The 68,242-nt window shown below is 42.4% G+C and overlaps 4 protein-coding genes and 2 long non-coding RNA genes across 8 annotated transcripts in view; 2 read left to right on the top strand and 4 right to left on the bottom strand.

The window, feature by feature from the left end:
- Positions 1–21,210: 21,210 nt before the first annotated feature.
- LOC118598626 lies at positions 21,211–43,430 on the bottom strand. 2 transcript variants are annotated; one of them, XR_004947681.1, is made up of 4 exons: positions 42,659–43,430; positions 39,086–39,269; positions 36,768–36,916; positions 21,211–21,783 (listed from the first exon to the last, which is right to left on the bottom strand). It is a non-coding gene; the product is annotated as an uncharacterized LOC118598626 (long non-coding RNA). The 2 variants fall into 2 exon arrangements; XR_004947680.1 differs by having other exon boundaries at positions 39,086–39,166; positions 42,659–43,426.
- LOC112160304 (forkhead box protein B1) lies at positions 24,479–26,163 on the bottom strand. The gene has a single exon (XM_024294730.2). It carries the CDS (start codon positions 25,744–25,746, stop codon positions 24,817–24,819), a length of 930 nt encoding a protein of 309 aa, XP_024150498.1. The 5' UTR covers positions 25,747–26,163; the 3' UTR covers positions 24,479–24,816.
- Positions 43,431–46,202: 2,772 nt separating the features above from the next.
- gtf2a2 (general transcription factor IIA, 2) lies at positions 46,203–47,962 on the top strand. Its single transcript, XM_024295825.2, has 4 exons — positions 46,203–46,432; positions 47,386–47,490; positions 47,557–47,683; positions 47,762–47,962. Exons 1-4 carry the CDS (start codon positions 46,361–46,363, stop codon positions 47,785–47,787), a joined length of 330 nt encoding a protein of 109 aa, XP_024151593.1. The 5' UTR covers positions 46,203–46,360; the 3' UTR covers positions 47,788–47,962.
- A 450-nt stretch (positions 47,963–48,412) lies between these two features.
- On the bottom strand, positions 48,413–61,705 carry znf395a (zinc finger protein 395a). Of its 2 annotated transcripts, none has more exons than XM_024295824.2 (10): positions 61,479–61,705; positions 56,208–56,365; positions 54,290–54,429; positions 54,104–54,213; positions 53,818–54,020; positions 53,641–53,741; positions 51,622–51,874; positions 51,414–51,497; positions 50,001–50,071; positions 48,413–49,934 (listed from the first exon to the last, which is right to left on the bottom strand). In XM_024295824.2, exons 2-10 carry the CDS (start codon positions 56,361–56,363, stop codon positions 49,823–49,825), a joined length of 1,230 nt encoding a protein of 409 aa, XP_024151592.1. In that variant the 5' UTR covers positions 56,364–56,365; positions 61,479–61,705; the 3' UTR covers positions 48,413–49,822. The 2 variants fall into 2 exon arrangements, with proteins under 2 accessions (XP_024151592.1, XP_024151591.1); XM_024295823.2 differs by lacking the exon at positions 61,479–61,705 and adding an exon at positions 60,274–60,589.
- A 25-nt stretch (positions 61,706–61,730) lies between these two features.
- On the top strand, positions 61,731–63,364 carry LOC118598625. Its single transcript, XR_004947679.1, has 2 exons — positions 61,731–61,822; positions 62,083–63,364. It is a non-coding gene; the product is annotated as an uncharacterized LOC118598625 (long non-coding RNA).
- The window catches only part of si:ch73-204p21.2, an 11,195-nt gene continuing 6,228 nt past the window's right edge, over positions 63,276–68,242 (bottom strand). The window contains exons 4-8 of the mRNA XM_036211384.1: positions 67,916–67,976; positions 67,774–67,834; positions 66,929–67,000; positions 65,680–65,751; positions 63,276–65,611 (exon numbers count right to left, since the gene is read on the bottom strand). Coding sequence (XP_036067277.1) covers positions 65,286–65,611; positions 65,680–65,751; positions 66,929–67,000; positions 67,774–67,834; positions 67,916–67,976 — 592 coding nt within the window. The 3' untranslated portion in view covers positions 63,276–65,285. The remainder of the gene's footprint in view (positions 65,612–65,679; positions 65,752–66,928; positions 67,001–67,773; positions 67,835–67,915; positions 67,977–68,242) is intronic.

Raw genomic sequence — 68,242 nt, 5'->3', positions numbered from 1 at the left:
ATCCATCCATCATCCATCCATCCAGCTGCATCTAAAGGAAGTTATGAACTCTTTAAACATTCCAGAAACGTAAGATGGACCCGGTCCGGTTCTGACCAAACAGACAAAGCAGAAAACTCAGATGCAGCTCCGTCAGTCATCACTCCAAACCATTTTTCCACCAGTAAACAATCCGATTATTATAACTAACTGGTATCTGAAGCTCATTTTTCTGTGTGAGTTCCATCAGAACTTCAGTGTTTACTATGATCCGTTTATTTAGGCACCATCTTGTTTACCGAGCTGATCAGAACAAACAACATGGTAAACTAATAAATCAGTGAACACATCTTTAATAAAAGATGTGTGAGGATCGTCTCCCTGAAGCAGAAGTCTCCTCAGTGTTTGTTTGGAACCGCGGCAGGAAAGACGCCCGCGAGCTCGGAGAAATGGGTCAGGAAGACTCTACTGCCAAGAGCCCAACATTTTAATGAGCACGGGCGGCTCAGTCCCCGTGTTTGACTTGGTACCCCAACATATGGTGGCTGGAGGGGAGAATCGTGCAGTCCCCCCATGCCAACGTCCCCGGGCCCCCGAGGCCCCTGGGGTGTCAGTTTTGAGAGCTGTGCCGCTACAAAGCAGCAGGACCGCCCGCCGCATGTGAGCCTCCATTGATCCCAGATCAGAAGAGCTTTGTGAGGAGAACAACAGGAGGAGGACGTCATGAGTCTGCTCAGCTTCATAACAGAACTCCAGGTACTGACAGACTGAAGCCTGACAGAACGCATGGAAACATGAACTGTGACAGCATCATCACACCCACGTTTCTACAGAGACCTATGACCTTCAAAAACAACTGAAACAAGTGTTCTACATAAATGGTTTATTTGTGAGAAAACAGAGAAAAGCATTTATAATAGTGTAAACAGATGTAGAATTACGGTTACAGTTCAAAGGCTGTGTGTTATTTTGTGACAGCTGAGGTATTAAAGGGTTAAAGATATATGATTCATTTTATGGTTTTACTCATTTTTATTAACCACCAAATTTATGAACTCTTTAACACAAATAACATCTTTTAGTGCCCATCAATTGTAGAAATTGAGTTTAACATCTTAAGAACTTTGTTTAATTTTTACAGTATTTACTTTTTTTAAAATATAATTTTATTGTTTTAAAAACACTTAAACTACAATTCTTCAATAGTGAAAATGTATAGAACCAAATAAATGCAGATCAAATGCACAGAAATAGATCGACATGATTAAAATACTTAAAAAGTTCCAACAGAGTGAACTTCATTTCTGTTTTCAGACGGTTCGTTCACAGTGACAGTAATACAGTACAGGTTACAGTATTATAGTACAAGTTACAGCATTATAGTACAGGTTACAGTATTATAGTACAGGTTACAGTATTATAGTACAAGTTACTGCATTATAGTACAGGTTACAGCATTATAGTACAGGTTACAGTATTATAGTACAAGTTACTGCATTATAGTACAGGCTACAGTATTATAGTACAGGTTACAGTATTATAGTACAGGTTACAGTATTATAGTACAGGTTACAGTATTATAGTACAGGTTACAGCATTATAGTACAGGTTACAGTATTATAGTACAGGTTACAGTATTATAGTACAAGTTACAGCATTATAGTACAGGTTACAGTATTATAGTACAGGTTACAGTATTATAGTACAAAGTTACTGCAATATAGTACAAGTTACAGCATAATAGTACAGGTTACAGTATTATAGTACAAGTTACAGTATTATAGTACAAGTTACAGCATTATAGTACAGGTTACAGTATTATAGTACAGGTTACAGTATTATAGTACAAGTTTCAGTATTATAGTACAGGTTACAGTATTATAGTACAAGTTAATGCATTATAGTACAGGCTACAGTATTATAGTACAGGCTACAGTATTATAGTACAGGTTACAGTATTATAGTACAAAGTTACTACAATATAGTACAAGTTACTGCATTATAGTACAGGTTACAGTATTGTAGTACAAGTTACAGTATTATAGTACAAGTTACTGCATTATAGTACAGGCTACAGTATTATAGTACAGGTTACAGTATAATAGTACAGGTTACAGTATTATAGTACAGGCTACAGTATTATAGTACAGGTTACAGTATTATAGTACAGGTTACAGTATTATAGTACAGGTTACTGCATTATAGTACAGGTTACAGTATTATAGTACAAGTTACTGCATTATAGTACAGGTTACAGTATTATAGTATAGGTTACAGTATTATAGTACAAGTTACTGCATTATAGTACAGGCTGCAATATTATGGTACAGGTTACAGTATTATAGTACAGGTTACAGTATTATAGTACAAGTTACTGCATTATAGTACAGGCTACAGTATTATAGTACAGGCTACAGTATTATAGTACAGGTTACAGTATTATAGTACAGGTTATAGTATTATAGTACAAAGTTACTGCATTATAGTACAAGTTACTGCATTATAGTACAGGTTGCAGTATTATAGTACAGGTTACAGTATTATAGTACAGGTTACAATATTACAGTACAAGTTACTGCATTATAGGACAGGCTACAGTATTATAGTACAGGTTACAATATTATAGTACAAGTTACTGCATTATAGTACAGGCTACAGTATTATAGTACAGGCTACAGTATTATAGTACAGGTTACAGTATTATAGTACAAGTTTCAGTATTATAGTACAGGTTACAGTATTATAGTACAAGTTACAGTATTATAGTAAAGGTTACAGTATTTTAGTACAAAGTTACTGCATTATAGTACAAGTTACTGCATTATAGTACAGGTTACAGTATTACAGTACGGTGTTTCTTAGCTTATTTTCATTTCTTTTCATTTTCTTTCTCTTTTACTTATTAGGAGATTTTTTTTTTCAGTCACATGACTACTTTGGTTCAGTATAAAACCTCCGACAACTCAAGATGCTCGTACGAAACTTTTATTCCAACGGTGCAGCGGGAACTGCAGGAATCTCCCAGGAGGAGAGCGCGGTTGATGAGCACGCCAGCACACACAGGCGGTGCGAGCCTCAGCCTGTGAGCATGGAGAAATTTCCTGAATATCGCAGAGTTTATCAGGTATAAAACCAGAAACAGTATTACAGTACAGGTTAAAGTATTGTAGTACAAGTTACTGCATTATAATACAAGTTACAGTATTATAGTACAAGTTACAGTATTATAGTACAAGTTACAGTATTACAGTACAATTTACAGTTTGACAGTACAGGCTACAGTTTTGTAGTCCAGGTATTTCCATGCTCCCATCTCAGACAGTGACATTAGAACATCTTTGTCCCATTTGTCTAAGCCTCTTCTAGATCCAAGTCCACCTTAAGATGCTCATTCTGCCTTAAATGTGGACGTCCATCTGCTTATTATGTCGTCTATACAAACAAAACACAGCAGAGATGTAAATGGAGGATTAAAAAGACAGACTGTAAACCTTCAGCCGTGGAGAGAAACAATGAGAGCGGCGTCCCCGGAGACCGCCGCTTAATCCCGCCAAACGCTTAAACCCCCCATTAAATATTTAATGAACACAAAGAGAGACCTGAGCGTGTTAACGGGAATAAAGCAGAGACTTCCCACATGTTTGAAGGAAGACGCTGCTGCTGACGGCTGTCCTGAGAGACTCCACCATCAGACCAACAGTCACGGCTGGCAGGAGGCGGGCGGGGGGACATTAGGAGCTGTTTTATGAGGAAAGTGGTCGGCAAAATGTCAATTTACCGGCTTAATTACCAAAGCAGTGTTTTTGTTCCTCCTGATCCTGAAGCTCACAGCAGATTGTTTTATCTGCTGTGGCGTTGAGAGGATGAAGACGCCTCACACTGACTCATTGTGAGGCTTTTATTTTGTGTTGGCAGACTGTTTGCTGACGGAGTCACCAGCGGATTCACAGATCTCTCACTTTAATGGATTTCAGGAAACTCGATCAAACATTCATCCTCCAGTGTTTTAATCAAAAAATGTTTTTAATAGAATCCTTTATCTTATTTAATCAATTACCCATTCATCCACTCTCTAAACTCCTTCTTTAGCTTTCCGGGTCAAAGATGTTGGAGCCTATCCCAGCAGCTGTTGGGGAAGGCAGAGTTTTGTAAACATTCCTATTTTTTATTAAAGACTATCCGTGTTTCCCCTACTGTAATGAAGTTTGGGGGAATAATTATAATTACAATTTAGATATTTTTCCAATATATTTTGGATATGCTAAAATACGTAGATTCTCTGCATATTAACATAGAAGGCTGCTAGAGGTTAGAACCTGGGGACAGTATGGTGCACTGGGGTTCTGTCCTCCAGTTTCATCAACCTCTCCTCTGTTGGCGCAGTGTGATTCAAATGTTGTTCCTTCTTTCCCTCTCCTCTCCGGGGAGAGCGGGAGAGACTTCAGTTTCCAGGAGGCTGTGCTCCTGTTCCTGGCAGTGGACCTCGCCTCTGGCACGTCTCATATCCCCAGCTGCCCCCAGCCCATCTGGATGAAGCATCTGCTACACTATGTAGTTGTACAGTTAGATAAGCTGATGCTTCTCTGACAGTGCTGGGAATCTCCTGTCCATCCTGGGAGAGGATCTTTCCTTCATGTGGACATCCCCGAGTTCCTTCTTTTTTTTCTTGAATATTTTTTTTTTGAGTTTTTCCTTACCAGGAGAGAGGGTTTTTATTTGTTTCAATTGTTTATATTTTATGACCGACTGTAAAATTACCATCATGAAGCGAAATGAGGAAGTGTTTTTTATTCATAGACTCTGGTGTTGTTATTCTAGACTCAGATGTTGACATTATAGACATTATAGACATTACATTAAATTAACCGTTTATTATAGCAGACTCTGGTTCTCTTTATCATGAACTCTGGGGGTTTTATTGTAAAGTTCCTTTGTTGTGAAGTTATAATTGTAGTCTTCCAGTTTTTTTTTTATAAATATAAATGTACAGTTTTTTATCATGAATTTTATGTTTTTAACAGACACTCCAGTTGTTTTATTATAAACTCGTGTGCTTTTCTTTCGTAGACGCTATAATTTTTAAAAATAAATATAGATGTAAATATTATTGTTTCTATTTACGGTGTTTTTATCATAAACACCAGTTCTTTTATTATAAAATTGCTTTTCTTGTTTTTGTGGCAGTCTGTAGCGTTTATATTCTGGTCTTCCAGTGTTTTAACTACATATTTTCTGTATTTCTATTGTGTCTCCCGTGTTTTGTGAAAGTCTGATATTTAATAAACTGGTGCATTTCTACCCAAAAGTAATTTTATTCCTTTTATTTCACATCTCTTTCTTTTTTTTTGTTGTTATTTCACATTTCTAAAAGGTTTTTGGATTGTGTGAATTTTTTACATTTATAAATGACAATATAAATGCATCAGAGCCAATTAATTTTTTTCTTTGACATAAAACTTGCAATATTTTTAAATTTATGTTTCTTTCTTGGTAAAACCCAAAGGGGGAAAATCTGTTCCATCTTCAGTGACTTTCTCTTTCATTTTCAGCTGATTATTATCTTTTTGGAGGGAAAAACTATTAAAAGCTTTTTTTCTCTCCTTTTCTTAATCTACAAAAACAACAAAGGCTCACTGACAGAATAGCTAATAAATCGTCTGGGCCGCAGCCCCACAATCCCTCTTCAAAGTTAAACAGCCATAAACAGGCTGCAGGAACTCTGACCTTCACAAAGTAACCGAGCAGGAAAAGCCAATGATGTGAACAAGGCCCGCTCGGCCTCCACAGATTATGATAAAATATGTCTCCCCGTCATGAAAAGATAACTGCATGTCTCCCTGTGACAGATATGGGCTCGCCATTTTAATAACAGCCATTTCTGTAGCACTAAAATGCTTTACTGCGGCTGCGAAGCGTGCAGCTTCACGCACGCCGGTCTGCGTGAAGCGCCGCAAAGTAAGATGGACCACATGGAGATAAACACTTCACAACCGACAAGGAAACCTCTATCTGCATTGTTGCTTTTAAAAACCATGTAAGACCCCCCCTCATGACACAGATAACCCGTCGTCTGTTCAGATCACAGCCTTCATGTGGGAGATCGGAAGGAATAAAAACCAAAAGTATACAACCATAAAAACACATGTCATTGAAAGTTAATACTGAAAATAAAATATGGTCATGTTGCATCTACTCAGCTTTGAAATATCCTTAAAATCCAGAGAAGAGAGTTCCTAATGCTTCACCATTATGGAGTTAACGGCTGAAACTCTCAGAAAACTCTCAGAAAACACCCGCAACCCAGCCTGATCCTAGCCTGAGATTAGCTTCAAAACTAAACTGAAATCAACCGATTCCACTCTGATTCTAGCCGGAAACCAGTCTGAATCTGGACTCAAAACCAGCCAAAAACCAGTAGCTTAAAATCCAGTCTGAAATCAGTCTGAAATCAGCCTGATTCCACTCTGATTCTAGCCTGAAACTATAGCTTAAAAACCAACCTAAAAACAGCCCGAAATCAACTTGAAATCAGCTGCTGCTTCGTCGAGCTGCTGTAGGAAGCGACTGTTGGAACATTCAGCTTCATCGGGAGCAAAAACTCTCTTCCTCTGCGGTTATCATGGAGATGAATAAGTTGATAAGTTGATTTTTGTTGTGAATCTCAACGTAAACAGTTGATTTGTTAAAAACGGCGGTGCTCGTGTTGAGCTCATCAACCAGGACTCTGTTCTCACCCAAACGCTCAGACGTTCTGGATGAACATCGATGATCACCAGAGGAAGAGCGTCTGCATCCTCTCTGCGCTTTGTTTCACTGTCAGTTCTTTAAATCGAGGACATGCGGATCAGTGAGGAGTTTTCAGGAGGTTGGAGCTCCTCATTCATCATTTTTGTTTATGTGGAGCAGAGATCAATGTGAACGCTTATGAAGGACGTGGCTCTGAATCAAATCGTGATTCCTCCTGGTTTTGTGATGTCCGACAGTAGACAGAGACGACAGCCGTGGCAGACCTGAAGCTCACACTGATGGATCTACTTTCTCCTTCCTCTTTGTACAGTTTGAAGAGCGGCGATGAGGTCGCAGGAGTGATTCCCATGTGGTCCTGCAGAAAAAGCCGTCAGCTCAGCATAAAGAGCATCGTGTCTGATCTCGCCATCGGGTTGCTGAGAAGCTTCAGCGTGACACAGAAATGGGGAAGTGTTGGATGTGTCACGACGCCCCGGACAGATCCTACATGCATGCTTGTAATTTGTTTGGAAGTCCTCCAGAGTGAAAAGCTTTGGGAGAGAAAGGAGCAGCGGCCGCTGAGTGTCTCGCCCCCCAGAGAAGCCAGGAATTAGTGCGACACGGAGGACGTGGAGTGTGTGTGGTCCTTTCAGTCGCCAGGCGACACGCTGGAGAAGCTGTCAGCTGGCTGGACCGCCGCTGAATCCCGGCGAGAGGAGCAGGAGGAGGTGCAGGAGGAGGAGGAGGCCCGGCCATTCTTTGACAGCAGCTCTCATTCACAGTCGGGCAGCTGAGAAATAAAAGCTCAGAGGACACAAAAGGAGAGTAAAAGCAACTCGGTAGTTTATTTTGTCCAAACAAAGTGAGAGTCCTTCTAGTGGGAGAAAGTGAGTGAACCGCGCTTTGTGTGCGGCTGAAAGGCTGTGAGCAAATACGGCTGGAAGTGCTCTGTTGGTTTTACCGATTTTCAGCCGGACCAGAGAAAAGCTTCAGTGCAGACAAAGGCAGCAGTGAGATCATTTCCCAACAAGAACATTTACCAAGCCGCACGCTTTGGCCACTCACTGCAGACCGTTCACACGCCGACAGGAAACTCAGTGACTGTGTGAACGCTGGAGGAACATGATCAACGATCAATGCTCAAACACCATCAATGCTCAAACAGGATCAATGCTCAAACATGATCAATGCTAAAACACCATCAACGCTAAAGGAACATGATCAACGATCAATGCTCAAACATGATCAATGCTAAAACACCATCAACGCTAAAGGAACATGATCAATGTTAAAACATGATCTATTAGAATCTGATTTAAAGAGGATCCCGGTCTACGGGCCAAATATAATATTTATCTGAAATACAAGAAGAAAATAAAGAATATGGATTAATTTATTTATTTAGATTCTGTATCCATTAAGGTAACACACATTAGTAAGAATAAAAAGTAATTAAACCTTTAACAGCCCGGCCTCAGTGGACATTTTTAACAGAAAAACAAAAACAATCTAAAACAAACTTTCTTCCAATGAAAACGGCGAACCGGGATCTTAAAGAGAGACGTGGAGCTGATCTTTGACTTTATCCATCTCAGCTAGCTATAAAAGGACGCTAAAAGCATCAGAAGTGACCGTGAAGACTCTAACACAAAAAAAGCCCGGGACTGACTCACTCGGGGTTGTTACAAAAAAAAGTGCCAACAGTGCCACCTGGAGGATGAAAGTATATTACAGCCATAGAGTTTAGGAACACCATAGAGAATCACTGGGTAACGGGGGAGGGGTTTGAACTAAACACTCCGCGGTTTTCGTAGTCATGACTTGGCGAGCCGAAAGATCATCTTTGGCGGGCCAAAGGATTCTTTCTAATCCTATTTTTTTTAAAGCTATTCTTTCTTTATCGCAAGTTATTCAAGTTATAAACTAACCAATCAGATGCCTCAGTAAAAGCCTGTGGTGCCCACTGGCCCCGCCTCCAGTCTTTGATTGACAGCTTCTCCTGAGCAAAGCTCACTCCTGATTGGTGAGTCGTTCCTCTAAAAACGTGACTCAGACCGAGGCGGTCCAATCACTGTCGACGGGTTTGAAAATGGCGGCAGACGATCAGGTCGCCATGGTGACGCTTTGACCTGATTTGTTATTATTTATCAAAGTGACACATATTTGTTCATGAGTCAAATTGGACAAAATCCTGTCTGGAAAATTCTCAGGACTGAAAACAGATGAAACCTAAAATCTCCCATCTAAAGGATTGTTGTTGTTTCGTGTTTCTGTTTCGTCAGAGAATTTCACGTCTTTGGACGTTTCTCTTCTGCAGTCGAGCATTATCTTTCAGACTGGTTGTGTTGAGTTTCAGGACTTCTTGTCGGGCTGGGGCAGCTGAGTCAACAGCGGCGTGTCCGGGTAAGGAGTCGGCGTCCACGGCCACTTAGAGCCGCTGAAGTGTTTGAACAGATCTTGTTTCAATTACGTGTCAAAGGAAGACTAATTAAAAGGCCACAAAGACGCCATTTGAATGCAAACGCGGCGCAGAAAAGAGTCTCCCGGGTGCATTAAGAGGAATCAGTTGTGCATTAACACTCCAGAGGAACACAAAGGCCTCGCTCCCCTCCTTTCTTTCTCCTGGAGCAGAAGCCAGAGGAGCTGCCCCCCACCCCCATCATCAAGCCTTTAAAGCCTGGGAGGAGACGAGGAGGAGAAGGGGAGCTCCAGTCTCGCTGGCTGACAGAGAAGCTGCAGGTGCCGGATGACGGGTCGTAAAGACGGAGGGCGGTTCGGACCCCCGTTTATAGCCCCCATCGACCACCATCACGCACCATCTGATGGGGGGGGCAACAACTTCAGGGGAGTTTGGTGGACAGTTTTCCATCTTAAAATGAGGATTATATCATCAACATTTTCATGAGTTCTTACATTGTGGTAAAATGTGGTTTAAAAAAAACAAAATAATCATTTACATCCATCTGTTGTTATCCAAACTTCAGTTCCACCTGTCCTTACAGGTGGGTCCAGGCTGTCTGCAGGTGAGAAATGGCCAAGCTGTTCGGGTCATGCAGGTGACCCACAGGAAATATGAAGGTGGTAGATCTAAGTGAACCATAGAGAGAGAATGTGCATGTTTATCTATGGGTGTGCTGCAGGCGACAGGTCGTAGTGAACACTTCTACAACACGAAAGGGTCAGTAAGACACAGGCGTGTGGTACAGATATTCCTTTTTTCAATTGTCCCATAACCTGCATTGGGAATTAGTGCTGTTTACGTGACACGTGCACGCTCCTCGTGCACGCTCCTTCCTGCAGCCTGACTGCTAGGAATGATAAAGTTAGACTGTAGTTTGTGTGGACGTCCTACGGGCACTTATGGATCACGTGCACATGGTCACTGTGGAGTCAGTATTCACACCTTACTAACGACTAGTGTGGCATAAGAAGACCGTATGACAGCATCACCAGTACATCATAAGTGTGTAACTTCCATTATCCTTATCATTACTTCATGATACACTTAGATATAGATACATTTCTCCTGTAGATATTTTATCATTTTATTGTTTTCTTAAACAATGTCCGTTTTTCATTTTACCAAATCGCAGGAGAAAAAAAATATTAAAATGATGATTTTTTTCTTCTGAAGACATTCCTGCCCTTTAATGGCTAAAATTAAAGTTCACCAAACAAATGTGTAAGAACCAAATTTAGACATTTAATAAATATCTATGAAATAATTTTCTTTCTCGGAGTCATTAGGGCAGATCTGTGGTTTGAACTTGTCCGCTCCCTAAAGCGTCGAGAGCGCGGCGGCAGCCGTCCGATCACTCACCTGGGAGGGAACTTTGACTGTTTGACCCATGGGGGGCAGAGACAGAGATGAAAGCAGGTGTGAGATGAATGAGCTGTTTCACTACCAACTGTGACGTTTTGTTTGTTCCTTCCTGACGTTTGTCATCTCCTGTGTCCATACGAACAGAGAAAGTTTACAGACAGGAAGTGTCTATAAAGTCTTCTCAGGTGAACTTCCTCTCAGGTAAATCCACAGTTTTCATGTCTCATAGTTTGTCGACATCAGTTCAGTGCAGAAGCTGCTTTCTCCAGCTGTCAAACACTTTAAGTCAGTCCGTCTCCACGTTCTGAAGGAGCTGGTCTCAGACGTCTGTTGGCCCCCGGGTGGTGGGAGGTGTTGTGGCTCCTCCACCCAAAACCCAATAAATCTTCTGCTTCCCGTCAAACAGAAACTCACCTCTGACTCGAGAAGAGTCTGAGGGCAGGTCAGGTTCAAGCCCACATCACTGTAGCTCCCCTGCCATGCTTTGTAGCCGGGATGAGTCCTCTCTACAGTTCAGAGACCGAAGACTAACATGGACGAGCTGAAACTTTCCCAGAAAAGAATTCTGGTTTCTGCTCGATGAGCCGCTTTTCTCCTTCACAATCTGCTGGAATTATCGTTTTAACGGTTGAAAAGTTAGAGTAAATCAAAGAGCCAAAACACTGGAGCTCCGGTGTTTAAAGGGTTAAAAAAGTTCTGTTGAATGTCACCAGCTGTGTTTCTATCACACATAAACACAAAACTTTTTCGAAATTCTAGAAATGATGAAAAAATACAATTTCAGAATCACACTTTTTCCATGGAGTCATAATTATGGGAATAGACACAATCATCATCTATCAAAGGAGACGTCGGCGTCTTATTCAGGCTACAATATTTTGGGTAGTAGGGGTGTGGCCTTCCAACAAGCTCACTGCTGATTGGTCAAAGTGGTTGACATAGACATGATGAGTCAGACCGAATCGGACCAATCACTCCTACCTGATGTCATCTGACTCCAACATGGCGCCGTTCGTATTGCATAAAAATGGCGACTAATCAACATGACTTGGTCGGAACCAGAAGTAAACCGTTTTCTACGGATGACGTCACTCGGTCCAGTTCTCTGATGCAGTCGATGGTCCAGAGTTCAGGTAAATCCATGAATTTTCTGTGGAAAGTTGGTAGTTTTTTATGAACAGGTTTTGTATGCAGAGGATTTAAGCTCCTCCCCTAAAAAAAACAATAATCTTCTCCAGTTTCTCTTAATTAGGTTTTGCCAAGTGATGAAGGGACGAAGGGATTCTGGGAAATCTTGGTTGGTGGTTTTACAGAGGAGCTGTGGATCCAACGATTCCACATCAACTTTGATGATCTGTGGGTCCTCTGGTGGCGCCGCTAAGCGTGGTTGTTGGTCATGTCACTCGTTTAATTAGATATTAGTTTGTTTTTTCCCGAAATTCTTGTGTTTCCATTAAACAAATGTATTATCCCACATCCAATTTGTGTCATTTTGTAGTAAATGGAAACACGTCTATCGTGTCAAAGTGTTGAAGGTTTAAACTCATGTTCAGATTTTCCTTCATGACTGTTTTAACAGTATGGATACGTTTCAGATGTGAAGCTGGTTTCTGTGTTTCCGGTGGATCCTCTTCAGTTCTTCATGGAGACGGAGGAACCTTTTCTCCATGGCAGGCGCCAGCAGCCGAAGACTCCTCGTCTCTGCCGAGCCTCCTCTCTTCCCCTCGGCGCTGTCAGGCGCATCACCAAGAATGCAATCTGTCGCCGTGCGGCGGCTGCCAGCGCCTGAATAAATCATCTGTCTCAGCTAGAGGTGAGGAGGTTTGATTCCATGTGTGACCCAGATAAACGCTCCGCTGTCAGAGATGAACCTCCACCGCCGCCGTCAGCCTCAGCAGGTCCACACAGGAGCTCACGCACGCCACTTTCACCGCCGTTTCACTTTTAATCACAGGCTGGAAGCCAGAAGTCACAGGGAGGCGGAACGGTTTCAACTGAAACGCTGAAGCAGGAAACAGTCAGAGGGTTTCATCAGTCGAACTTCTAACATAAAGTCAAAGTATATCCTCCAAAGTTTGAATAAAAGCCACAATAAGACGTTTGATTTTCTAATAAAAACTTGAACTGCAGAAAACAAAACTGACCAGATGAAAGAGTTTGTGGAAATGTGCAAGAAATCAAACTTAAAAACTGACATCTGTGAATAAAAAACTTCTGAGACAAGAACATTTTCCTCTTTGGCTGATGAGCGTCTCAGTTTGTCAACTTTCAGTGTAAATAATGCATTCCAGGTAACTCGCTTCAGGTGGTCATGTGACCCTCAGCAGCTGCCAATAACAGTCATGTCTCCAAACATCCTAAAGTTCTGCTGCGTAAAAAGTTGTTTTTATATTATTGTTGAACCTCAGGGTCTACAAAACACGGCAACGTGTGTTCGTTCTTAGAGATGAAAGGTTACAGACGGAAACACAATAAACCAAACTCCTCCTTCTTGGTGGAGTTCCACTAGGGGGCGCCTCATGGGGGACGTCACCACGTCTCAGCCGTTCCAAACGGGTCAGAGAACGTTTGTGGACGTTTACAGCTGCGTCCAGAGCGTTGACTGAACAAGAGAACTGGACTGATGACTCCGCCCCCACATTCCAAACAGGAAGTGGCTCCAAGAATCCAAAATCCTATAGACTTCTATAGAGAAATAAACAGCTGTTACTCAGTCAATCAATTGGTCAGAATAAACACTTTTGATCTGATATCATGATCCTGATAAACCTCTTTTCTTTTTATGTTTTTCCAGTAGCTTATGTCATAAACTGACCAATCAGAAGCCTCAGTAGAAGTAGGCGGAGCTTGCTGGTCCCAATGTCTAACGCTTTAAAACGTTTGAATACTTTCTGTAGCCGGCTTTCAATTGTAAAGAGCGTAGCCTACCAACAAGCTCGCTGCTGATTGGTCAGAGTGGTTGCCATAGAAACAATGACTCTGACCGATCTGGACCAATCACTGATCGCTGATCCCATCTGACTCCATCATGGCAGCGACTGTATTGCGTTTTTGATGGATGGCGTCACTCAGTCCAGTTCTCTGATACAGTCGATGGTCCAGAGTTCAGTTCTCTGATACAGTCGATGGTCCAGAGTTCAGGAAACTTCTATGAACGAACAGGATTTGTCTGAAGAGGATTTAAGCTCCTCCCCTAAAAAAAACTTAATGAATTTGGTTTTACTAAGTGGAACTGTTTTGTAGAAATTTCAGAGTGGGCGGAGCTTTGTCTGTGTTTCAGGTATAGTTCTAGCTGGACCCCCCCCCACACACACACTGATTCCGCTCTTCTATCCACTCATGGGTTAATTTGGATGCTGATCATCTGCTGACACTGCAGCATGCCCCTCCCCCACATGTCTCCTAATTGGTTAAAGGAGGTGGTGAAGGGGGTAACCCCCCCACACAGGGAGGAGGGGGGTTTATTACTCATAAATTAGGGTGGTTTTCTTGTCAGACGCTTTTGCATTAAACTATTCGGTCCTCTAATGGTTTGTGGCAGGTAGCTCCGCCCCCTCCTCACACCTGTGCTGTGATCAGCAGGTGCTGCTCCAAAACTATTTACCAACAGTTAATCTTTATCTTGGTTGTTATATCTTATTTTGGAACTGATCATGGTTCCACTTATCGTGGAACTAAGACTACCGAGACACTCTGTTAAAAATCATATGGATGTATATATTTTACTGTCTTCTACTATATATATCTTTACTTTTCAAAAAGAAAACGTGAAAATGAGAAAAACTCGCCACAAGACCAACAAGTTTTCAGATCCAAATAATTTTGCTTCGTTTGCAAATGAACTCTTTGATTCACTTCAGTGTGAAAAGAAGTATTCAATCAGAGTTCAGTCTCAATAAGGTCAGAATCATTTAGGAGGAACTCCCTGAACGGTTCAGAAAATGTTTGAGTTATGAAGCAGGACGGGACGGACGCTCAGAAGTCCAGCAGGAGCAGACTTCTTCTTCTTTCCTCCGCTCTGAGCTGCTGTCAGGCCGGCCCACGCTGTAAGAACTCAATACCAGAAGATTTGTGTCAATTTTAGACAAAAGACTTTTCTCAATAGGAACGTAAAGCAGCGATGGCGAACGGTTCAATCAAACAGAAAGACTTGTCTTTGGACAAAAGCCACAAACATCTTTAACTGATGAAGAAAAGTCGTGTTTCTTTGTATTTTAATGTGACAAACCAGCAGCTGCTGTAACTTCAGCAAACCTGAAGGGTTGACCTGCTCAAGCGCAAACATTTTAGCAGATCGATCAAACTCCTACAGCAACGCGATTATTTGAGATAAAAAAATAGAAAACAGGGGGATGTATCCGCAGAAGTCTGTCGATACGATACGTATCATGATACACGTGTCGCGGTACGATACGTATCATGATACACGTGTCGCGGTACGATACGTATCATGATACACGTGTCGCGGTACGATAGGTGTCATGATACACGTGTCGCGGTACGATACGGATCATGATACACGTGTCGCGGTACGATACGTATCATGATACACGTGTCGCGGTACGATACGTATCATGATACATGTGTCGCGGTACGATATGTATCACAATTGATCCCAAGACCAGACACAGTATTCTAGTGCTGGGTATCGATAATCATTTCCAGAAACGATTCGATTAATAAGAGCCGGAATTGAATTAATTTAAAAAACTTAAAACTTTATTAAAAGTTTATTTATTAAAATTAAAACTTTTTTAGATTCTTTCGATTCTTCAATTTAGTTTTGAGTTTACACATTTATACACATTTGTTTATAAATACATTAATAATCTACTATGTGTTTTATAGATTTTCATATTAATCTGATCCAGTTCACATCCTGTAAATGTATCAGTGAAATAATGAGATTGTTAATATCATCCAGAGTTACATGGATTCTCTAAAGGAGAAGTTCTAACTAAAATGTTCAGATCATTAACATTGGAAACATTGTTCTGCTTCTCCTGGAGGACGTTTCAGTCTGGCCACTAGGTGGCGATTGCGATATAGAATTACAGCTTATTCAAGATGAAGAAAGAATGTCTAAAAAAATGTTTTAGAACACAAATATTTACTTTGAAAACATTTCCTTAAAAGAGTTTGGAAAATTCATTTGTGTGAGTTTATAAAGATGTTCATTTAGTCATAAATGTATGTTTAGGATGACCAAGTATTAGCATTAGCCGTCCTATGGCAAATCCCATTCTACATTAGCATAAAGCTAGTGGACTTTAGCTTGATGTGTTAATTGATTTATAATTTTATCAAATTGATTATTGATCTTTTAGGTTAAATCAATTTAAATCTATTAATCGATTTTATCAACTCAGCCCTACAGTGTTTCATCTGTTTTTAAAACTCATGACTAAAAACAAAATTGTCAGAATATTAACACACCTTTCAGGTTAAAACATAGTAAAATGCATTTTATTTAATGATCAGAACATGAAGTTAGTTATTTTTTTTTAAATTAGGTTAATTTTACAAAAGCAAATTCATGGTGCTTCTCTCTCAGTAACGTAAGAAATATTTGTTTGATGCTCAACGTTTCACAAAAATACATATTTCAGTGTAGGCAAATGAATAAATAAATAAATATCCAAATTAATCATAATTAATCAATCAATCCCATGGATCAATTGTTGTGCTGCTGCCTTCCTGCCACTGGACGACCACTGCGTGACCTCCTCGTCTGCCTGGACGGTCACTGACCAACGTCAAAAAAATTGTCCGCTTGCCAAAAAATTTTTGCTTTCACCTAAAACCTCTGAAATCACCGTGCGGCATTTAAAAATGTGACTGCCGTCCCCAATTACTACATTTACTCAAATGTAATCATAAATTCTCCCTTAAATTTGGAGAATTTAATAATAAATAAAAATGTACTGAAAGGCGTTTTGGTCGATGTGGCATTTGGGGAGATGATACCATAGTCCTAAGACGGACCTTCTGTACCCGTCTAGAGTTAAAACTTCAGTGCACATGTCTGATCTACAAATACGGTGAGGTTATTCATGAGTGAAGATTTACTGCGAGAGTTCTCGATTGTTGTTCTGGTGTAGAAAGGCTTTCGCTGTGCTGCCTCTGCTGGTCGAGGGTTTCAGTGAAAGACTCTGAACTGGATGTTTTCTGATAAATAATTAACTAAAATTGTCTTTAAATCACTACAAGCATCACCGAAGTGTTTGGTTCCAACTTGCAGCCGTCTGTGTTTGAATTGATTCTCCTTCAGTTGTTCACAGTCTTTTCTTTCTTCTTCTGCTGATGTGACCGAGCTGAGGCGGACACCTGAGCAGCACCTGAGGCCGGCGCCGCTCGCTCCTTCATGTCGCCGTCCGCGCTCAGATCCTGTTGGTTCAGGTCGTGCTTGCTGTTAAACAGCCTCCCTTGTATTTGGAGAATGTCTGAGCTGATAACAGACTGTCGGCTTTAACCACCGCTCTGTGTTTTGGCCTCCAGCTTTCTTTTTCCTGCAGCTCTGATTTAATTTATGACCCATTCAGGAATCTTATCTCCACCTTCCACCATAAACTAACACCTCACTGACACTTCAAAAGGCTGAGGTGCCAAAAACCAGCCCGCCGCTTAAAGGGGGAGACGTGCAGATTGATGAGACGTCGCAGATAATGGTCGGGAGGAGAGGGACCGAGCGGAGGCCAGGACGGCAGGTAAAGCGGCGAGCAGCTGGGAAACGAGCCGGCAGCCAGCCTGTGGGCTTGTTCTGGAAAAACAAGCTTCTCCAGCGGCGGGAGGAAACAGCGGGATGAGCGCCATGGCGGTGATCTGTGAACTCTGACGGGTCAGCGCCTTTCTCTGCTGCTGCTGTAAAACTTTATGAACACAAAGACAAACGACGAACGGAATGAACTGAAGTGTGAGAAGAGAAATCTGGTTTAGACAGGATCAGATGTGGAAACGTTTGAGTTTGAGGGACGGTTCATGTCCACAATAATAAATGTTTGACTGTTTTTAGGAAATTCTGCAGCAGTTGTGATAATTGTGTCCTCCAGCAGAAGTCTTGGCTGAAGGAGCAGATTGTTTCCACAAAAGTGTGTATAAGTACATAAAGAGTGAATGAAGAGAAGAGTTTTGAGCCTTAAAACATCCAGACTTATAAAAATGAAAGTTGATTTCCGTTTCTTTTGTCTGTCGCTGGTTGTTTTAAGAACGCAACTCCGGGATAAATGAGGAAACACTGAAAAGTTGAAATGATTGTCTGTTGTTCTGATCGATGAGACGGCTCAAAATAATAACTGTGTTCTGATAAATGATAACTTCGTAATTTGTCAGACTTCAAACCTCCATCAACTGTCATTCATAAAGACTCTCAGGTCAACATTGCTGTTCCACTCTATGCTAGTTTTCATTTATAAAACAACGTGATTATTCATCCGGTTCAGAATTACAGCATCACTGGTGCAGAAGCTCCAACATTCGTTTAATTTACGAGGAGAATATGAAGACTGTGTTTGAAGAGTGTAGCGATACGCATCACGATACGATTTCAATACGATACGTATCTTCAGTGATGTGTATCAACGCACTACACAACAATGTATGTGGGACTAGTCATGGTCCAGAACAGACCAATGTGGCGTGGAATTCATTACTACAGTATTTAATTACACAAATTATACAATTAATTTTTCTTAAAGACCAAGACTTGTTATGTTCACACTAGAAGGATGATGAAGCTGAATTGGACTGGAGCTGGATGTTTTGCTGGTTTGAAAGTGTCGTTTCAGGATGATGTCCTGAATTCAGAGTTCTGAACCTGGACTGAACCAGGATAACTGTGGAGTATTTTGTCTGTTTGTAGTTTGTATTGTTTTTTTATCTTAATTCTTATTGTATTACTGTCGTATTATTTTGGTCACATTGTTGTGGAGAGTGCACAAATGTACGCACATATCTGTTTGTTTATGTATTGCATTTGTGGCTTCAAGAAAGTGGGACCCCAGGAAGATTAGCTGCTCGCATGTCCATTAGCTAATGGGGATCCTTAATAGACAAACAAACAAAAAAACATCACGATACGATACACACCACGATAGGATACACACCACGATACGATACACATCACGGTACGATACACACCACGATACGATACACACCACGATAGGATACACACCACAATACGATACACATCACGATACGATACACACCACGATAGGATACACACCACAATACGATACACACCACGATACGATACACACCACGATAGGATACACACCACAATACGATACACACCACGATACGATACACACCACGATACGATACACACCACGATACGATACACATCACGATACGATACACAGCACGATAGGATACACACCACAATACGATACACATCACGATACGATACACACCACGATACGATACACATCACGATACGATACACAGCACGATAGGATACACACCACTCTACGATACACATCATGATACGATACACATCATGATACGATACACATCTCGATACTATAAACCACCACGATACACACCACGAGGCGGTTCAAATCACAGCTGGGACCTTTCTGTTTGGAGGTAAGTTCTTCCTATCCATGTGTGGGTTTTCTCTGGTGGCTCCGACCTCCTCCCACCATCCAAAGACACGATGCAGAGGTGAGTGCGTCACTCTAAAGAGTCTCCAGGTGTGACTGAGTGTGTGTGGTTGTGTGGCACTGCAACAGACTGGCAACCTCTCCAGTGTTTACTCCGCCTTCACCAAGCAGTAGCCGGGTTAGACACCAGCAGCCCCATGATTCATGATACCGAATGGATGGTGGATGGATGAATGGATGGTGGATGGATGAATGGACAGACGGAGGGATGGATGGTGTCTATCCCATCAGGATTCCTGGCAGAGTTTGGAGTTTTGCCGCCGTATGTAACTCATGTTGACAAAGGTCGCTCGCTGTCTGGTTCTTGCTGTAATCTGTGCCACCGGCTTCAATCTAAAATGAGTCCAAATGTCCGCGTTGTGAATCCAGGAGCCGCTCCTCATTCTGGGCCGTGTTCAGAACAGCGTCCACGTTCATTTCTGTAACCACAACCGCCAGACTAGAACCAAATGTTTCCCAGTAAACATAAAGTTTGAGATTTTTTGTGAGAGAACCTGACCAGCAGAGTCAGGGTGACTGAGCGGCTGCAGGATGGAGTCAGAGACCTTCTGCAGGACCGTGGTTGGTGGATGAGATGAAGAACTCACCATCCTCTCCTCTGCAGCCTAAAAAGTTCTCCATCATTTGTTCTCCTGACTTCCTGTGAGCTGAAGGTCTTCTGCTTCTTGACGAAGTCGTCTTTCTTCGTGTTTCATCATCTGATGATTCATTCATGCTGTAAATAAGCCGTGTGTGCTTTGTCCGTCAGGAAGCGGAACATCTTCATCGTCTCCGTTCTCCGCCTCGGTCGGAGCGCTCCGCAGGATCATCTGGATGCTTTCTTAATTACCAGTTTGATGCTGTCACACCTCCTCTGGAGCCTCTAATTAAGCAGCAGCAGTGAAGGATCTGTGATTAATTACAGCGGCGTGAGGACTTCTGCTGATGCTTTTCCTTCAGCGTTTGAGTCGCTCGGGTGAAAGCGGGTCTGAGCTGCTGCGGAAAAGCTTCAGTCTGAAACGCTGACACGTTCCAGTTTATGCGAGGGAGAAAACAGCAGCAAAGTTTCTAGTTACCATGACGACTTCCACTTTAACTTTATTAGAATCCCTGTCAGACATTGAGAGAAACAAAAACTTTTTTCTCCTCCTTTCTGTCCAGCAGCTGAAGAGAAGCTGAGAGTTTGTTTTGTTCTGTTGTAAATCAGCAGACGTGAATTTATATGAATCTGTTTTGTTAAAACTTATTTTATATTTATCGTATTTAAGTTCCTGACCAGAAAAAAAGGATTCCAGTGAAATCATTGTGGAGAAATGTGGACATTTTGACGACAGATTTGAATTCAACTTTGATTTCTCTGGATTTTCCAGGAGATCTGATTTACAGAGCAGAATTTTTTATCTTTGTTGAACGGATAAATAAACTTTCTAATTACAATTTTTGATTTCACATATAAAAATACAATAAAATCATAATTTGTTCTTTCAATTCTTGAGTTTTTTTTCAAAGATTAAAAATTTTTCAAGTGACACAAATGATGAGTTTTCTATCATAAATATTCATGGATTTATAATGAATTTGTTTCAGTTAAAGAATTTAAATTAAAAGAAAAAAAAAACTGGGTGAAAAAATTCATTCTGATTCCACACGTTAAACGTTTAGCTTGTTTTTTTTATTCCCCATCAGGAAAAGCAGCAGCTGAATTCTTCCTCACACGTGGAAATCTCAGGTCCACCAACAAAAGTAGGAAAACGTTGAGTTTCTTTAATAATGTAAATATATTCTTTTATATTATTATTACGTCAGAATAAAGAAGTCTTTTATTCTGACGTGTCTGGACTGCAGTCTTCCTCAGACCGGAGGTTAAAACACCATAAACGACATTTTAACCCAGATATTCGTCTAAAAACCAGAAAAGTTTGTGTTTTCAGACAGAAAACAAAACAATCTGGATTTCTGTTTGTGATGTCACGAGTTAAAGTGTTTAACCCTTTCACGCCAGAGATCCCAAACAACGAACGCTCTGATCAACTCTTTGACCCCTTTAGACCAGACAATAACCTTTATTGATCCCAAGGGAAACTGGTGGTAGATCAACACATCCAAAGACGACAGACTGAAGTTCAAGCAAAATACAAACGTCAGCGTGAATCAGCTGAGTCAGCATAAACACTTCATTATTGTGCCGTGATGCATATCAGAGCAGGACCGACGCTCTCTGCTTCACTGGAATCAACGGCTGAAGACGTTCGCTAACACTGAAGGCCTGATGTTTCTTCAGTCCATAAAAATGATCAAATTCAGAGAATGTTCTTATTTAAACAAACTTCCTGTAGCTTCTCAACGATCATCTGTAAAGCCGAGATCTTCTTCTGAAGTCTCTGAAGGATCACACATTATTTCCTGTGTGGCGCATGTTTTATTTTGAAGAACCAGCTGATGCTGCAACAGTGACTCCGCCCCTCCCACAGACAGCTGATGACTCTGATTGATTCTGGTCGACCTCCGTCTCATCAGAGGTCTGAGAAATGTTGAAAATATCTTCTTGATGACAGCCGTCCGTCTTCCATCCACGACACAGACGAGAACAGGCCCAACAGGCCGACAGTCCTGTTTCTATGACGACAAAATACAGACTAAATAAAAAAATGTGTTTCGTTTGAAACGTGACTCAATTCAGATCAAATACATGTAATAAAATACAAATATTTGCAGCTTATAAATGATCAACAGAATTAATTCAATTGAATGAAAATGACAGGAAACCATTTTCATAATAAAATGATCATTTATTCTTTAGATTCCTGATTTTTACTAAACATTAAAAATGTTTCAGTCGAGACCAAAGATGAGTTTTCTATCATTGTTTTGTTCTGTGTTTTACTGTGAAACACTTTGATTTCTATCTTGAAGGTGCTACATAAACAAAGATTATTATTATCAGAAATATTCAGTGATTGATAAACGTTTTGTTTCTGTAAAATAATTTCAATTTAAGATGATACCAAAGCAGTTTTTAAAATTTTTTACAAATGTTTTTCCAACTGAGCAAAATCAGAATTCTCTTTAATATCAATGAACAATGAATCTGAGATGTTTAAAAAGAAAATGCAAAAGGATTAGAAATAAAATTAAAAATATAAAAAATCTAAAGTATATAAAGTCTGAAATGTAATAGCTGGAGGACGTTAATGACTGGATGATGTTACACCTGTAAATTATTAAGACCCTATAATTGTATTTATATAGTTAAATAAACATAAAGTCCTGTATTTAAAAACCCTTTTATTTTGAAGTGTTTGGAGATCCATTTCCTCTTGTAAAGGAAGTTTTCTGGTTGCGGTTCCTAAAGTTTTCCGTGCAGCAGCAGCAGTAAATGTTTCCAGTTTAAACGTCATTCTGTGTGGTCACTGGGGGGGTGGGGGTGACATTCTTCCCGCCACAGCCGCCGTCTCTCAGCAACGCTCTCAAAGACCCGCCCACTGATGGCGCTGCATTGTGTCCGGCAGCAGGGAAGTGTCCGCCGGCTGATCCCTCACGGCCGCCTGGACGCCGCCCGCCGCGGATTCAGCAGAGGCTCCGCCCAAACTGCCCAGGAGTCCAGGTGGAGCCTCTGGTTCACCTGCAGCTACACCTGTGGATCCACTCGATCCAACTGAAAATCTGAAGAGAAGCGACACAGATCCAAGAACCAAAGAACCACCGAGAGTCGTGGTTAATGTTCACAACGCTCAGCAGATGAAGGCGGAGCTAAAACTCCTGAGGTATCAAAGGGTGAACCTGTAACCTCCAGCATCACTGAGGGGTTAGTGTCTTACTCAAAAGGTGAACTTACAATCCTCCGGTCGGAGGTCGACCGCTGTACCACAGCAGCTCCTTACTAAAATGAAGTCACACATTTTTATTTTAAAGTTTAATAAAGTTTAAATCATGAATAGAAACGGATTCAACGGTCAAACAGATTTCAGGGACTTGAGGGCTTCTCATCAGTCGTTTCCATGACGACGACCTCGCTCCACCTCAGGATGGAGGAACTCCTGAAGCTCCGACAGGATGGAGGTCTTCTGAAGCTCCGACAGGATGGAGGTCTTCTGCTCCGAGGTTTCCTTCTGGTTCAGTGAAGCATTCAGGTGTTTCTGCTGTAAACTGATGCAGGTGAAGCGAAGCGTCTTCAGTCCGTCTGCGGCGGAGCTTGGAGGTCACGCGCGCTCGCTTCAGCGTGGAAAACGTTCAACATCCTGGTCGGCTCGGCCTCACCTGAGATCTTCATGAACGTTTGGAGGTTTTTTCCTTCCTTTAAGAACATTTCAGGTGATTTTGTTTGTTCGTCGTTCCTCAAAGTTTGTGGTGAAACTGAAACCCGTTAAAACACGGAAAAAACACGGAGCTGCTGAGCCTGAAGGCGACAGGCGGGAAGTTTCTGACCGGATGATTCCACGCCGGAGTTTACCTTCAGGATGAGTTTAATGTCTTTGAGAGGAAAAAGTCTCAAATGTTTGATACTTTCAGAAGCTTCAATCAGATGATTCTGGAATCTTACTCAATATTTCATTTCCATTTGAGACAAACACAATTGTTTTAATTGAAACATATAAAGACTCAAATTACTAATCAAATTCAAATGTAACCAGTTTTTTTCTTAAAAAATGTTTTTTTTGGTTCATAGAAAACAGATTAAATTAAAAAGATGTTTATCTGATCAAAAAGATTCGGTTTTTCAGATTAAAATGAAGTTTTCTCCTATTTTTATTAGGATTTATTAATATTTACCTGTTTACTGAGTTCAATCATTAAAGAGCAGAAAAAACAGATTTTTACTTCAGGTCTCGTCGTCCAGTCGACACGGAGTTTCATTTCGTTTTCAGCTAATGAGAAAAAAAAGAATCGAGATGATTTTCAAACAAAAATGTGTTTTTATGTGCATAAAACTGTTTAAAAACAATTCAGGCTTCAGAGGAGAAATGAAAAAACGCTGCAAGATTTCAGGAAAAATCTGGAAATGAGAACCAGAAAAAAATCTGAAATGTATGTTTGAACAGAATTTATCTGCAGTTTAACAATTTTGACTTAAAAAAAATTAACTTTAATCTGAAATAAAAGATGTTCAGTTTTTTAAAAGACCGATCATTTAAATTTAAATATCAAAAATGTTTGAAGACATTTTTACTCAGATAAATGTTTTTATTTTTACATTTAAACCTAATTTTTGAATAAATATTTAAACTGAATTGTCTTTACGGATTTGGAGGCAAAAAAAACCTTGAACGTTTCCAAAGTGAAACTGAATCAAAAGGTCAAAGGTCAGACCTGCTTCTCCACCAACGTTTCTTTAATGATCCATTTGCAAACATGAAGCAGGAGAAACAACGTCCCACCAGGCCTGCTGCCCCCTCCCCAGAAGAAACACAGACAGGAGCATGCAGCCCCGCAAACCCCGCAGATCCCGCACATCCTCGGAGCCTCGCGGCCTTCAGACATAAATAAGATTTCTTCTGCTCGGATTCTTCACATCAACTGTACAACAAAACGCGCGAGGCCGCAGTCGCTGGTGCGCGCGTGCGTGCGAGTGGGGGGGAGTCAGAGTTCCGGTCCGCAGAACGTCTCCAGTCCGACGTGTGAAGGGATGAATCCGGTCCGGACCGGAACCCGTCAGTGGACGGTGACGGCGGCCTGCAGCCCCGCGGACGGAGGCGCGTCCGCGGGCGCGGCGGGGCTGCCGTGACCCGCGGCGGTCTGCGGAGACGTGGGGCTCAGGGACTGCGGGGAGTTGGCCAGGAAGGCCGGGATGTGCGCGGGGAGCGCGGGCAGCGCGGGCACAGGCGCGGGCGTGGGTTTGATGGGCACGGGCACGGCGGGCATGGTCTGCGCGCCGTGGCACAGGGCCTTGAACGGGACGCCGTAGGCCGCCGGGTAGTCGCAGGTGTCCATCACGCCCGCGCCGTACACGTGCGGCCAGGCGGGCGCCAGCTGGTTGTGCAGCGGGTATCCGGGCGCGGGAAACGCCGGCAGCCCGCCGGGCATCTTGTACTCGCGCGCGATGATGTTCTCGATGGCGAACGGGTGCTTGAAGCTGGGCGCGGGCGCGCTCAGGTTGTATCCGGGCGGCATGGCGGGCAGGTGCGCGGCGGCGGCGGCGTGCAGCGCGCTCAGCCGCAGCTTGGCCTGCTGCTGCTGCTGCTGCTGCAGGTAGTGCGCGGCGTCCTGCGGCTTGCTGGCGGCCAGCGGGTCCGCACCCGGCGCGCCGCCCACCTTGAAGCGCTTCCGGCGGCGCAGGAAGCTGCCGTTCTCGAACATGTCCCCGCAGTTCGGGTGCAGGGCCCAGAAGCTGCCCTTGCCGGGCTGGTCCGGCCGGCGCGGGATCTTGATGAAGCAGTCGTTGAAGGAGAGGTTGTGGCGCAGAGAGTTCTGCCAGCGCTGCGTGTTCTCGCGGTAGTACGGGAAGCGCTCCATGATGAACTTGTAGATGTCGCTGAGCGGCAGCATCTTCTCCGGGCAGCTCTGGATGGCCATGGCCGTCAGCGAGATGTAGGAGTACGGCGGTTTCTGGTCGCTGTACGTGTTCCTGCCGGGGCGCGGCATTCTGGAGGCTGCGCGCAAACTTTGGCCAAACTCTTCCAACTCCTCACTGCGTCTTTACGCACGGCGGGGGGCCGGCCCGCTGCTTGGCACGCATGTTTGAGGCGCGCGGCTGGAAGTGAAACTCCGCGGAGGTGAGCGCGGCGGCGGCCGCTGCTGCTGCTCCTCCGAGTCCTCCTCACGTCTGCTCCGCGGCGCGCAGACACGCGCGAGGAGCTCCATTAATGGGGCGCTCCTCCGCCGCCGTCACATGATCCCGAGCGCGAGGAGGAGGGAGGGAGGGGCGCGCGGGGGCTTCACGCGGATTTACACGGACGCACGGAGAGGCAGAGGCAGACCGCGAGCGCAGCGGAGGCGAGGGAGCTGCAGCGCGTGCGTGTGTGCGGGATTTTCATCGCTTTGCGCAGAGGTGAGTGAAGAGCGGGAAGATAAGTTTCTCTTTTATTTTTACATTTTCTTTTCCAGACTTCATCCTGAGATCAAATAGAAACACTGACGTCACTTTACTTTGGATGTTCTGTCGAAATGAGGAAATATGATTTATTTGTTTCTTAATTATAAAAAACAAATTTTCATTTTTATTTTCGAAGTCTCAATAAACGTGACGTCATTTGTATTTGTTAAAGTTGCTGCAGATCTATGACGTTCAGAAGGTTTTCCAAATAGAAACAGTTTTATTTTTGGTGTAAATCCTCTAATATCTTTTATTTTTGTTCTACTTTATTATTGAATTTGTTTTCTTGTAATTGTTTAGATTTTATATTTACTTTTAAACGACTATCAATGATTCGATTAATTTATTAATTAAACACAAATATATGATTTTAAAATATTGTTTCAGCTGTTTTTGTTAAAGACAAACCTTTTAATGAATATAGCCTTAATTATAAAAAAGTCCGTTTTCAAACTTAATTTATTGATGAAGTTTTAACGAGTTATAAAGCTTGTTTTGGTTATTTTTTATAAGTGTTATTCCGTTAAAAAAGTTAAACATTGGATCAATCAAGAAAACATTGTTACATTTATAATGATTAGTTTTCATCAAATTAAAATTTGAATTGATGGTTTACTCAATTTAAATTGTAACTCGATAAAAACAAATATTTTTAAATATAATTTTCTAGTTAATTGATCCAATGTTTTTCTTTTGACAGAAGATGTAAATATCTTTCTGTCACAAATGTTCAGTTTCTGATTCTGTTTCTGGCGTCTGGATTGAGTCGTCCGTCCGTCTGTGATTTGTGTCTCTCGTGTTCCCGCTCGTGTTCCTTTGTGATGAACACGCTCAGGATTAACGTGGAGCTGACGGCCCCCCAGGGAAGAGGGGGCAGCGACCCTCACGCGCCTGACCTTTGGCCCGGACGCCGAACGCAGAGGATTCCCGCGTTAACGGGAGCTCCGCTCCGCCGTCAGGATTTCTGACTCTCTGTTAGAAATGTTTCTTTAATTTAATGAAACTTAAATGTTTGATTCTTTCAGAAAAAGAAACACAGATCAAACAAATGTATGTTAATTTTAATCTAATATTATTTCCATTATTATAATGTTTTTTTAATGATATTTTCTGGTGTTTTTATTTACAGCAAGTAAGATCTGTGATTTTTTAGAATGACATTTATCAAACAAATTCCTTTAGTTCATAAAATATGCATTTAATATTTTCTAAAACTGAAATGAAAATATTTTTTCTGTTTAATTTGTTTTAAAAAATACATAAATTATCTTTGCACTGATTAAGTGAAACATTTGATCAATTAAGAAAAGTTTTGTCATTTTTAAATTTAACATGATTAGTTTTCATCCTATCAAATTTTGAGTTAATGGTTTGTTCAACTTTAACTTGATAAAAACAAATATTTTTAAATGTAAGAAATAATGGAGCTTTAGTCAATTGATCCAACGTTCATCTTTTACAGTGTAGCTTAACTTTATTATTCCCTTTATGAGCCAATAAAAAGAGATAATTTCTGGTGTTTTGTTCCTTCTGACTCGCCTCATAAAACTTTGTTTTGATGTTTAACGTGACATTTTATCTGCAGCCTTTAGAGTCTGAGACGAAACTTTGGAAAATATTTTTAAAGAACGTTTGCTTAAATGTTGGAAGATTATTCCAAAGAAAAAAATATATAAATTAAAACAATTTCTGTCTGTAATGTTTTAAGTTTTGTTACATTTCTGCGTAACAACATGAATGTGTTTTTTCTTATGAAGGAGAATCTGAATCTTTTGTGCAGTGAGGGTGGTTTCTCCCTCAGACGGCTGGAGCTGCAGGTGGAGGTGGAGGAGAAGGTGGAGGAGGAGGAGGAGCTGAAGGTGGAGGTGCAGCTGCAGGAGGAGGTGCAGGTGGAGGAGGAGGTGCAGGTGGAGGAGGTGCAGGTGGAGGAGGTGCAGGTGGAGGAGGAGGTGCAGGTGGAGGTCGCATCTCCTCCTGATGAGGATCCTCAGACGTGCACAGACACGTGCACAGATGAGGCTCTGAAATGCATCATGACCGTAGCGTCAGCCGCTCTTCAGCACGCTCCTCATCATCACCGTCGACACTTCAGCAGCTCTCAGGCGGATCAGCCCCCTCCCCCGCTCACACCGCCGTCTTTACCAGGATGTCACTCTCGCTTCATGTTGTTCCCGCACTCACAGTCCGACCAGAACCAGAAACTGTAGAAATGATGCTTGGGCAAAGCCGTAACGGTCTCTGGTCCTCAGAGAAACTGCAGACCCGGTTCTGATGGCGGCTTTGCTTTGGGGCGTCCTCGTGACATGACAAAAACCAGAACACACACACACACACACACACACACACTAATTTAATGCAGATAAATGTGCTCTGAACCGGAGCCAGGACTCTCACCGTCGGCCTTAAACAGAACTGATCTGACAGACCGTTCCTTTAAGGCCGATGAAGGCGGCTGTCCTCATATTACAGGTGTGGAAACCTGAGCCGCCCCCACAATGTCCCATAAACAAGAACACACACACGCGCATGTTTTCCCCTGAGGACTTTCATTAAAACATCAACCAGTAAAGTCCCTCCAAAAAAATTACTTTCATATTTAGTCTGCTTAAAAAAAACAAATTTATTTGTTTTTTTACTGATAAATTAAACGTTTTAATTCAGTTTAATTAAAAACATGTTTAGATTCAGACCAACTTCATTGATCCTGAAATAAAGTTGTAGCAACAGCACAATAAAAAGAAATAAAATATACAGGAAATAAAAACTAACCAACATAATTTCCAATTCTTTGAATTAATTAAATGCACAAACCATAAAATTTGCTTTTTGCTGATTCATTGACTGTTATATTAATTTTGTGGTTTTTTACCCAGAATTCTTCACAATGTTGTTAGTTAATATTTGTTAACATGTAAAATTTAGATTTTTGTTATTAGTTTGGATTATGTCGGCCGAAAAGTTGAATTCAGTTTCAATATTTGTGCAGAAATCTATTTTAAATTCATGTTTATTTCCTGAGAAGAAAAATACGACTTTTACGTGTTTAAATAACAATACAGAAACAACAAACTAAAAGCTTTTAAACATTTCTTTAAATATTATATTTAACATTTACATGTGTGACATTTTTTTCCATATTGTTTCACACACGACGTTTCCACTCTGAACCTAAACTATTTCTGCATCTTTTCTTCAGTGGAAACACAAACCTTCGACTCTCACCTGGTCCAGGTGTTACACTGAGGTTCACCGAGTCACCGGTTCCACTCCCGGCAGCACGACTTAAAACTCTCACGGCTGATTGGCTCTCTGAACTCGGGAGACGATTACTTCAATTAAACCGCTGATTAAGCAAAGTGGAGGCTGATTAGTTAACGAGCGGCCTTCAGGAGAGCCGCTAATTACTGAAGCGATTAGCGCCGGCACTCGTTAAAAGCCCCGCTGACATCATTACTCCACCGCGCTGCCTCGACCGGCTCCAGCAGCAGCTGCTTCTACGTCACGTCAGACGATTGACCAGGATTTGAAGACGTCAGGAGGAGTCTGACTTCATCTTTTGAAGCTTCACGCTTTATTTTTTTAACCAAAAAGTGGTTCCTCGAACGATCATCTGAGACCTCGCAGGTTTAAATCCTTCAGAAAAATGAGACAATAAAGTTTTCTTTGCTCATTTTAGTTTTGATCTCCTAACATCTTCTGTGTTTCTCAAAAGGAGAACAGGAAACCTCTTGGCATTAGCTCCTCCCACATGCGGCGGGAGCGTCAGGTGTCCAAACACACTTTTGGACGAGCGTCGACTTTGATGCTGCTAAAGCAAAGATGGAGGACGCGAATTTGATCCATGAATATCGTTCAGTGTGAACGGACAAATGATGCACGAGGAGTGGGGGAGGGGTAATCTAGGCTAGTGATCCATACGGATCATCTGAGCACCCATAGCCTCCCGCAGGATCTGCCCGGCATCAGATCACCTGCTTTCACTCCATCTTCCATGATGCCTTGCTGCTAACTGTCATGAAGCACAACAAACACAAACATTTGTTCCAACAGTTCACAGGAAATCAGGAAAACCGTTGAGTTTCATTCCAGGTTTGTGCTGGAGGTCAAAAGAATTCCAGTCAGAGATTCCAGAGTTTGTTCTGAGTCGTCTTCAGAAAAGGAACCGCTGCTTTCTAATCAGGTCTGGACTTCAGTCGCTTTAGAAAAACTGGAAGTTAAGATTAAATAAGTAGTAAAATCAAAGAGACAGCATTACGGTGAAACAAACCTGAAACTCTTTAATCACCTAAAAGAAATCAAACTTTTTTTAAAGTTGTATTTTTGATTAAGACTAAAGGAAAACAAATAAAACTTCAGTGTCTTCATGTTTTTGTGTCATTGTAATTAAACGTATAAAAATGAATCTAATGTTGGTCTTTTTTGTCTAAACTTAATCAGCTCGCCGTGATTTTATATTTGTTTCAAACTTAGTCTTACATCAAATTATTTACCGTTTAGAAGGAATAAATTGTTGTTTTTGTGCGGCTGCATGAAATTACATTTTAATAAACGAAGAGAAAACAAGTATCTGGGAAACGTTTCAGCTGATTTAGTTTTCAGATTATTATTAAAACTGTAACAACTTTTAGGAAAAGCAGCTGAAACTTCATATTTGTGCCTCAATTTTTCCTTTTCTATCATGCTTGAGCTTACAACTCAAGTTTATATTGTATGTTTTTTAATGAATAAAAATGAAATAAAATAAAAAAATTACGGCTGTGAGACGGACTGAACATCCATAGTTTCCTTTTTACATGTTGGTGTCCAGCAGGATTTTATCAAGTAAAACATGTAGTTTGGCTCCAAAAAGGTTAAAAAACACGAACCTACAGTAGTGTCTCATAAATACATAATTTTAGTTCATTGTCTTTACAACAAAATCCATAAAAGATCAAAGTTCTTCATTTAGTCGAAAGATAAACGTCCAGAGATGAGACGAGAAAATCTTGTGTTCTTCAAACAACAAGCGCGTTTCTTTCTCTTCATTTTATAAAAATGTTAACTTTTTTCATGAGAAGTCATTTTTTTAAGCACAGTTTGCTATTGGCTGATCTCCCAATGCTAACATCAAACGCTCCGGATGTGTTTTGCTCTGAACAAACAGGAACACTTCCTGTTTCGGGGTTTCCCGCCGCTCCACCATCTTCTCTTTGGGGTTTGGGGCTGATTTAGTTCCCTGTCTCCCTTCCCTCACGTCACAGGTGTTGGTTTCCTTCCTCTTTCCACCTGTTCCTCCTCCTTAATGAACACGCCTGTGTTTGATCGTCATGTTTCTACATAAGCTGCCCCTTTCCTCCCACTTGTTCCCAGATGGTTTCGTGTTCTCTCGAGTGCCGCGAGCTTCCCCGCCTCGTTTGAGTTACGACTCGGCAAAAGAACAAATTCAAGAATAGAAAGAATAAAACCACATTCTGACAGATCCTCCTGCGTCTGCGTCTGCGTCTGCGTCCTCAACCGGTCTGTGACGCTCTGTGCACCAAAAACTAAATATATGGGGTCAAATCAGGATCAGCTTCAAGTGAGAGAAAAACCAGATTGAAAATTTTAAAAAGTTCATTTCAAACTTGAATTTAAAAAAACTGAAACAGTTACCAATTTAAAATAACTAATGCTTATTTGTACTTTCAACTTTCCTTTTTGTTTCTCCCTCTTTGTTTTCAGTTTCAATTCAGATTTTTGAGTTTTTCGCTGCTGAGCTGATCCTAATTTTACTTGTGGGCGGAGCTTTGACCTCATTGGCTAATTTAACGTTGATGTGACTTGTTTTCTGCTGCAGAGCGTCGTCTGTTCATGTCTCCGCCTGCGTCTCTGCGCTCCGATCAAACAGAAGTCTCACTCCTCCGAGTTTCCCCTCGCTATCAGCTTTGGCGGTCTCGGAGCGCTGCAGCGTTACTTAAATCTTCATGATTAGATCCTTGTTTTCATCCTAATCATAAACTTATTTTTCTATGAAAGTTTGGACAGTGAGAGATAAAAATGAGAGAAAAGTGTGAAAATATTCAAGTGTTTCTGAGAAAATGAGCAGTGAGGAGTCCTCTCTGTTACGCCATGGGAAACACGTCCCGGTAGCCAATCAGCTCAAAGCCCCGCCCACATGGGAAATTAGGATCAACTCAGCAGTGAAAACTCAAAGATCAGAATTGAAACTGAAAACAGAGAAATGAAAGTAAAGATTCAGAAAAGAATTCAAAACAGATCTGCTACTGATTATTTTTCTGTTAATAATTTTACTTTTAGATTTTTTAAATTCAAGTTTTAATTTTCTTTTTTCAAATTTACAACATATTGTTCAAATTTTCAAGTTTTATTTTAAGTTTTCAGGGTTTTTTTAAAGATTTTTTTAAGATTTGCAATGACTTGTTTTTCATTTTTCACAAAGAAATCTCCAGTTAGAATTCTATTTTTCAAATTTTCATTTTTTTCGTTCACTTTGAGCTGATCCTGATTTGACCTCATATATCTGCCGTCCTTTCCTCTCAGCCAATCACAGTCCTGTCGTTAAATTGATGGTCGTCTCTCTCTGTGTTCTGGACGGTTCTCCTCAAACCCGTTCTCCACCTAGATTCTAGTGTTCATACATCTATGGACTGAGGTCATCCTAACAGCACAAAGACGACGGACACAAATTCATCTTTGCTCTCATTCCTGACATCTCTCTTGAGTCCCTCTGAACCATTTTGGTTGTTTTTTCTCTGAACAGGTTTAACTTTTTAGCAGGAATGCTAAAGAAAAGCCGTTCCACCTCCAGCTTGGATCATAACCGAACTTCTCGCCGCTGATCTTCCTGTAGGACACCGCCTGACTTGGCGACCGTTTGCTTTGGACTACCTCCATTAAAGCTCCTCCGACTGGGATTTATGGAGCGCCATCAGCTCCTAGTGGGCCGAACATGAACGCTGCTTCTTCAGCGGCAGGTCGTCCTGATGCTGCACTTCTGCAGCTCCATTAAGTCCGCGAGCGATGAAGACGGCCCTGCTGTCTGTCGCTCCTCCTCCTCCTCGGACTAGCAGGAGCTCAGTGAGTCTCCAGTTAATGGTGACATCGCTCAGTTTCCTCTGTGATGGAACTCCGTCCTGCAAACCTCTGCTGCAGCTTCACTCACTAAAACGTCCCTCGACGACGTTAAAACGAACGTTAGTGAAGAACACAAGGAAGACACAAACACAACACAACCACAAGTCATCACAGACTAAAAACAACAACAACAACCGAAGGACAAACATCATTTGGTTGGAAATGATCATCTGCACTGTGTGGATTAAAGTGGCGCTGTATGGCCCGCTACCCGCCCTCGCCCACGTTCCGCCTCTTCCTCCGCCAGCCCGATCAGAACTGAATGTGTTAAATTCACTGTTTTCAAAATGGCGTCTTTTCTGATGGTTTTATCTCCATAGCAACCATTTGACATTTTACCCCCCTGGGGGTGGCGAACAGATCTTGTCATTTTTAGAAGAATCTGCAAAAGTACATTTTTTTATTTCCTTGGCAACCAAGGTTTTTGTTAGCCACGCCCACATTCTGAATGTAATCATACCGTATTGTTTCATTTCCGTTGTGACTCATGTTATACATTTTCACAATGTTCCAGTAAAAAGTGTGAGAGTAACAGGGGAACGCAACTTTAGCTAGCATGTCACGCTAACGCCGTTCACAATCTACAAATGTTGAAACCAGACGTCAGTGCTGACAGCTGAAGATGCTGAAACTGATACATACAAACACTGAAGCTAATAGCTGAAAACGCAGAAGCTGATAGCCAGCTAAAATATCAGCTGAATGCCAAATTAATATAAAAACTGAAAAAGCCTAAGTTAGCCAAAATAGCTAGCGTGTAGCTGAAATATTAGCAAAACTCCAAATTAGTCCAAAAACACCATATTAAATGCCTAAATAGTCCATAAAGCTAGCAGAATGCTATCATAACTTTACTCTGACTCCATATAACATACAGTAACAACTAATCGAGTATTTTAATAGTCGATTAGTCGACCAATCGTGGCAGCCTTAGTCAAGCCCAGAGGACCAGCAGGTGACCTCACTGACGTCACGCCGGACTTCAGCCAATCAGGGATTCTGAGGTTTCAGACTCCCTGGATTTCCAAATCATCTGAAACCAGGACTCTGGAGCCACAACCGTTACGGTTCTTCTGCTCCTTCCAGGTGAAACGTTGCTGAGGCGGGTGGTTCAGGTGAGCTGGGGGGGAGGGGCACATCCGATGCTCCGCCCTCAGTCTGCTCCTGGTGTACCTCAAATTCTTTAATGGATTTCACAAGAATCCCGAACAACGATTTAGTTTCACCCTTTAAATTGACTCATTAATCAAACTTCATCACATCATTTGTATGGGGGGGTGGGGGGTGGGGGGGGTAGTGCCCCCCCTCATCCTTTCCTGATTAAATCTTTTTCCTCCTCATTTCTGATTTTTCCCGCCTCTAAATGTGTTTGTCATTTCCATAAAAAGTGTTTTTATTTTCCTGATTCTGCCCCCCCCCTTTGGTGTCAGGGTCATTAGAACTGAGAGCCGTCAGTACAGGACCCCCCCTCATAAGGCTGTTTGGTTTCAGGGCGGCTGCCTGATCCTCTGAATATTTAATTAATAATTAGTGCAGTAATTCCTCCTCCAGAGTTATTATCCCTCACACCGGTTGGTGAATTTAATTATTAGCAGCCTTTTTGTTTCCGCGTCCCCCTCATTACTGTCACGATTGATGCAACGCAAACTTCATTAAAAATTAAAGGGGGAATCTTTAATTACGAGGCCGCCCTCGCTGAAGCCCGAATTAGCCAACTCAGTGATGTGCAAATGAGAGCATTATTTAAGAAACATGCTGGAAGTAGTTATGCTAATGCGGCGGGTTCACAGTGGCAGACCTCTCCACTCGCGCCGGCAGATTCATTAAATGCTCCATGCAAATTTAATGTGGCAGCCTTAGTAATGCCTTGTTAATTTATTCAGATTTATTGAGTAAGACTTGTAAAAAGTATCCGTTTAATTAGCTCATCTCCGCGGCTGGCGGCTGCTGGTCGCTGAGCTCCTTAAGACGGAGCAGAGACCACAGCCCACGGAGACCGCGGCCCACGGAGACGGCGGCCCACGGAGACCACGGCCCAGGTAGACCACTGTCCACGTCTGCAGAGACCGCGGCCCAGGTAGACCGCTGTCCACGTCTGCAGAGACCGCGGTCCACATCTGCGGAGACCACGGCCCAGGTAGACCGCGCCCCACGTCTGCGGAGACTGCTGTCCATGTCCGCAGAGACTACAGAGATAGCTGTCCTCATCTGCGGCTGGCGGCGGCTGATCGCTGAGCTCCTTAACATGGTGCAGCAGATGGAGCCGAGACCGTGGTCCACGTAATCCTCTAAAAACCTGTGCTATCAGCAGTAGCCCCTCCCATACCCACGACACCTGCTGATGTCACAAGGTGAGAACCGCCCCTCCAGGAAGAGTCTGCTCCGCCCCCAGCCTAACACAAACACTTTCTCCACAAAGCTAGCAGCTCAAGCTAGCGGTGATCAGCTAGTTTCTCGAGCAGCACTGTATGTAAACCTGCATCAATATCTTAAAATAAAAAAATCTTTTTGTGTGACACGCCGACGAGGACGGCACTAGGATGTCATGACATGGGCGGCACCCTTCATGTGCGAAAGCCTCAGAGATCAAATTGTTTTAATCCCGTGTATGATAAAGTTCACAACAATAACTGATATTTCATAAATAATTTGTTTTTTACTGTTACAAAGGTAATAAATGATCACATATATGAAGTTTACCCTGAAAGACTAAAGGAAATCATGATATGGACCCGTTAAAGAAAAAAAATCCAACTGTAGCCAGAACTGAATTAATTGGTTGATTGTTCTTTTTTTACTCTTTATTTTCCACACGATAAAAGTCGGGCAGAGATTTTATTTTTAAATCAAATTTGGGCTCTTTTGAGTTTTTGAGTTGTCAGAGAGAAATAATCCACGACTGGTTTGATACCATCCATGGAATTTGGGGAAGCAGCTGCTGAACGATCTAAGAGGAGGAGCCAAGACAGTCAGGTAGATATTGTACACATTCCAGTTACATTTGGTTAGTTACCCTTTATTATTTATGTAAAATGGCTTTAAAAGCGTCCAGCTGTCAGCTTTGCCGTTCTAAACCACATTATTCGGGAGCGACTCGTCACACGTCCGGCGATGTGTGACGTCACGTGAAAAGGGTCTATTAGGGGATTGGTCTGCTGAGCAAAACTCGCTTTACCTTTGTGAAGTTCTGTTGGTTATTTTTTAGACATGCTGCTTTAAGTGGGCGGAGTCAACTCCAGCGACTGACTCCAGCTTGTTTTTCAGAATCCAGCAGGAGTTGTTGAGGTTTGTGTTCAGGTTGGTGGTTTGACGCCTCGTTTGTGGAATAATTTGTCATCAATGAGAGTTTAAATCTAAATCTGGATTTTCATCATTTATGCTCAACAATGTTTGATTAACTGACGGATTTCTTTAAATCGTTCATACATCAGAAGTAGTTTTTATTTTTTTAAATCACCTGACTGTTGGGGGTTATCTTTCTATCTGGGGACTCTGATGTGACGACCTCTTCTGTCTCTGGTTTGGTTCCTCGGAGGATTGGCCGGACGCTTAACCAGCGTCTCTGTTGATCCGGGTCCACATCCTCTCAGCTGATCTGAAGAGTTCCTGTGAAAAACAAAAGCTTAGCTCCGTCCGTCTCAGAGGAATCAACCTCCAGATCTGCAGCTCTCGCTGTCTCCTGGAGGAAAAATGAAGTAACATCTTCTCTAAGGTCGGGATTTGGGCCGTGATCTAAACGCTCAACAGCTGACGGCGCGGCTCTCCAGACGATGTCCATTCCGTCTGAGGATCTGCTGGGATTTTGGGGGGCTCCTGTTGAAGGCCCCGCCGGCTCCACGCCGCTCTGGCTGGGCGGGCCTCCATCGCCGCGCTGCGCCTGGCCATTAGAGAGGATGGATCTGCTGTAGTCACACCTCTGTTACACAATAACAGAGACGGAGCGGCGGCGGGACGGCGGAAATGATGGTCTTTACACAGAGCCGGCGCCGTCCCGCAGCTCAAACATTCGTCTTAAAGGCCTCCGACTGGATCATCGGTCAGATCCTGAGCCGGATCATGAACACCCGACCTCTCTGGTCAGGTTTAGATTTTTACATGAAATATTTCAGTTTGGACTCGTTTTCCTGTGAAGCTGCTGAAGATTCTCTTCAAGTTTCAACAGAATCACCTGAACTTTTTAGGTTTTGACACATGAAACTACTGATGTTTATGAACACATATGTGAGGCACGTCCAAAGCCCGGCCCACAGGATCCCGCCATAGAAAATGTGAAGACTCGGCACTTCCTAAGAAGGGCGTGTACGATTCCTCACCTGTGATTGGCTAAATTACACCTCAAAGACCCACTCCAAAGAAAACCGTCTTTTTAACATGTTTATAAAACATTTTCTGATGATGGAGGACATACATACAATTTATATACATACATATATCTATATATATGTATATATATATATATATGTATGTATATACATATATATCTATATATATCCTCTCATGTGGAAACACTTTGAATTAACGTCATTTCTCCAGAAACCACTGAACTTCTGAAGGACAACCTGGAAATTCTGAACGTTTTCACACGGAAAGTTCTGCCGGTCTCCTTCAGGAACCAGCTTCAAACTGTTCATTCACTCTGGTCCTCCTGCAGACCAGCAGCAGACTCAAACGCGCCCCCTGCTGTCAGTGTGGAGGTATTTCATGAAGCGTTCAGACGGTCTCCAGCATCAGGAAACCACAGACCTGATCAGACTTCAGAGGAAAACTCCCGACTCGGACCTTCAAACACAAACATCTCTAAACTTCAGACTTTCTCATCATTTCCAGACACATCTAGTAATAGAATCTCTTTATTTCTAGAGTTCTTTTCCAAGAAAAAATCATAAAGTGCTGAGAGATGCATCTGAAATAATATCTGATATAATCTAAAAAGACATTTAGAATAAACTGAAGAACTTACTGAAGGTAAATATCATTTCTAGACGTTACAGTCATCGACTTTTCTTCATGATTGTTTTTAAAAATATCAGTATTTAAAAACAGGAACTACTGATGAAAGAAAGACTTTTAGAACATCCATCAATGCAGCAGAAACTTCTGCAAACATCACAGCATGAAAATACAGTCGGGTCTCCCAGGACCCGCGCTCTGATTGGTGGAGAAAGTCACTTTGACGGATTGATCACACAAAAATGTGCATGTACGTGCACGCTCACAAACAAGTTTTTTATGAAGTGATTTCTGTGCAGCCACATTGTAAAAAGAGTTTTCAGATCAAAATTTTCTTAATTGCAAACAAAATGTAAAGTTTTAAGAATTAAACTTCAAAATTTGCAAATAAAAATATTTAATATTTGTGTTAAAAAGATTTTTAGGGAAGTTTGGGCATCTTTGCTCAGACTGCTGCCCCCGCGACCCGGTCCCGGATGAAGCGGAGGAAGATGGAGATTTTTTTTTTTTTTTGCTTTCAGAAAACATTATTCTGAAGCAAATATTTCTCCTTTTACAATCTGCTGGAATTTCGTCGATCCTGTTAACGGTTGAGAAGATTTTGTGTCTAAGCGTCACCGTTCAGCAGCCTTTGTCTCGCGGCGCCTCTCGCCGCCTCTCGCCGCCTCACGCCGCCTCTCGCCGCCTCTCGCCGCCTCACGCCACTTCCACGTCCAGTGTGAACAAGGCGTCAAGATGTAAAATATTCTGATTTTATCTCATTAATCGTCAATTCTTCTGCATTTTCAGAGTCCAAACTGACCCACTCTGAGTTGTTCTTCTTACCACTTCCTGTTTGGGGTCAGGACTCGAGCACCGAGTCGTCCTCCGCGAGTCTTCATCTCCAAATCAGACTTCAGCTCCTTCCTGTTGAAGATGATTCAGTCAGGAGGTTTCTTAGGTTCTTTTCCAGAGTTCCACTTCCTCCTGCTTCAATATTTGCTGCAGAACTTCGTGTTTCTCTTTGTTGCTGCAGACAGAAACTCTGAGTCAATAATATTTCAATTATGGGAGGATTAGCTTTTGTTTTGGGTTGAACTTTGATGTGAAGCAGCGGCGCCGCGTCAGCGCTAATGAAGACCAAAGCCCTCCTCAAACACGCCACGAGCCGCTCTCTGCCCCCCCAACGCAGACCCTGTTTTTCCTGGATTTATCCGGATCCGTTTTCCAATTAAGCGACACGAGTCGTCAGCGAGAGTCTGAGCCGCTAATCCGTCCATCAGAGGGACGGACGTTTCACCACAGCCTCAGGAGAAAGACGCTCAGCGTCCCAGCGGGATCCTGCAGCTCCGTCCCGGTTCGTCCTCGGTTCTGATCCGGCAGACGCTCCTCACAAACTGAAGCTGTGGTGGAACCACGACTCGGGTCACAGAGATCTGAGTGTTTATTGGGAAAAGTTTCATTTGAAAAATGGGTTTTTATTTTTTGTTGTTGTTGTTTCAAACATGTGAATGTTTGTGTTGTTTTATGAAGTTTATTTCTTCATAATCCACATCACAAAAGCTTCGTGTGAAAGTCTTCAGGCTGGTTTCATCGCTGAAGTTTATTTGTTAAGGAAGAGACGAAACAGATAAATGAACATGAAGAAGTGATGTTTCCATCTGCAGGTCGATGTTGAGAAAGAGAGAATACAGATTTATACAAAAGATAAAACATGTGAAACAGTTCCAACATACAAATATATGTTTGTTTTGTGTCGTATCCCGATATGCGCCTCACGATGTGTGACATTTCTAAAACTGTTCCAGAACAATTATTCACGTTTTTAAGAGTATAAATGAAAACTGTACCTGAATATTAGCACAACTTCACTGTAATAAAATGTTAAGATTCATTTTATTTACACATTAACGAGGTTCTAAAAGTATGACTGTAAAATAAAGTGCTGTTTCTGTCCAACATTACTAAATCTAGCATTCAAACGGAGCTTTAAGAATAAAGGGAAAAGTAAATTCTTTCCAGAAACAGTTCAGCTGTTCTGGTGTGGAGATGCTCAAAGAGACTCAGAGTGATGCCAACTACCAACCAGGGGTTTAGGTGGGAAACAGAAGGAAGACGCTGAAGAACGCTCATAAATAAACCAATACTTTCTTGTCAACATTTTGAATCAAAACAAGTATCAGAAAAACGAAATATCACGATATATTGCCGAATCGATGTTTCCCTGCATCTCCACGCTGGAGCTGCTCTAGAGCTGAGCTGCTTCCTGAGAGGTTTGTCATGTGTATAAATGATGGTGTCGTCTGCGTACATGATGAGGTCACATCTGGTAAATCGAGAGGGAATGGAGGGAGAACAGTGGTGACCCCTACTGGAGGAGGAAGGTATGGTGACTTCCTGTCACCCAGCTGACGGACCAGTTTATAGTGTGACGACTGGAATAAAAGCCGACAGTCTGGAGATGATTCAGACTGTCAATAAAGTTTTCATCTGAAATGATCAAAAAGATTTCAATCATTTGAGTAAACAAAAACAGTTCTATTCCTCTTAAATCTTTGGTCAGTTATTAACGATAATCAAAGAAAACCAGATCATTATTATTGATCTTAAATCAATGATGTGATTATAAATCAGAGTAGAAATGATATTAAACCACATCGAAGCATCATCAATAAACAGAACTAGGAAAATGTTACATGCTAAAGTAAAATCTTCTGACTTTACCCCACCCCCCCCCCCCCATTTGAGGACAGGAAGTTGTCCAGAAAAAAAGAGCCTTTCATCTTAATTACTCGTGGCGGTATAAATCCACGCCGCCTCGCAGAGTTTGATGTATTTTTGCAGCTGTGAAGTGAAATAAGTGCGAGCGGATGCAGAATCAAGATGAATGCTGGGTGGGGGGGGGGCACTCCATCTCAACATGGCCGCCCCGTGTCTGATGATATCTTATCATTAGTTTTCCTGACAGTGATGGAGCGGCCGCAGCGCCCCCGTCTCCCCCTCAGCGCCGCACGCCATGTTTAAAAGTAACCTTCTTCCATAATAATGGTCATCCGTCAATTCTTTAGCTGTCAGGGTGTGGGGGGTGGGGGGTCCAGCAGGACGTGGGGGTTCAGATGGACCCGAGGAGGTCGACCTGCCAGCATCACCACCCTGATGCATTCAGGGAGCGTGGGACCGTGGAGCAGCAGCGGAACCGCAGAGACTGTGGACATCAAACATGGAGGAGGAAGTTACTCAGATGCAGGGGGGAGGGGCTTCACGTCCCGTCGCTCGCTCAGGTCGTTTCCTGTGGATTCTGACAAAAACTGATGCAGATCCTGGTTTCTGCAGCTTCAGTTCAGGATTGTTCCGGTCCAGAACTCACCAAACTGAGCCTGCTGCTGTTTCTCCTCCCAAACACCAGGGGGCAGTCTCTCAGAACTTACAGACGAATACGTCCTGGGTCTCATTATTTAGGTCTGTGGTTCCAGATGTTCCTCTTTGGTTTCATCCTGAGATGTTTGGATCACCTGAACACTAACTTTGGAGATCCTTGTCCTGGTGGATCTCTCACCAGATCCGTCTGCTGAAACCTGGTCTGGATCTCCTCCAACGGATCCCACCAGACCAGCTAACCGGTCTGTAAATGGACTGGATCCACTGGTGGGAGAGACCTCGAGGTCCTGAGGTCTGGTAAAATTTTAGAGGAACTTCTGGAGAACCCAGGAAAGATCCAACAGGACCATTTCCTCAGCTGTGCAGCTTCTTGAAGGAGATCTGAGACAGACGTCCGTCTTCTCCAGTTTGACCCGGTTATCACAGGCTGGTCGGCCAGAACCAGGAGCTCCACGACTGGAACGGAGCAGGAAAATGAAAACCTCCAGAGGAGGAACTTCTGGTTCCAGAGCAGAGGTCCAGACCAGAATGAGAAAGTTGGACTGGACGGTTCTGGTGTTTATGTGGAGACCATGACAGCTCATCACCATTAGCTTCCTGGACGGGCTTCATTGAGAAGGTCCAATTTACAGATTTATTCACAAAAACCAGGAAAACAGTCAAATGTAAAGATCTGAGAAGACCTTCTGTCAGTCCGAGTTTCAGAGGTTTTCAGACGTTCAGACTTTATTCACCAAACTGGATCCTTGAAATCCTTCAAACTTTCCTCCAACCTTCAAATGTGAGTTCTACTAGTTTAGTTCAATCAAGTTTTGCTGATAGAGAAATAACTGAAATGTGTTTCTAAAGGGTTTGTTTCAACCTGTGATGATGACGATGAAATAAACTGAGAGTTTAGAAACAGCAGAAACCAAACGGTCAGTCGGGGATCTGAAGTTCAAAGTCTAAAGAAAACCTTCGACCCGAGAATAAAAGTTCTGATAAACCAGGAAGAGAAAATGATGGACTAAACAGGAAGTAGAACAGAAGAGTGGAGTTTACCTGAGAGTCGGTACCTGTGGGCGGGACTCCTGCAGTCTTCATCCGAACGAGACTTAATGCATCGTCGCTTCAGTACTTCCTGAGTGATGGAGACTTTGACTGTATAAACAGACCCTGTTGACTGGAGAGGATTAGGATCACAGCTGATCCTCATTAGGACGGCCATGTTTGCTCAGATCAGAGCGTTGCCAGATCTGAGGAGTAATCCACCAAAACGACTGAAGAGTTTCTCTTTGTTTCCATCGTCATGGGAACTTCTGACCGCCTGCATTTCCAGACTGATTCTGATTCATTTGATCGACTGTTTTTACAGATTTAAACAAAGACGGATCATAACTGAAGCTGAAGAAAATCAGTTTAAAGTTTTGTTTCCACATTTATGGAAAAACTCAGACAAGCAGAAAAGATAAGATAGTCCTTTATTCGTCCCACTGTGGGGAAATTTTAGGGTTACGGCAGCATTACAGGTAGAAAAATTAGACAATATACTTATTTACACAGAGAGCAAAGTAAATGTGTGGAGATAAAAAATACAAAAAAAGAAAAGATGAAAAAAGAAGCAATTGCACTGTGGATATGATTTATGTTAGAGAAATTGCAAACGCATTTTAAAGTGACTTGAATTGAGTATAAACTAAAGTGACAAAAATAAAGCAAAGTGACTGATGGCATCGAATGCATTAAAAACGTTACTCTGAGGAGACGTCACAGTCAGACGATCACATTTTTAACTTTAATCTGTTTAAGGACTTTAGCATAAATGTTACAAATCCGCCGAAATGTCAAATGATTTTCTTTATTGCTGAGATTTTGAATATTTTTATACTTATTTCTACTTATTTATCGATCGACTGATACGGTATAAATTCAAACATTTCAATACATCCATATGTCTCTGTGGATCTGTAGAGGCTTTGGTTTAAATAAAGTAATAAAAATAAACCTGTCCTGAGACGAGTGTATGAAGACGATTACAGATTTAAACCATTAAAGATGATTTCACCGACTTGTTGGCGGTTTGGTCACATGACATCCATGACATGAAAGAAGGAAATAAGTCAAGAAAGACAAACTGACAAAGTGAACGGATGGAACTGATTTATTGGAAAAGCTGGAAAATGATCCATAAAAGGAACTTTTTGTTAGCATGTTTGTCCCAACAGGAGTTGGGCGGAGCCACTGCAGCAATGAGAGGGAACAAAATATCATCTGCAAAAAGAGAAACTCTGCAGAGAAAAAGGAAGAACCTGCAAACATCATCCGTCCATTCCAAAGGAAAGTTTCTTTTTTATTGCTGTTGACAACAACCGCAGCTGAAACACAAAACTCTTTAACATACTGTAACTTTTCAAGCGTTAACACGATAATTCTGCTGGAATTACGTTGATCAGGTTTAAAGATCTTTGATCCTGTCATCTGATTCAATCGGAGCTTTTCGGTTCTTCCTGAAGCTGATCAGAATCCTCTCAGGGTCACGTTAGCAAACAGCTAACATCCATCATAACACGCCTCCCTGCAGACCGACCCCGAGGCCGCGTGACGCTGCAGGCCCCGCCCCCGCCTGCCGGAGCACCACGGTTCACGGCTGCAGAGTCCTGCGAGGAAACGCTCAGATTGAGGCTCTGCTGCTCCTGGTGATGGATGAGGAAGAGGAGGAGATCCTCAGACGAGGACGACTCTGAACTGAAGGTTCCTCAGTTTAGGATGAAACATGAAAAAGGTTCAAAGAGAACTTTAAACAGAAAACGTGAGTAAATCAAAAAATAATAATACTTTCAACAGTTAAATTATTAATAAAACTGTTTAACCAAAAGTAAACGTTTCAATGTTCAAAAAAATAAACCTCAGCAAACAAGAGCAGTGATGTTCGGTCTGGTTTTAAACAGAATCAAAACACTTTAGCAGCTGAAAAATGTTAAAGGCAGCGATCAAACTTAAATAGATTTAAAACAAAAATGTATCAACTAAAGTTAAAAAGTTGACCGTCAACCAGATGGAACATTAATAAAACTGGAGTAAGAAAGAATAGGAAACAGTCCTGATGATTCAGTGACAGCTGGACTGGAAAACAGACGTTTTGGATCAAAAGGGTTAAAAGCAGCTTAAAAGAAGATAACGTGACAAAGTAAAACATGAACTTTTACTCATCTGGATGAAATCATGCAGCTGAAAAAAAAATCTAAATAATAAACCAAATTAAAATTCCAGCAAATGAAGAGTTTGAATTTGTCAAAGATGATGACTTCTACATTAGTTAACAGCTGTGATTCTGAAAAGCAAAAGTATTTCTGCTGAAATGCTCAGTAGAATGGATCAAAAGCCGTCTGACTTTAACTCCAACAGCTGATCTCATCAAGCTGCAGGTTGTAGATCAGTTCATCCAAGTCCCTGGTGTCCTTTGACAGCTCTTTGGTCTTTGTCCCGATGGAGAGGTGTGACTGCTTAAGGACGTCTTAGATTACCAGTTCTAACAGGTGACATTAATACAGGTAACCAGTGGAGGATAGAAGAGCTTCTTAAAGAAGACGGAACAGGCCTGAGGAACGGAGTTTTTCTGTTTGTTTACAGATAAATTGATATTTTACATTCCAAACAATCCCAAATGATAAATGTTTGACGGTCTGGGTTTATAGAAAAGTCCTTTACATTGAACGCTGGTCTGTTTGTTTCAATGTGAACACAGACTCGTGTTTTGGTGCCACCTAGTGCTCGAAGAGGAGAATTACACAGGAAACCAACATTTTAACATTAATCAGACATGTTGGTAAGAATTATGTCTATTTACAATAGAAAAAAATAGGAAAAGGAAGAATTGGCTCAATTAACAAACCTCAGCTCACACCTAAAAATACTGAATAGCAGAGAATGGGAAGAAAACCACAGAAAGCATCCCAGTATGAGCAAACCAACTAGAAAACACAACATCTTTACATCACACAGGACACCATCCAAAGGCCATTTTTGTATAGCAGTAGGTTATTGGTCAATGATCATTTTAAAATAATCAAATTAAACATAAAATAATAAAAGATAAACAGAATATCCACACAACCAGCTGACAATATATTGTCCTTTCTTATTAACTAGATCATAATTTTAGCCTTGTGATCTAGTTCCAGAAGTGAATATTTTGAAATAAAATTAAAACAAGGGAAGGAAAAACATTTGTTTAAGAAAATAAAACAAAGGACTCCCATGGAAGAAGGCAAGACATAAAATAAAAAATAAAGAAAAGAAAAAACAGAATAAAATAAAACAAAAAACAAACTGAAATAAAATAAAAATACAACAAAAAACAAAAGAAAGGAAAAATAGGACAAAATAAAGAAAAGAAAAAACAAAATAAAAAAACAACATAAAATAAAATAAAACAAAACGAAATTAAAGAAAATAAAATCAAATGAAAATGAAACAAAAAAATAAATAAATAAAATAAAGTTTGTAGTCTATGTTTCCCGAGCTTGGTTCAATTTAACATCCACGCCGGTAGAGGGCAGCAATGTTTCATTGTCACCATTCTCCCGCCAATAAAGTTTTCAGAAAAAAAAAACCCAAACAGAAGACTGCGCTCGGCCCGTTCTGCGCATGCTCTGCTGAGTTCGCCTGTTCTAGTAAAAAAACAGACACCCTCTATATCTCGACGTGTTGTTTGTGTGTTTTTGTTTGTTTGTTTACTGACCCCGTCCGGAAGCGGCCGTCGTCATGGCGTACCAGCTGTACCGGAACACCACGCTGGGAAACAGCCTGCAGGAGAGTCTGGACGAGCTCATCCAGGTCAGTTAGCGGGGACGGCTAGCTCTGTTAGCCCGCGGGCGCAGGTCCGGTTTGGTTCGGTTGAATGGGGAGGCTGCAGTTTAATCACCAAACCCGCTTATAAAGACGGTTTGTATTTGTTTTTACTGCGTATCAAACACGGAAGTCTCCAGTTTAGCGGGACGGAGCGCCGTGTGCTTCATAGAAACATCGGAGTTTGTTTTTCTCGTTTGTAAAAACGCAAATACAAGTTTCAGAAAATCTACATTTAAACAAAAAAACTTCTCTAAAATGGCGGTAAATCAACTGCAGGTTATGCTAGGTTACTTTGTTAATGTGTTAGCTCAGGGGTGTCAAACTCAAGTCCTCGAGGGCCGACGTCCTGCTGGTTTTCTAGAAAACCTACCCTATCTGCTGCTGATTACCTGGATCAGGTGTGTTTAGCCTATAAGAAGCTTCTATGGCATGTTGGTTGGAAAACATGTAGGACACCGGCCCTCCAGGGTTGGAGTTCGACACCTGTGTGTTAGCTAAACTACATGTCGCGTGAGTCCCCCCCCAATCTTGGGCTGCGTCCAGAGACGGTATATGGCTGCGTCCGATTTCCCTCTCTACTCTCTAACCCACTACACGACCGAGGGACAGATCCTGGATTCTGATGCAATTCGGACACATGGACGTTTTACAAAAAGGGGGAAAAAACACCAAATGTGACGTCACTAATATCCTGAAGTTAGAGCAAAGACTATTTATGAATCCACTGTGTTCTGATGAATGAAACCGATAACTGAAACTAAATTCACATACTTCTAATTTTAAAGCTTAAAACGCAATGCATTCTGGTCTATACTAAGTTTTAGTTTTTCAAAGAGACTTCTGGAAAGTTCCCAGAACACTGGATTCTAGAATTGTTGATTTGGACCCTTACAGATCGACAAAGTTGTTGTTTCTGCTCGTGCGTGTTTGCGCCACAGACCCAGCAGATCACCCCCCAGCTGGCGCTCCAGGTCCTGCTCCAGTTCGACAAAGCCATCAACACGGCGCTCGCCAACAGAGTCCGGAACCGGGTCAACTTTAGGGTGAGTGCGGCTCGGCGGTTTGGCGGCGAATGCAGGCGTGAGCGCTGACCCCGTCTGTGTCCTCAGGGTTCTCTGAACACCTACCGGTTCTGTGATAACGTCTGGACGTTTGTGCTGAACGACGTGGAGTTCAGGGAGGTGACGGACCTGGTGAAGGTGGACAAGGTGAAGATCGTGGCGTGTGACGGAAAGAGTGAGTCCAAACGTCTGAAGCTCCTCCTTCTCTTTATCGCGTTCTCCAGGTTCCTGATGAAAGTCTTGTTCTCCTCAGACTCCGGCTCCAACGCTGCAGAGTGACGGCGGCGGCGGCGCTGTGGGCGGACCACGACTGTACATATAATTTATTACAGCACGGTTACCTGTGAGCGTGTGCGATCACGTGCAGCAGGTCTTTTTTTATTCCGATGGACGGTGTGTTTTCAGTTGGTGTGTGAGCTCAATCCTCTTTAATAAAAACTTTATTTAAAAGGTTCACGAGTTCAGAGTTTCTGCTCAGCTGTGAAAACCTGGAATACTTCTGTTAGTTCTGATCAGAAACAAACAAAAAAACTTCTCCAGGCCCGTTTTCCACATGGATCCAGAATATTTTATTTTAGTTCTTGAATCTCAAACTTTAGTGTTTTCACTGACGACGTTATTGCAAACCAAATGATTCTAAATCAATTCTGTTGTGAAATCCTCATTTCAGTTCCTGTTATTACATTCCAGTAGCACGCTTTGTGCATTAAAGAACTTTTAAAGGTAAATTTGTCTTACTTCTGTGTAGAAATGTCTGATTTTTTAAACTATCTTGAAGGTCATGACCTCTGACCCAAGAGCATTTTTGTATTTGTTGTTGACGGGATAATGAACAGTAAAATCTGGGTTTGGATCAAACAAACTCAGTTTTCTACTGTGAACAGAGTCAAACAGGCAAAACAAAAACCTTATCCTGTTTTTATTACGACCGTCATGCGGAGACTTTGCAGAAACTGTCTGTCGTTTTCCGGCTGCGCTGGAACAACCCGGAGGCGGTGACCCGTCCGGCACGATCTCCTCAGAGGCTGAACGGCTTCCAGACGTTTGTGGACCTGATGAAGTGACTCCTCTTCCTCAGTTTACAGTTGAAGCCGGCAGAACCGCCGACTCGTAAAGTCCGTGTCAAATACAAACCGACACGGAACAGAAATCCAGCTTTGAAAAAACCGTCCCGGACAGCCGGACGTGAAGAAGAGACTTTGGCACAAAGAAAACATCCAAAACGATCAAAGTTAACTTTTAGTACGGTTACAAAAGATGGTACACACACTTGATTAACCAAGACATAAAAAAAGTCCACCTGACCTCTGGAGAGGGCGCCACCTTAAGATAAAGTCTGACATCACAGAATAACCTTTAAGTGAAACCTCACTCAGATCTCATCAAGACCTAACAAAGATGGCCGCCTTACGTTTAGAAAACGTTTCCTCTTAACGCGCACGTTTGATCTGAAAACAGAAGCTTGTACGGTTAAAGTTTAATGTACGATAAACGGACAGACGTAGCAGGTATCATATGAACAGAGGGGGCGTGGCCTGTGTAAACGTCGGTTGCTATGGAAAACCTTACAGTTTACTTTGAGGTAGAGACACGAAACTCCGCCCACATGTTCATCAGATGACAATGAGAAGAAAGTTCGATAGTAACCATGAGGCATCTCCTTCATGAAGGCGGCGGTTTTCAATCCTAACGGGAAACTTCTCTACCTCTGACCAGTCGGTGATGGCCACACCTCTTCATCCTTTTAAAGCCTGCTGATGAATATTTAGATTAAATCTCAGTAAACTCTTGACTTTTATTCTGAAGCTTTGATTTCAGATACTCTGACGCCTGAATTTACTCTGAAAATAAGTGCTTTTTTAAACCAACATTTCATATAGACATTTTTTTTACAAAATAAACACATTCCTTAAAACTTATTCTTGAAGATAATTTTTTGTCAGAAAGAAGCACCAGCTTTGAGTTTTTGCAGTTTTTTTAAAGAGATGAAGAAGTTCCTCAGATGTTCCCGTCTTCGTCCAAAGAGTCGAGTTACGCTGAGGCTGGAAACCTCCGTGCTGCACAAACTAACTAGAAAAATGGCTTCCTGGCAGCCTGAAATGTTAAAAAAAGGCCTCTTGACCCTTGACCTCTGGCGGCAGCAGGGGGCGGGGCTGCTGCGTAGCTGCCGGACGTCTTCGTCACACCGAAGACTAAAACTAACCAACAAAAATAAAGACTTTCGTTCTTCCAGACGTAGAAACTAACTTCTCTCTGACGGAAATGAAAACATGAACGAGCGGACGTTAGAAAGAGCTCTTCCTCGTCCTCTTCCTCAGTCCAGGAAGCGCTGGCAGGCCTTCTTCCAGCGGCAGGCCGTGCACCACTGGTCCCTGTGTTCGATGCCGTACACCTTGCGGCACTTCTTGGCCTCGCTGCGGATCCTCCTGTAAGACAGAGCAGACGTCAGAGGCTGCAGCTGGAGGAGGCCGGCGCCGCGCAGAAGCACTGACCTGCAGGGGGCGCCCTGGTGCTGCAGCCACTGCTCCCCCACGCTGACGGACCGGACGCGGAACGTGGAGCCCTGAGGACGACAGAGGTGCTGTGAGACGGAGGACACAGATGACCCGCCTGCAGGGGGCAGCACCGTCCTAACAATAAAGCAAAGGGGTTTCCCTTCAGAGGGAAAAAAGCAGCAGGGGTGACCCCCCCCTCCACTCAGGATGAAACCGGTTCCAGCAGGCTCCTCAGGAAGTAAACAATCGGCTGCTGTGCAGAAAACTCGAGCGAGGAGACGTGAACGCCGCCTCCCAGCTGCAGCAACTTCCAGAGAGTCACTCCAGAAGAGAAGTTTGAGCGTCTGAACCCAAAATGCTTCATCTGATCCCAAACATGAAGCTCCACACAAACCACCTCATGCAGATCATACATGAAAGAGTTCCAGGTTTGAATCCCGCTCAGAACTTTCTGCATCAAAGCAGATCAAATCTGCTGAAGATGATCGAGGATCCTTCTGCAGAAAGTCTGAAAAGTCTTCCATGACTGAAGAGTTCGTGTTCACATGCAGGTGGACTCTGGTGCGGTTCACTTCACTGCAAAAGCAGACGGACGGAAGAGAGAGAGGGCCGCAGCTGCAGCTGTTAGCAGCCGAAGAAACAGCAGGAAATGGACCTCGAGTCGTCTCCAGAAGAGCTGAGTTCACTGAAAATGGTTTTCCATTCAACTCAATAAGAATTCACAAAAATCAACCTTTGTCTCAGTGTGACAAAGTACTGAGTTTCAGGTTTATACTAATAAATTATTGTGAGGTCTGTTAAGAGTTTCCATGGTAACATGATGCAGCGTGAGTCCGCTGGTCGGATTCTCTGATGTCTGATTAAAAACTCTTAAAATGTTGACTGAAATTGAACCTTTTGATCTAGTTGATACATTTTTCTTATTATTCATCCATTTTTAACCAGGAAGAAAAACCCACAGAGATCCACCGATCACTTTTTCAAGGAGTCGGGGTCAAGAGGTAAAAATGACCCACACTCAGGTCATGTCATAGACTTAAAATATGCTAAAAAACCAAAAAATATGATGAAATTCAACAGAATAAAAGAAAGTAATGAATTAAAAACAGTTCCAGGTTAGTGTTTCCAGATCCTTGATAATAATGTTTCAACTGAGGCAAACTTATGAGCTTTGAAAACTGAATCACTTTTTGGAGAAAGTTCCAGAAAAAGGAGGAAAATATACACAACAAAAGAATGATCTCAAATCGGTGCCCAAAATCATGGAGTGTGTTGGTAAAAAAGGCAGAAATAAAAAGTAAAGTTTTAAATTCTGTCGTGATCTGCACACATCTGTCATCAAAGTGACAGCGATGTGGGCGTGGCTTATGCATCAGTAAATAAATGGAGGTCGATCATCTCGTTATTTACCGGTCTGCTGCAGGTAACGGGTGCAGTCGTCAGGCGACACAAGGTGGGCGGAGCTGGCAGCACCATGTGACTTGGAGGCGGGGCCTATGAAAAAGGACTTAATATTACAAATAAATTCCACACGTTTGAACTTTAAACACTCCGGTGAAATGAAACATCATCGGAAACTAGTAAAAAATAAAAAAAGCCCTTTTGTAATTCAGGTTACCTGGTAGGAGTGCTCTGATTGGACCTGCCAGGAGCTGCCACAGGGGGAGGGGGCGGAGCGGCTCAGAGAATCGCAGCCCGGCGGGGAAGGAGGGGAGGGAGGGGGGGGACTGGGCGGGGAGGAAGGGGAGGAGCTAGAGGAGGCTGGGCCGGGCCCACAGAGGAGCGGATGGGGTGGAGACTGAGGCTGGTTGATCTCGGTGTAGTAAAAGTCCTCCTCGCTGCGGGAGCAGCGCTCGTGTTCCCCGCCACGCCTGTCGGGTCAGGAGGGCGAGAAAACTGTAAACATTTATTCTTGTCTTGTTTTTAGGGTCACTAAAACGTTTCTAAGAGAAGTTGTTAGCCTTAATTTTCCGTTAAACACAGTCATCGTTTTTGGAACTTTTTTCTAGTTCTGCTCATTAACCTAGAGCTGATTTTCTGAGCCACACGGCGCTCAAGAATTTGAATAAATACTTGAGTACGACTTTAATGAACTAGAAAAGTTGCATTACCTGCGATAGTTAAAAGCTTTTTGCTGAAAGTAGTCGCTGAAGATGCTTAAGTGGCCACTTAAAAAAAGTCTTCTTTGGCTTTAGCTAAGAACTCTTTCACGCTTTCCTGTTCGTTGCTGAATGAGGCAATTTTCTTTGTGATTTTGGGCTATATAAATAAAATTGAAATGAAGCCTTTTGCTGAAAATTCAAAAGTTATTTGCGAAACGTTAAATTTGCTAAAAGACTGGAAATTTCGTTAAAAAACTATGAAAGACATCAGACGTTGATCTAAATCTATGAAGAAGGAGTCAAATTGATTAAAAATCCCTAATAAATGCCAATTTTGGCATTATTTAGTGTTTCTTAAATATGAGCTAAACTTAAAATAAGAACAAAAAACCTCAGTAGAGGCCAAATTAGCAAAAAAGGCTAGCCCGCTGCTTAAATACTAGCTAAACTTCAAAACAGTCTAAAAATCCTCAGTAAACTAAATTTGTCAAAACTGTTAGCCTGTAGCTAAAATAGAAGCTAAACTATAAATTAGCCTCAAAGTAAATAATACATTGGCTAAAAACGTTAGCATGTTGCTAAAATAGAAGCTAAACTCTAACTATAACTATTACTATAAAAGATGAAAAACATTAAAAACTATTTCAAAGCTTGTTGCTAATTTACTTAAAATGTGAAGACCTTCTCATTCATTTCCTATGGGGCATATTTTCCTTAATATTTCAAAAACTATCAAGTTTATTGATGGCAAAAATGTCTGCAGTAAAGTCCAGAACGAGCTGAACGTTTTGATACTAAGATTACTGAAACCTCTGAAAGTGAGATTGAGTTTTTACGTGCTAAAAAACGTACGGAAAGGAGGAGGACGCTTGAAATGCTGGAGCATTATGGGTAATGATAACCTTTTATTTAGTCTGTTTATTTTTTAACCATTGTGTATACCTTATGACTAATTTTCTGTATTTGTAAAAACTACCTGCATGAAGCCCAATGAGGCAAAGTTCCTTTGTGATATTGAGCTATAGGAATAAAACTGAATTGGATTGAATTAATGTAATCAAGATCCTGGTGGAGTTTTACATATTGTGCTTGAACAAATTGAAGAGTAAAAAATTGAGATTATTGTTGAGTATTTTATCTGTGAATAATCTGTAGCGTTATGAATAAAGTCTGTCGTGTTGCTGTAGGTGACGATTATTGCAGAGAAAAATGTGAAACAACACAGTTCACTAGAAAAACTTCCCATCAACTCCTCTGACCAAGTGCTAGCTGGCTTTTGTCCTCTCTAGGCATTCTGGGTAGTGTAGTCATACCGTAATATATAAGTGTTTTGTTTAGTTTCTTGTGGTACATGTTTTTAAGCTCTCTTGCAAAGTTTTAAAAACTATTTAGAAAAACAATTCTACAACAGTCCAAAGTCACTTCAAGTTAACATATTACGATCAAATGTTTCAGTGGAAACATTCTGACGTTTTTCAGTGGAGAGCTTCAGCGCTGAAACTCAGATTCAGGGGGCGGAGCCAGAGGAGTCTCACCACAGATGAGTCGTTCTGATGTGACGTTTGATTCCAACCACGGAGGTCAGCACCTTCCCGCAGCTCGGCCACAGACATCGGTACGCCACCTTCACGGAGTTCTGCGGGAGTAGATTTAACGTTAGCTCCGCCCCACTTCCTGCCCTCTTTGTCGGTGCTCCGCTCAGCCCGCCTCACCCTTCGTTTCCGTGGTGCCGGTTCGTCAAACAGAACCTGATCCAGCTCCATGTCCAGGCCCTCATCCGGTGGCACCAAGGTTTCACTCTCCGGCTCTGCTGTCGCCGGGGAGGAGGGGGCGGAGCTTCCGTTGGCGACATCGACGCTCCAGTGTCCGCTGCTGCCGCTGTCTGAGAGCTCAGGGCCGGACTCCACAGACGGACCTGAAGAAGATCCAAGAAGGTTCCATCAATCTGAAACCTACATTTAAATCTTTTGTTCATAAAGTTTTCCGTTAGGCGCCCACCTGCACAGTTCGGCGGGGGGACGGCCTTCGGGGGCGGACTGCAGGACAAACTACTGAGGACCATGGCCGCCATCAGTTCGTCCATGTCCACCTCCTGCGCGCCCCTGGAGCTGCAGGACGACAACAAACCATCACAAACTGCAGTAACCAACAACCGAGAATCCGCTGAAGTGGGAGGAGCCTCACCTTCGCGGGACGTCGATGCAGGAAGACACTGATCTACTGCCGTGATGGAAGGAGGCGCTGACCGCCGCATCAGCCGGGGCGTTACTGAACGGATCGAGAACCCCTGACCCTTCACCTGATCCTGCACACTGAAAATACACCTGAGAGGAGAAAGACGACGGAGTCAGAAGATCTTCACCAAAACCTGGGATGGAGAGCAAGACGGAAGACAGTCAGGAGCCATCCTAAAACTTTTACCAGTTTGGACGATGTCCAAAGAGGAAACCGACCATTATTTTATTTTGGGATGGGGACCAACACGAGTTTTCTACATTAACAAGCATCGGCGTGGTCTAAAAACTCTGTGGTTCTCCATGAAAGTCCCGCCCACCGACGCCACGGACAGCGAGCAGTTCAGAATGGACAGACACGCCCCCACCTGTGTGCAGCCGACCTGAGATCCAGCTGGAGCAAACTTCTCCCAAAAAATATTTTATTATTTTTCACAAGCATAATAAAGAACGTTTATGAGAAAAAAGGAAACAAAAAAGAAAAACAGAATTCCAGGAAAAATGTAGACAGTAGAAATTCTTATTGTTTGAGCTTCCTGGTGTGACTTTAACCTGGATTTTTTAGTATCTTCATTCAAAAACATGTTGATTAGTTTGTTGACAAATTTTATTCTTGTTGTTTTTATAAAACGACACCTAAAACTTTCATTCTATGCTCTAAAAACAGTTTGAACATTTTTGGGGTTTCAATAGGAAAATGAATCACATTTTTCCAGACAGAATTTTTGTTTTTTTAATGATTTTATGTCTAGTGTTTGAATAAAACATGAAAAAATGACCAAATAAAGGTTGTATCACATAGGAGAGGTCGTGCTGATTAAAATGATACAAAATAAGCAACCAGGTAGTCTTTCAAACTAAAAATACAGAGGTAAAAAAAAAAAATAGTTTTAGACCCTAGGTTCCAACGGGTTAAAATAAATGTTCTAAGTTTACAAGTTTATGTGTTATTTCATATTATGATTATTTACAGATAATAAGTGGCTGGAAAATACTGTAATTAAGAAAAGAGAGAAAAACTAATAGCGATATATTTTTTCTAGATTTGCAATTCATTTGTTAATTTTTTTATCGTTTCACTGCCCTAATTAAAATACTATGATACTACAGTAATACACTATGATACTACAGTAATACACTATGATCATGCAGTAATACACTATGATACTACAGTAATACGCTATGAGACTACAGTAATACACTATGATACTACAGTAATACGCTATGATACTACAGTAATACACTATGAGCATGCAGTAATACACTATGATACTACAGTAATACACTATGATACTACAGTAATACACTATGAGCATGCAGTAATACACTATGAGACTACAGTAATACACTATGATACTACAGTAATACACTATGATCATGCAGTAATACGCTATAATCCTACAGTAATACACTATGATACTACAGTAATACACTATGAGACTACAGTAATACACTATGATCCTACAGTAATACACTATAATCCTACAGTAATACACTATGATACTACAGTAATACACTATGATACTACAGTAATACACTATAATCCTACAGTAATACACTATGATACTACAGTAATACACTATGATACTACAGTAATACACTATGATCATGCAGTAATACGCTATGATCCTACAGTAATACACTATGAGACTACAGTAATACACTATGATCCTACAGTAATACACTATGATCATGCAGTAATACACTATGATCCTACAGTAATACACTATGATCATGCAGTAATACACTATGATCCTACAGTAATACACTATGAGACTACAGTAATACACTATGATCCTACAGTAATACACTATAATCCTACAGTAATACACTATGATCGTGCAGTACTGACACCACAGCGTGCTCACCTTCAAATCGCCGTGACCTTTGACTCTGCTGATGCCTGCCTGTTCGGACCCCATCGCCGCGGTGAAGCCGGTTTTTGCTGCCTCTGCAGCTGAACAGGCCGAGCTCACCAGCGCCCCGAAAGGAGAACGCTTCCCCAGACGGGTTTTTGGTAACATGTCTGCAGGACATAGACGAGGACGGAGAGAGTTACCGGCTGAGACCAACAGTCACAGCTACAGGCCCTGAAGTTCTCACTAAACTCTGGTGGATCATCTGCTGCCAGAGAGAATCACTCTTGTTCACCGTCAGGTTGAACTTCTGTGAAATGGATCATTTTGTTTCTGAAAGGATCAGATAAGTTATATAAACTATGGACGTGTTCTGGATCAACACTGAGCTTCATCTCAGTCCTTCATCACTTACACGACTCATAAAACATGGCTGCTCCCGGCGTGTGACGGAAAACCTCAGTTTCTTGGTTGTGTCCTTTTCATGGCAGATACAACAGTTTGTTCAGGAGCCCTCTGCTCGACCTTACAGGATGATCATGAATCTCTGGTTGGGTTTGACTCAAAGTTACTCATGGAGGTGAATCCTTCGGTGATCCTGAACCTTTGGTTCCTTATGGTTCTGAGTTTCTCCTGAAACCTTCTCCTAATGAATCTACTGGTATCCGTGTTCAGACAAAAGGCTGTGAGGCACCAGGATGGACATGGGGTTGGGGGTTCAGTTTTTAGTTAATAATAGTAGTTTTTCACAACATTTATTGATTCGTGACAGATTAGATCATTCCACTCCAACATCATAAAACCGCCTCTGATCTGATAGAAGATGCAGAGAAAATGTTTCCTGTGGGGATCACTCCAGAACAGTTCACAGAACCTTTGATGCTCTCTGGAGGATTTACTCATCGGCCCGAGTTCACTTCTCAAACACGGGACGACACGTGGAACTCTGGGTCACATGAGAGCCGCTGAAAAACCTCAAAAACAAACGACATCGATCTCCATAAAAGAAGATAGAACACACCTGTAGCTCTCACTTCTTTAATTTACAGATGAACTGTAAACCAATGAAAAACCAGCACACTATCACCTGATGGAGTTTGGATCCACTCAGGTTTGGATCGTCACAGACAACACGAGTCTGAGCAGGAGAAGCAGGAGAATCAGGAGAAGCAGGAGAAGCAGGAGAATCAAGAGAAGAATCAGGAGAATCAGGAGAAGAATCAGGAGAAGCAGGAGAAGGAGAAGAATCAGGAGAATCAGGAGAAGCAGGAGAATCAGCGTTTACTGAAAACAGTTCCTCTGGTGGACGAAGGAGCAAGAACACAAACAATGAAAGGACTTCAGTGTTCACTCTCACAGCATGGGGGGTCTCCAAAGCAAAAGGCAAACGCCATGTTCTGAGACGGCGTTCCTATTGGGAACCAAAATGACTGAAGAGTTTTCTTCAGATGAAGCTCTAATGCAGAGGTGCCCAAATTCAGGCCACGAGGTCCGGCTTGCTGCTGGTTTTCCAGAAATCCTGCCTTATCTGCTGTTGATCACCTGGATCAGTTGCGTTCAGCCAATAAGGAGCTTCTATGGTAGAGTGGTTCGGAGACATGCGGGACACCGGCCTTAAGGACTGGATTTGGGCAAACCTGCTTTAATGTCATGTTCAAACTACATCTGCGTTTGTTGTTTCAATCAGAACCGTTCGGATCCAAACTCAGGTGCAAAGCTGCCTTCAAGAGTTTTCCCCCAAACTCAACCTGAGTGGGGTCATACCCCCCCCCCCCCACCAGCCTTTCACTGGAGGATCTGGAAAACCAAAGCTGTGGACGAAGATCTGAAACCACTGAGTCACGCTCTGCAGCGTCAGAGAGCAGCTGGAAGAACCACCAGAAGAACCAGTGAGTAACAAACCTGATGGAGTTACCGGGAAACCACCCCCCACACCCCCCGGTTTCCTGTTAATCACCGAGTCAGAGTTTCCACATCAGAATTCAGAAACATATTTCCAACACATGGACGTTTGCTCCAGATGTAAGAAGCTCGAAAATATGAGCAAACGTCACGACTCCGACGGAGCAAAGAGGTCAAAACACTGCTTCAGTTGAGGGGTGGGGGTCCGGTTCGGGGTGTTCAGATGGTCCTCCAGCTCAGTCCACTTCACAACAAGCCTTACGGTTGGACTAAAACCAGCAGAGACAGAACTGAGACGGCGACTGTGACGTCAGAAACAGGAGCGTCTTTGGCGTCATCGGCTCTAAAGTTCAGAAGAAAAACACGAGAAAATTCTGGTTTGAAGATTTATGTTAATCCTGTTCTGTGACTTCAGCCCATTAATGAATGAAATCAGGAGATCAGAGAGACAGGAAGCTAGGATAGGCTGCAGCTGGACTGCAGAGTTCAACCTTTACATGCATTTTACTGCATCAGCAGACTCTGTTTCTGTGATCATCTGCATCTGAACCTGAAGAATCTGAGTGAACAGCAGCGCATCATCTATGAACCATGAAGAAAAATAACAAGAAAACACGAACACAACGACTGTTCTAAAGGCTTCAGTTCTTTGATTCTGCAGCTAAAGAGCCAAACCTTCTTGTTCCGTTTTGATGAGATTCTCAGCCGACGATCTCTGACCAAACATCTGAGGTTCACTGGTCTGATTATGCTCGAGGTGAAAAGATAAATATGGTTTTCTTTAGGCTATGCAGGAAACTTCTCTCCTCAATTCAAGGGCTGAAGTAAATGTTCTAATGAGAGAAAGCTTCAGCCTCAAAGTTTGGAAGTTATTCAACCATGAAGCCAAAACATTTAGAAAAGAAACATGATTTCATAAAGGAGGGCCGCTATGGACCCCCGCCTTCATCGAGGCCGCCATTTTGAACCAAAAGCACGTTTTTCCATATTAGCTGTTACTGTGATGTCCAGCAGGGGCTCACACAGCTGAGGGGGCTATGGGGGGTCCAGCAGAAAATGATGGTGGTGACTTCAGGATCTGTTGGCGGAGTTTCTAGAAGCTAAACTGAATCCACTTGTTGGCGTGTGTAGATGTGTGACGGGGTCCTAACACGCCTGTGTGCTTCAGTCAGCTTCTAAACTATCAAGATTCACTTTTCAGCTTCTCTCAGTTAGTTAGAAAACTCTGGAACACTTGTGCGGCTGAATTCATCAGATGATCTCAGTTCTTCTCGTTGTTCCTTTTCGATTCAAACCTGCTCAGAATTCTGGGTTCTGTGTATGAAGATTCGACGGTCAGCTAGCGGTCAGCTAACGGTCAGCTAACGGTCAGCTAACGGTCAGCTAGCGGTCAGCTAACGGTCAGCTAACGGTCAGCTAACGGTCAGCTAAGGCTTGATGCGATCCACCTGTTTTAGCCGAATGCATCAGGATTTCCTCCTGATCATAAATCCAGGTTTGTTGAACGCCTTCGGTCAAAGTTTCCATGTTTCTGTGAATGAACTTTACAGCCGTCATCCAACCAAACGTTCTCGCTGATTCAGCAGTTTCTGACTCCAAAAGTTTAGCTCTTGGCTTCTTCTGCTCAGATTATTTGTGATGATCCGACCTCGAAGATTCAAAGAGAACCACATTCAGGAGTCCATTCTGCACAACCTGGACTCATGTGTTGGTTTTTCAGAAACAGTTCCAGAGTGAATTCTGAGTTTCTGAATCTGTTGTGTTTTAAAGTAACACACTTTGGTCAGAATACCAAGAAGGATTGAGTTAAAACAAAAGTGTTTCAAGAAGACGCAAACATGCCTGCCTGGGAGCACACACCCATGCACAGGCCCAACACACCCCATCTGCTCTGCTCTGAGCCAATCACACAACTTCACACCCTCCACAATAAGAGTCTGAAATGAAGCCTTCAGCCACGAGAAACTTCACCATCATCTTCATCACACAGTAACTCCTCAGAGCTGCAGTCTGAGGGACGATCACACATTTCAGAGAACATTAGTGCAGCAACAAACAGCAGCAACCCCCCCTCCAGGGGGGTCTAGTTTTCAGTGAGAACTTCCTGCAGCTCCTCCACCCCCCCTCAGTCTGAACTGCAAACAGCAGAAACTAGAAACTAGAAGCTGTCACGTACCTGCAGAACCAACCAACAACACCAGCAAGGAGTCCTGCAGCTCCGTGTGTCCACTGCTGCTCAATGGGAACCGAGTGTGTGTGTGTCAGTGTGTGTGTTTGTGTGTGAGTATGCGGTCCATCAGAGCAGCCCGGAACACCAGGACCGGAACCACTGGACCGGATCTCCTCACCAGGAGCTGGAATTTTCCATGAAGGTTTTTACAAACTAACTCAGCCACACATGTTCATCATCATGCTTAGCTGGGAGATGAAGACTTATTTCACCAAACACCAGATGAGCGGCCATTTTAATGTTGGCTCTAGATCATGTGTCAAAGTCAAGGCCCGGGGGCCAGATCCGGCCCTCCAGATCATTTTATTTTATTGTTATTAATGACCCGATGTTATCTTGGGCTCATTTCCAACTTGTGTAATTTTGACAAAATATATTTTTATGGAGAGTAAAATATTGAAAATTATTTAAGGTTTAATTTGATTTATTCTGGAATAATATTCCTGCATTTTTATTATTCAGAATTATGTTAAAAAGTTACGGTATTAATGTTTTAAAAATTGGCATTCTGCTAGCTGTTTCTACTAGCTTCAGTGATTTCAGCTATTAACTTCAGCGTTTCAGTTTCAGCATCTTCAGCGGCCAAATTTCGCTTACAGCATTGACACTAGCATTATCGTATAACGTGCGATAATGCTAGTGTCAATGCTAGATATATATGAACGAGGTATATATATCTAGTTCATGATTACGTTTAAAAGTTACGGTTTTAAAAAGTAGTTTTAGAGTGTTCAATGTTGATGCTGTTCGTCCCGTGACCTCAGGTGTGTTTTAGATTTTGGCCCCCTGTGTGATTGAGTTTGACCCCCCTGCTCTAGATCCTGATCCTCTGTCCTTGTCTTAAGTTTGGGTCATAAGTGATTATATTAAATATACTAATGTAGCATTTTATATTTGCGTAAAAACCAACCAGTACTTAAGTGTAAGTGGAGATGTGATTGGTCAGCCAAAGGGGATAAACTGAATGTGGCTGTCCTTTAGTCTCTCCATTCCAACAAGGAGATCCGGTCCAGAACCCGCTACGGGGTTTCCCAGCGTCTCTCCCTCCGCGTAGTAAACAAGCAGGTCACGTGGGCGGGATTCGAGCACTGATTGGTTAGATCTTCGGTGTGGAGCAGCACACACCCCTCCGAGTCTTGTTGTTTACTAACCGAAACTCTGTCATGAGTGACCGCGGAGCCGCCACGCGGCGGGAACAGCCGCCGATGCGGTTTTCACAAACTTCGTGGGGCGGAAGGTCGTTCTGGAGCCGCGGGAAACCGGTTCTGTCGACAGCAGGCGACATCGACGCCGCGGCCGCGCCGTTTGAGAGCGGAGCAAAGGCGCTAACAAAGAGCAGCCGAGGGGGCGGGGCATCGGCAGCGTGTGCGTGCACGTGCGGCATGTATGCGCGCCCTTCCCCCCACGCGCCGAGCCACAGGCGCCGCGCTCGTGAGCTACGTGCGGATTCGGAGGAGCCTCGTTTAAAGGAGCAGCCCCGTTTATTGTTGTGCTGGTAAATAAATACATGTTTGCTGTGATCACTGATTCAAACGATCAGAACTTTATTTAAAACACATTTTGAAAAATCCAAAATTAATTCTTAAAATACACAAACAAACAAACAAACCAGTTTATGGATGACATTAGAAAAACGGCAAAAAAAAGAATAAAAACCGTTTTTAAAGAAACCATCTGCTATAAAATCTGAAATCCTTTATTTATCCAGTATCTTCTGCCTCTGTCTCGCTGCTGTTCTGGTTTCTGTTCTCCCAGCAGAACATGCAGCTGTCAGCAGGCAGAACCGAGCAGAACCGGGCTCAGAGATGACACCACACTCAGAATAAGACCCAGAAAGATGGAAACCCTCTGAAGACAAATCAGCTTTTAAAAATGACAGAAATGGATGAAGAACGACCTCAAAACTCAAACCAAATATACAAAGTTTAGTCGTTTTCCTTTAGAAAATCGACTTTTCAAACCCCAATATTTATGAGTCAAATAATAAATGATGCAATTCCCCTTTTAGTAGGATTTGAAATGTGTAATCACAAAATACTTTACAATATATTTGAGTTATTTTTAAATTAAAACTGAATTGATTAGTTTTTATCTTCATTTGTGACGGATCCTCAAAAAGCTGTCGGTGTGAAAGCCACTCCAGCTGCGGTTCTGATCCCAGGATTCCAGGTCCATGGATCTTCCAGGTCCACTTCCACGTTCTAGAGCAAACCGATGGATGGAGGGGACATCCAGCAACACTTCGTTGAAGACAGCAGAGTAAATAATAAATCTGCTTTTCCACCTTTTCTGAGGCCCAAAGTTCTGTACAGTCCCATCCGCCAGCGTTTATACAGCCGCGGCGGCAGAGCTGGCGTCCATGACGGCGCCAACCAGAGAACTCTGAGCCTCCATGTCTCAAAAGTATCTGAATCTTTCCAAATAAGCCCAATTATGTCTGTATGTTTGACTCATTTCCCACAATGAGCCATCAAGCAGAACTCTGGCAACTGTCTGTCTTTAAACGCAATTCTCCAATATTATATCACCACATAGGACTTACCAATATTCTTTGTATGGTTTTCACGTTGAAATATTCCTTTAAGCTTCTCAACAAATAATTTTCCCATCCATTCCTGCATCTCCCAAATCAGAAAATGGGGATGCTGGAGCCTATCCTATCCGCTGCCAGGTGAAGGTTTAATGTCTTTTACTACACAAAAGGCCAGACGTGTCACAATAAATGTACATTTCTTCACTTTGACTCCCCTTAAACTGTTTTTAATTTTATTTTCTTTAGTTCTAATTCTTCAATATTGTTTCAAAAATATTTTTTAAAAGATCAAAGTCTTAAAGCAGCTCAAATGTTCTCAACTTTTCACTTAAAAAAAGGTTTTCTAAATGAGTCTCACTGGTCTTGGTGTCATTTCATCTTGTGCTTCCAAAAAGTCCAAACAGAATTTTCTGAACACAATTTATAAAGATTTATTTTTACAGCAGAATTTCTGCATAAAGTAATTACAAGTTCTTTATTTAAAAAATGTAAATTAAAAAAAAACAAAACTGTCCAATCATAAATTATCCTTCAAATCCCTTCAAAACCCGAATACGGCGTCACACTGATCTGGACCTGCAGAACCCGAGGCTTCCCTGTTCGGTTTTCCCTCTGGGCTCCAGTTGTTCTGGTGCTGAGCTTCAGGGTCCAGCTGGTTCCTGTTGGACCATCATATCAGAATGTGGACCATGTAGAGACTAGAACAGAAGCACTGCTCTCTGAGACACAGGAAGCGTAAAGTTCTGAGGATTGGACCGACGCGGTTCCTCTTCCTGGTTTCAGACAGAACCAGAGCAGCAGTTCCAGTGAGAGAACCGGACTGACATTTATTCATGTAAAACAGCTGATCCGGCGTGATCATCTGATCCACTGACTTCCTCAAAAAGATTCTAAAATCCTGTTTTTGGACCCGACCTTCCCCCAGGATCAGGACCAGCTGCTGTCTGTGTCTGGACCCGACCCGGTGGAGGAGTGCTGTGATGATGTCACTCTGCAGAATCGGCTGCTGCTGAGGTCCCTGAACGCAGCGTCTCCCAGCCGCAGAGCTTCTGTGATCTTCACCTTTGACACAGATTCTCTCCTAAAGTTCTGCTCCAGAAAATCAAAGCGGTTCTTCAAACTCGTCCTTCTGTAACTCAGACGGACGAGTCAAGTCCTGCAGCTGTTGGCTGAGAGAAGAACTGCTGCATTTAGTCTCTGGACCGGAACCGAGTCTGAGGAAACTTCCAGCATTCAGCTCAGTTACTGTATTTTATACACACACACACACAGACACGGCAAAAAGATGTTAACGTTCTTCCAAAATGTATCATAGTTTAAAGTGAAAGGATGACAAAGCAAAAACAATCAGAAGTAGTGAATTATGTGCACTCTAAAGACAAATAATGTTTTGTGTTTTTAACATCTTCTTGTAGCTTTTCCCTCCTAATAGAGGATCTATATAAAAGAATTTACAACTAAAACTGCATTTCTTAGAATTTCTTAATTCAATTAGAAGCAGATGAGAACCGGACGAATGACGCCGGTACTGAACTGTCCAAAGTCTCCCTGTTCCGCTCCAGTCCGGAAGGATCCACTTGCAGACAAACAGATCTATTAGTGCCTTCGTCCTCCTCGTCTGAGCTGGAGTCTGACTCAAACTGTCCGGCTGGATAACTCCAGTGTTCCACACCGTTGTTTTGCTAGGCTAATGCTAGCATGGGCTTGTGAGAAACGGTAAACAGAGTGTAAACAAAGGCTGATGGGATATCAGCAGAGCTAACTTCCACCCCAACAGCCCCGCCCACAACCTAGAATCGTATTTCTAATGAGCTGCAGGAAATATGTCTTAAAAAATGAAACAGGCTTTTGGATTTTGACTAAAAACTGCAGAGTCATAATTAAGAGACCATTTGGAACGATTTTACAAGAGAAAAAGTATAGATGGAGTTGGATTTTAAGATGTGGGAGGAGTTACTCAGCAGTGGGAGGAGTTACAAAGCAGTGGGAGGAGTTACAAAGCAGTGGGAGGTGTCATGTGGCAGTGGGAGGAATCATACAGCAGTGGGAGGGGTTACATAGCAGTGGGAGGAGTTACACAGCAGTGGGAGAAGTCATGTCACTTTTCTCCCCATTAAAGTTTTTATCTTTCCATTGAGTTTTGTTCTTGTTCTTGTTGTTGTTCTCCCAAGGTTCTCGTTTCTTCATCATCATCATCATCAGTCTCTCTGCAGACCGGAGCGTTTGTGAGTTTCACTTGTTGTTGCTCCTCCTGATGTGCACGTCGTCCGTCACACTTCATGATCCCTTCATTGACTTGAATCAAAACTTCATCAGAGAAGCTCTTATTGTGAAGGTCTGTTTCCTGCTCTTCTTGTGTCCTCCTCTTCCTCACCACCTGTTTCTGTCAGAATTCTTCATCTTCCCCCTCCATGTTTGTTTTTCATCATTCATCCATCTCCAGCTTCCTATCAGGCAGTGGAGGCGCCTCCTCCTCCTGCCCCCCCGCCTCCTCCTGCTCCTCCTGCTTTACCTCAGAGCTGTGAACAGGTGAGTCTGTGAGGCGGAGCTTCTTGCTGACCCGGGCATAGACAGAGTTCCTGTCTGGACCGCTGAAGTGCAGCGTGACAGCAGATCGAGGCGCGCCGTCACCATGGGGCTGAGGAAGACCATCACCGGCTGAAGGGGAGGGTTCATTGTTGCTGTTGCTCCGCCCCCATTCCAGAGGGTTAAAGAGGTGGGCGGAGTCTGAAGGAACAGAGCCGTTCAAATCTACAAACAGACAAACAAAAGTTACTGTTTGCATCAGTCTCTCATAGTTTTTCAACAGTCAAGCAAACCTTTACTCTCTGGCGCCACCAGGTGGCTTCTCCAAGGAATGAAGGAAACTGGGGTTTCCTCAGGAAGTGAGTCTGAAAAACAAGCGGGAATCATGGGGAATGTGGTGAGAAACTGAAGACAGGAAGATCTGAAAACCAACTATGAGTCTGTTTTATTAAGCCCCGCCTCCTCTTCCCGGCAATCAATCAAAACCAAAATGAACAAATGCTGCAGTTCCCTAAAGGACCACTAGAGGCTGGTTTCATTTTTCTATTGACTCCCATGTTTAAAAGTGTTTACTCCACAGATATGAAAACTGAACTCTGGGTGGACTCAACAAAAGTCTGCGTTGTTTCTGACGTGAGCGTCATAAACGTCTGCGGTTTGTGGGTCATAACGAATTCTAAACAAAGATTTTATTTTAGAAGTGATCGTGTGAAATTTGGTACTTTTAATTTATCTCTAAAACTCTGTCATCCATACTGAATCTGTTTGCTTGTTTGTTTTCATATGATTGCTAACATGCTGTTTTCTGAACTTTATTCCAATTATTCTGTTTTCTTTCACAACACTTTGAACTTTCTCTGTTTTTTTCAAATGTTTAATATAAATAAAATCAACATCAACAATAATTTGCCTAAAAATGAATTTTGAATTGAACTGAATTTAAACCTTTAAAACAGAATACGTGACCCCCACCCCTAAGGAAGGATGAGAACGTTCCTGCATCTGCAGAGATTCTCCAGTGACTCGACCTTCTCCATCCTGACAGGTTCCTGGGTAACGCTGGAGGTCAAGGTGCTGAGGAGAACCTTCAAGCACTAAAGACTCACTAATGTCAGGTGTTCTGGCGTCCAGCTCATTAGACTGGAGGAACATGCAGGCTGCTCAGACTGTTGAACCATCATCTGGTAGATCAGAGTTCAGGTTTCTCAAAGGAGCTTTCTCCTGTGTAGATCTTTGATTCTGATTTCAGATCATTGGTTCTGATTTCAAATCATTGGTTCTGGTTTCAGATCATTGGTTCTGATTTCAGATCATTGGTTCTGGTTTCAGATCATTGGTTCTGATTTCAGATCATTGGTTCTGATTTCAGATCATTGGTTCTGGTTTCAGATCATTGGTTCTGATTTCAGATCATTGGTTCTGGTTTCAGATCATTGGTTCTGGTTTCAGATCATTGGTTCTGGTTTCAGATCACATTCCGGACATTCAGGTGATTCAAAGGCTCAGAAGTGTTCTCATGTAAAGCTCTCGAGGCTGACTGACCTTCATCGGTCTTTGGCTCCCCCTGCTGGATGTGGAAGGGACTGCTCGGAGTTTCCTCTTTAGGATGAAACTCTGGACACAAACAGGAGACACGCTGAAGGAAAACAAGCAAACAAACAAACACAGCAGACTTCTGAAGCTCACTCCTTCACCTCGTCATGAATTTCTCTTCTTGTGTGCTTTCCATCTGTTATCGTTTATCTCAGTTTTCAGGGTCAACAAAGACGGTTTCTCCGATAAACGTTTTTTCTCTCTGACATGTTTCAGCTTTTCATCCTATATGACGAACAATGTTTATTATGACTCCACTGTGACTGAATGTGTAGATTTGAACATTTCTGCAAATTTATAATAAATTCAAGATTTTTGCTGTTTCTGGTTTATTCACTTTATTTTAAAATCATTATTTTTTTATGTTTCTAAATGTATTTATTTAGTGTAACTCTTGTATTTTTCCTTTTGAGGCAGTTTTTATTCAACTGAAATTCCAGTGTTTAATTTAGAATTTTCCGCTTTTTAATCTAACACATCCGTCCATCCATCCATCCATCCATCATCCATCATCCATCCATCCATCCATCATCCATCATCCATCCATCCATCCATCCATCCATCCATCCATCCATCCATCCATCCATCCATCCATCCATCCTCTGAACCCACTAAATTAGAGGGATTTCTTGAGCAACTTTAGCCTCTATTCAGTCATCTTACACTCATTTCACACAAAAATACAGTTTAAATCTTTTCTGCTTCTCCAGTGGAGGAGGAGCTCCTCCTCGAGGTTTCTGGTTGACAGCAGTCCATCTTTGGCGGTTTCATTTCCTGTGTCTCCATCCTCTCACCTTTCTCATCCTTCTGGATCTCTTGGATCATGGGGTTTTCTCGGACCTCCTCGAGTCTCACCTGCCGGCGTTCAGGTCAAAGACGTGTTCACGTGAGTCTGCATGAAAGCTAAAGATTTTCTGTATTTTCTTCGTTTCTCACCACTCTGATGAGCGCTGGGGGACTTTTGGCTGATTCTGGATCCTTCAGCTCGAAAGAACGTCTGAAAAAAGAAGAATCAATAAAATAAATCCAGTTTAGAGAGAAAAACTTTATCCAGTTTACATGTAATTTACTTTACATGTGTGTAGGCTTTTATTTGGAAATAAACTGGATGCTGCTTCCTGTTCACCTTAACTGCCCAACGAGCGAAGAGGATCAAAGGACGACTGAAGGTCACATGACCTTGGGTCAAAGGTCAACAAACTCTTTAATCTGAAGGATTGATGTTGATCCTGCAGAAACAACCGTCTGTAATACAGTCAGGAG

The sequence above is a fragment of the Oryzias melastigma genome, linkage group LG3 (genome assembly GCF_002922805.2).
Source record: "Oryzias melastigma strain HK-1 linkage group LG3, ASM292280v2, whole genome shotgun sequence".
Lineage (NCBI taxonomy): Eukaryota > Metazoa > Chordata > Actinopteri > Beloniformes > Adrianichthyidae > Oryzias > Oryzias melastigma.
Note: the sequence above shows the minus strand (reverse complement) of the source record. Positions and strands in the feature narration are given on the sequence as shown.

Bases quoted from the DNA above. Each gene is read 5' to 3' on its own strand.
- LOC112160304 (XM_024294730.2), bottom strand. From the start codon at position 25,746: ATGCCGCGCCCCGGCAGGAACACGTACAGCGACCAGAAACCGCCGTAC.
- gtf2a2 (XM_024295825.2), top strand. From the start codon at position 46,361: ATGGCGTACCAGCTGTACCGGAACACCACGCTGGGAAACAGCCTGCAG. The intron at 46,433-47,385 runs GTCAGTTAGCGG...TTTGCGCCACAG, and splicing joins GTCTGGACGAGCTCATCCAG to ACCCAGCAGATCACCCCCCA. The intron at 47,684-47,761 runs GTGAGTCCAAAC...TGTTCTCCTCAG, and splicing joins CGTGGCGTGTGACGGAAAGA to ACTCCGGCTCCAACGCTGCA.
- znf395a (XM_024295824.2), bottom strand. From the start codon at position 56,363: ATGTTACCAAAAACCCGTCTGGGGAAGCGTTCTCCTTTCGGGGCGCTG. The intron at 54,214-54,289 runs GTGAGGCTCCTC...GTCGTCCTGCAG, and splicing joins TGCATCGACGTCCCGCGAAG to CTCCAGGGGCGCGCAGGAGG. The intron at 51,875-53,640 runs GTGAGACTCCTC...CTGACCCGACAG, and splicing joins ATCAGAACGACTCATCTGTG to GCGTGGCGGGGAACACGAGC.